The 67,745-nt window shown below is 58.5% G+C and overlaps 4 protein-coding genes across 6 annotated transcripts; 2 read left to right on the forward strand and 2 right to left on the reverse strand.

Moving 5' to 3' along the window:
• Window positions 1-31,448: 31,448 nt before the first annotated feature.
• On the reverse strand, window positions 31,449-33,961 carry HRAS (HRas proto-oncogene, GTPase). The gene is given in 9 exon segments (XM_030332362.1): window positions 31,449-31,571; window positions 32,211-32,345; window positions 32,348-32,369; window positions 32,520-32,550; window positions 32,553-32,579; window positions 32,582-32,605; window positions 32,608-32,695; window positions 32,867-33,036; window positions 33,759-33,961. Coding segments are annotated over 8 exon segments (558 nt in total). The 5' UTR covers window positions 32,978-33,036; window positions 33,759-33,961; the 3' UTR covers window positions 31,449-31,451.
• Window positions 33,962-36,198: 2,237 nt separating this feature from the next.
• LRRC56 (leucine rich repeat containing 56) lies at window positions 36,199-54,483 on the forward strand. 2 transcript variants are annotated; one of them, XM_030332360.2, is made up of 13 exons: window positions 36,199-36,311; window positions 38,053-38,125; window positions 38,455-38,636; window positions 42,186-42,273; window positions 42,869-42,929; window positions 50,066-50,162; window positions 50,235-50,435; window positions 51,165-51,348; window positions 51,731-51,907; window positions 51,986-52,050; window positions 52,264-52,400; window positions 52,620-52,741; window positions 54,116-54,483. In XM_030332360.2, exons 3-13 carry the CDS (start codon window positions 38,469-38,471, stop codon window positions 54,445-54,447), a joined length of 1,632 nt encoding a protein of 543 aa, XP_030188220.1. In that variant the 5' UTR covers window positions 36,199-36,311; window positions 38,053-38,125; window positions 38,455-38,468; the 3' UTR covers window positions 54,448-54,483. The 2 variants fall into 2 exon arrangements, with proteins under 2 accessions (XP_030188220.1, XP_032450849.1); XM_032594958.1 differs by lacking the exons at window positions 36,199-36,311; window positions 38,053-38,125; window positions 38,455-38,636; window positions 42,186-42,273; window positions 42,869-42,929 and having other exon boundaries at window positions 49,834-50,162; window positions 50,235-50,342.
• Window positions 54,484-54,591: 108 nt separating this feature from the next.
• On the reverse strand, window positions 54,592-60,458 carry LMNTD2 (lamin tail domain containing 2). The gene is made up of 14 exons (XM_032595099.1): window positions 60,420-60,458; window positions 59,367-59,674; window positions 59,142-59,294; window positions 58,649-58,736; window positions 58,407-58,520; window positions 58,048-58,119; window positions 57,878-57,966; window positions 57,240-57,532; window positions 56,907-56,985; window positions 56,431-56,620; window positions 56,228-56,347; window positions 55,943-56,139; window positions 55,351-55,603; window positions 54,592-55,199 (listed from the first exon to the last, which is right to left on the reverse strand). The coding sequence occupies exons 1-14, from the start codon at window positions 60,456-60,458 to the stop codon at window positions 55,068-55,070; spliced, it is 2,127 nt and encodes a 708-aa protein (XP_032450990.1). The 3' UTR covers window positions 54,592-55,067.
• A 1,159-nt stretch (window positions 60,459-61,617) lies between these two features.
• RASSF7 (Ras association domain family member 7) lies at window positions 61,618-66,145 on the forward strand. 2 transcript variants are annotated; one of them, XM_030333334.1, is made up of 6 exons: window positions 61,618-61,695; window positions 62,339-62,469; window positions 64,424-65,136; window positions 65,275-65,403; window positions 65,481-65,562; window positions 65,644-66,145. In XM_030333334.1, the coding sequence occupies exons 2-6, from the start codon at window positions 62,346-62,348 to the stop codon at window positions 65,673-65,675; spliced, it is 1,080 nt and encodes a 359-aa protein (XP_030189194.1). In that variant the 5' UTR covers window positions 61,618-61,695; window positions 62,339-62,345; the 3' UTR covers window positions 65,676-66,145. The 2 variants fall into 2 exon arrangements, with proteins under 2 accessions (XP_030189194.1, XP_030189193.1); XM_030333333.1 differs by having other exon boundaries at window positions 65,481-66,145.
• The last annotated feature ends 1,600 nt before the right edge of the window (window positions 66,146-67,745 follow it).

Genomic DNA, 67,745 nt, shown 5'->3' on the forward strand with positions numbered 1-67,745 from the left:
GAATGCCTAGAAGACCACACCTCACGTGTCCCCTCCCCAAGCCGTGACCACACACTGAACACATACCGACCCTGCCCTGATGGTGCGCTCCCTGCCTGCCCTGAACCTTTCCCTGTGAAACTGGAGGTGTCCATCTTGCTGGCAGAGAGGTTGGTTGGTAAGGCCTGAGCCGCCCCTCCCCTCACTGCCAGCACCCAAAATAAATCTCTCCCTCTCGCTTTTCTTTTCTTTTCTTTTCTTTTTCTTTTTTTTTTTTTTTGACTTTACCTATTTATTTATTTTTCTAATATAATTTATTGTCAGATTGGCTTCCATACAACACCCAGTATTCATCCCAACAAGTGCCCTCCCCTCCCTGTCTCTTTTCTGACCCCTCGTCCCTTGAGTTACTGGCTTCTCTTGCTATGAGTTTAGCCAAGTGTGGTCGGCAACAGTATTGGCAAACCTGGAAGGACTGTGCCTTCCATTTTTCCAGCCAGCTGTCTGGGGTGGTTGTGACCGTGGCTGTGCACCTGAGCTTCCCCTGTGCATCTCCTGACTTTGCGGCTATGATCCAGCGGTGACATTTCTCTCTTGTGTGGCTTGTCCCAGAGTTGATTCTGTTGGATAATTCAGCCATGCCAGCGTTTTTTGGGATGGTGCTTACACGGTATGCTCCTTCCCATTCTCTTACTTTTAACATTTCTAGATTCTTTCATTTAAGGTGTTCCTTGTAAGCACAGTGTACTTGACATTTGGTGGGGTTTCCCAGTCTGATGATCTCTCTTTTCATTGGAAAATTTAGACTGTTTACATGTAATCACTGATATATTTTGGGCTTTCTGTTGTATCTGCCTATTCTGTTTCTGTTTCTCTCTCTCTTTTTTCTTTTGCCTTTTTCTGGATTTCTTAAATTATTTTCTCTGGTTCGGTAGTTTTGCATTCTTTTAGTAGTCACCCGAGAGATTATATGTACGTCTGTGACTTATTAAAGCTTAATAGAAGTATATACTTCAGCACTTCCTGGACAATACAGGAATCTTAGGGCATGTTTGTCTCTATGTGTGAATAATAATTAATTATTATTAACTCATGCAGTCAGTATTCATTTAGAATTTTGTTGCTCTTCAATCTTGGCATCTTCCTACTTCCGTCTGGGGAAGGTTTTTTTTCTGCCTGGAGAACCCCTAGTATTTCATTTGACGTGAGTTTACCGGTGATGGATTCTGCCAGAGTTTTTGCTTTTCTGAAAATTTCTTTGTATGTCCTCTCTTTTTGAAGGATATTTTTGCTGAGTATAGAATTATAGCTTGGTGGTTCTGTCAGCGATCTCAAAATGTGACTTCATTGTCTTCTGGCTTTTATACTTTCTGTCCGTTTTATTGTCACTCCTTTGAAGATAGCGTGTCTTCACAGGTGTTTGGAAGAATCCCTCTATTTTCAGTAGAGGTTTTGTTGTACTGTGCCTCAGTGTGTGTTGTCCATCTTGATGGTCATAGTGCTTCCAGAATGTACGGCTTGATACCCTTCATCAGTGTGGGGAAATTCTCAGATTTCTTATTTCTTTAGATATTTTGGATGCCGCTTCTCTTTCTGATCACATGTGTGACCAACCTTTCACTCTGTCCCACATGTTTCTTGCACTCTTTACTAGAGTATGTATCCTTTTGACTCTCTGTTTCAGTCTAGGTAATTTCTTTTCACCTGCCTTCTAAATCATGAATTCTCTCTTTCTCTGTATCAAATCTGTTGTCAACCCCATCCATTGCGTCCTTAAATCTAGTTATTCTGTTTTTCTCTTTCAGAGTTTCCACTTACTTTTTTGGTTTTGTTTCCAGGTCTCCCCTTAACCAAATTAATCTTGTCTTTTGACAATGTACTTGATTGAGTACGTTAAGTACAGTTATTTAAAGTCCTTATCTGATAATGCCAGCATCTACGTCTCTCTTGGGTCATTTCTGTTGCCTGTTCCTTGTCATCACATCTTGTCCTGGTATGCCAAATTACTTTTGATCGAGTGTTGTATATTTCCTTTTTTTTTTTTTTTTTTTAATTTTTTTTTTTTCAACGTTTATTTATTTTTAGGACAGAGAGAGACAGAGCATGAACGGGGTAGGGGCAGAGAGAGAGGGAGACACAGAATCGGAAACTGGCTCCAGGCTCTGAGCCATCAGCCCAGAGCCCGACGCGGGGCTCGAACTCACGGACCGCGAGATCGTGACCTGGCTGAAGTCGGACGCTTAACCGACTGCGCCACCCAGGCGCCCCGAGTGTTGTATATTTCCTACTTAAGAAATCCTAGAGAATCCGATGATCGGCTGATGCATCAGATAACCTGTCTTCTGTCAGGGCAGACCGTTAGGCCAGGAGTGCCCGTGATCCCTGGGTCATCCTAATCCTGGTGGTGAGTTGGGGTCACTTGGAAGTTGAGCTCCAGTTCATACCATGGCCGGTCCCTTTTCTGCTTACTCTCGATCTGGGGTGTAGCCCTTCCAGGACCCAACCCAAAGCCTGGAGAATGTAGTGGGGCCCATCTTCCTCAGCACGGTTCCTGAAATCCACTCTTTTCTCACATCCCTGGGACTCTGTAGAAAGTTCCAGTCAGCCTGCTGGCTGTTGTCTTCTGAATCAGCAGATGCTTCTGGTGATTTATCTCTTGGGCTGAGCCTTCTTCTGGTTCTTACCCTCACAGTTCCTCACTGACTTGGTAGCAGGTTAATAGGTTTGTGTATTTTGTCTTAATCCAGTGCCTAACTCTAATTCTCAGGGGCTTATCTGAGCCTCTACTCACCATCTCAGGTTATGGGACCACCTTCCTCATTTCAAGATTACAAAATGCAACCTGTACTTGGGATTATACTCTAAGCCCTTGGGAGGCCCAGAAATAGGTATTTCTGAGAAATAGATATGCCTCACATCATTTATACCTTTGGGAGTTATTGATTTAGGGTTAGCAACTCAGAGTAGACCCCAGGTATCTAGGCTGGAGTTGGCTCATACCCAACTTCTTAGGTTGGAAAGGAGACCAGAAAGGGGATTAAATTTTCCGTCAGGACACAAGGAGTTACTGAAGGTGTTAATGACCCCGACATGTAAGAAACATTACATTGATTTACTGTCCCAACTAAAATCAGATCTGCTCCGAGCTGCCACTTGCCAGGGTGCAGGTGCTCTGCACAGGTGGACCACTCCGGTTTCGGTGCAGCATCACTGTGGTGGTCGGTCAGGGGACCTCATGAAGCCATGGATCCCCCCAACTCAGGATGGGAAAGAGGAAATGGAGGCGGAGACAAGTGCGGCCCCCTGGTTGGGTGCCTGGTTGGGTTGGAGCCTGTGGCACTCTCCACTGGCTTCCCCTTGGTGCCCTGGTGGGCTTCTGGGGCACAGCCCCATCCTCTTGGAACCCCTACCATCCCTTCAAATCCCCCCACTTCCCTGGGCCCCCCCTCATCCCCTGGGAGCCATCCTATCCCCCCCAGAGCCCTGCTTGTTCCCCAGGAGCTACTCCTCCCTCTGGGAGCCCCCTGTCCTTCTGGAGCCCCACCTCATCCCCCTAGGGACCCCCTATCCCTCTGGAGCCCCCCAGTTCCCCCAAAGTAACCTGTCCCCTGGGAGCCCCCAGGGTCCAGTAAGGGTAGAAGTGGGACAGTCGGGCCTGCAAGTTGTACAGACTGCCTCTCAGCCCCTGACACACAGCCCAGCTTGGCTCTGTCTGAGAGCAGGGGACCCCTCCGGAGTAAAGGTCATGGTGGTCTGGACCGGGATGTCCAGTGGGCTTTTGGAGGCACAGGTGAGTGGCAGTGGTGAAGGGCTGGCAGTCAGGGCGAGAGGAAGGGGCACTCCGGGTGTCAGCCGTGGTAGCTGAGAGCGTTGTCGGGCCGTTTACCGAGTGGGAGGGCCAAGCAAAGCCACCTTGAGGTGGGGTAGAGTTACTTCAGGCGTGGTGATTTGGGGATGCCCACGAGACACCCAGAGATTTAGCCGACTGGCCTTTGAGACAGCTGGGTAGAGACTGACCACGACCTGGTGCGTATTTAACCCTGTGGGGAGCAGGCCCAGAGCGGACTCCTGGACGGGCCTGTCCTTCACTGTCAGCCAGAAGGGAAAGCTCATCATGGGGGCCGGGCCAGTTGCTCGTGGCTCAGGGAGGCTGGGCGAGAGTGTCGGTTTGGCCTGAAGCCAGTGGGGCTCGGTACCCCTCACTCGCTTAGTGCCCCTGGGGCCCCAGAATAGACCCAGAATGGCTCTGTTGTCACATGTTGTGAACTTTGTCGAATTAAGGCATTTTGATGGGCCTCTTTCCACTCCGGCATCTCCTCTGTTACGCTCCCCCTCTGGCCAGGAAAGCCAAGTCAGGAATATGCCGTCTAAAGTGCATTTGGACAGAGGCACCCGGGTGGCTCAGTCGGTTGGGCATCCGACTTCGGCTCAGGTCACGATCTCGCCGTCTGTGAGTTCGAGCCCCGCGTCGGGCCCTGTGCTGACAGCTCAGAGCCTGAGTCTGCTTCGGATTCTGGGTCTCCCTCTCCCTCTGCCCCTCCCCTGCTCGTGCTCTGTCTCACTCTCTCTCAGAAATAAAAATATTAAAAAGAAGTAATGAATATGCCCTTGGATTGTTGCACGATTCAATTAATGGAGACAGGAGAATAAAATGAGCACCTTGGGAAGAAATGTGTCACGGAACCAGAGGATCTAGCAGGTCTCTGTGTATCGGGAATTTGGGTCATGCTAAAGGCCTTCCGCACGAGGGAAGGCTGGACACTCGAACAGTGACGGGCAACGGGGGAGCCGCCTCGGGAAGAAATAGTACCCTTCCTCACGCCAGCACGGCAGCAGGAGAGCGAGACTAAAAAGAGTTAGAAGACGAGACAGGGTAATGTTTTTATACTGTGGGGTTTGGAAGGTATTCTCAAGCAAGATACAAAGCCTGAAGCAGTAGAGGGCAAGAGGACAGATTTGCCCAAGTAAAAGTTAAAATCTTTGATGCCGCCTAGTAAAAAATTAAAAACCCACGACCAGTCAGAATGAAATACTTGCAACATGTGTAACAGCAAACTGTTGGTCTCCAGAGTACCAACTAAGAGCTATAAAGCAGTACGACAAAACCATGTAAAAAGGACAACGAGACCTAAGCCACGGTGCACAAAAGAGATGTGATTGGCCGAGAGACTTTGCAAGGCCCTCACCTCTACTGGTGCTCAGAATGCAAATTAAAACCACAGTAACACATGACCTTTTGCTCATCAGCTAAAATTTCAAAGGCTGTCGCTGTTTGGGGTTGAGAGGCTGGGGAGCTGCCGTTGTCGGGCCCTGGATGAGGTGGGAGTCCACGCTTAACCGGTCCGAACGGGACAGCTCGGCAGCGTCCGTCAAAATCCACAACTCCTGTGTACTTTTATAAGCAATTCGGTTTGGCGGGGGGCGGGGGGTCTGTCCTAAGGAAGGACACGGAAGGCTGTTCATCACCTCACTGCCGGTACCAGAGAAGAGTTGGGAACAGCTTTGATGCCCAGAGGCAGGAGGGTGGTCAGTGTGCCAGCACCCGGCGTTGAGAAGGAGAGCCCCTTCAGGTGTTACTTAGCGAGCAGAGGAGGATCCCGTGATGGCCTTGGTTACAAAGAGGCTGGACCGGCTGGAGGAGAGAAAGGGAGGCAGAGGCACTACCCAGAGCTGAGCGGCACCCAGCACCAGCACCCCTCGGGCGCTGCGGGTCTGCAGGAGGAGGCCCCGTGCTGGGGGCCCGTCACCGGCAGGCCTGTTGCCCTCTGGCTGAGAGCCCGGCCAGGAGCGGGACCCGCGGCTCCTCCCTTCCTTCCGCCTCGTAGCTCCTGCTGGTGCCTCCCTGGCAGAGGCCAACGAGAAGCTGAAGGACGGGGAGTCGGGAGACACGGTTTGTCGCCTTCTTGCCTGGGACTCCGAGGTGAGCACCAGAGGAGCCATGAGCCAACAGAAGGCTGGCCCCGCTGATGAGGTCAAGGCAACCCTGTAACAGGGAGTCCCGGGTGCCAATTACGGATGAGGAACACGCTCCCGCAGCACACGGGAAGTGAAGAAGCCACGTCACGGGACAGGACCGGGGTCGTGGTCTGTACAGGAAGGCGATGCCTGCATGTGTGCGTGTAGACACACGCACGTGCGTAAGCAGCAGGGAGGGGCACGGGGCTGGTGGCGGACGTGCGCTCCGGGCCCGCAGCCGCCGTTCCCACGGCACCTGCTTCCAAGACCAGTGTGGGGCCGGGGAAGGACGGAGCGCAGGCGCGGAGGCAATCTTTGAGGGTGGTATTATTTTACTCGGGTTGTTTGAATATTTAACAATGACACTCGCAATTTTTAAAAATACAAAAATAAAACATGAAAACGTTTTTTAAACAGACATGAAACCGGTGCCTGGGTGGCTCAGTCGGTTGAGCGTCTCACTTCAGCTCAGGTCATGATCTCACGCTCTGTGCGTTCGAGCCTCGTGTGAGGCTTTGTGCTGACAGCTCAGAGCCTGGAGCCTGCTTCGGATTCTGTGTCTCCCTCTCTCTCTGACCCTTCCCCTCTTGAGCTCCGTCTCTCTCTTTCAAAAGTAAATAAACATTTAAAAAAAATTAAATAAATAAACATTAAAAAATAAAAAAAACCAAAAAGATATGAAAGATACTAAGGACTCAGTGAATTTGTATGAGTTGCTGTGGGTAGAACATTGTTTCAGATTAGGAACTTTTATTTTGAGGGGTTTTTTGTTTTTTTGCTTTTCTCCTTTTCAGTTTTTTATTTAATTTGTAGTGAGTTAACACAGAGTGCAGTATTGATTTCAGGAGTAGAATTCAGTGATTCATCACTTACACACAACACCCAGTGCTCATCACAAGTGCCTTCCTGATACCCATCACCCATGTAGCCCCCCCACCTCCCTCCATCAGCCCTCAGTTCTCTATCATTAAGAGCCTCTTCTGGTTTGTTTCCTTCCCTCTTTTCCCCTACCTTCCCGTATGTTCATCTGTTCTGCTTCTTAAATTCCACGTATGACCGAAATCATATGGTATTTGTGTTTCTCTGACTTATTTCACTTAGCATAATACCCTCTAGCTTCATGCACATCATTGCAAATGGCAAGATTGTGTTCTTGTTGATGGCCAAGTAATGCTCTGTTCTGTATATAAACCACATCTTTATCCATTCATCAGTCAATGGACGTTTTGGCTCTTTCCATAAATCAGGAGTAATTGTAAACATCGGGGTGCATGTGTTCTTTCAAATCTGTATTTTCGTATTCTTTGGGTAAATACCTAGTAGTGCAATTGCTGTGTCATAGGGTAGTTCTATTTTTAGTTTTTGAGGAACCTCCATACTGTTCTCCACGGTGGCTGCACCAGTTTGCATTCTCAACAAGAGTGTAAGAGGTTCCTCTCTCTCCACATCCTCGCCAACATCTGTTGTTGCCTGAAGTGTTAATGTTAGCCATTCTGACAGGTGTGAGGTGGTATCTCATTGTGGTTTTGATTTGTATTTCTCTGATGATCAGTGATGTTGAGCATCTTTTCATGTGTCTGTTGGCCATCCGGATGTCTTCTTTGGAAAAATGTCTATTCATGTCTTCTACCCATTTCTTCACTGGATTATTTGTGTTTTGGGTGTTGAGTTTGATAAGTTCTTCATAGATTTTAGATACTAACCCTTTATCTGTCATTTGCAAATATCTTCTCCCATTCTGTTGGTTGCCTTTTAGTTTTGCTGATTGTTTCCTTTGCTGTGCAGAAGCTTTTTATTTTGATGAGGTCCCAGTAGTTCATTTTTGCTTTTGTTTCCCTTGCCTCTGGAGATGTGCTGAGTAAGAAGTTGCTGCGGCCGAGATCAAAGAGGTTTTTGCCTGCTTTCTCCTCGAGGATTCTGATGGCTTCCTGTCTTACATTGAGGTCTTTTATCCATTTTGAGTTTATTTTTGTGTCTGGTGTAAGAAAATGGTTCAGGTTCATTCTTCTGCATGTCACTGTCCAGTTTTCCCAGCACCCCTTGCTGAAGACACTGCCTTCATTCCATCGGATATTCTTTCCTGCTTTGTCAAAGATCAGTTGGCCATTCGTCTGTGAGTCCGTTTCTGGGTTCTGTATTCTGTTCCATTATCTGGGTGTCTGTTCTTGTGCAGGGCCATACTATCTTGATGATGACAGCTTTGTGATACAGCTTGAAGTCCGGGATTGTGATGCCTCCTGCTTTGGTTTTCTTTTTCAAGATTGCTTTGGCTATTCGGGGTCTTTTCTGGTTCCATACAAATTTTAGGATTGTTTGTTCTAGCTGTGTGAAGCATGCTGGTGTTATTTTGATAGGGATTGCACCGAATGTGTCGATTGCTTTGGGTAGTATCAACGTTTTAACAATATTTGTTCTTCCAATCCACGAGCATGGAATGTTTTTCCATTTCTTTGTGTCTTCAGTTTCTTTCATAAGCTTTCTGTAGTTTTCAGCATACAGATCTTTTACATCTTTGATTAGATTTATTCCTAAGTATCTTGTGGGTTTGGGTGCAGTTGCAAATGGGATCAATTCCTTGATTTCTTTTTCTGCCACTTCATTATTGGTGTATAGAAATGCAACCAATTTCTCTACCTTGATTTTATATCCTGCAACTTTGCTGAATCCATGTGTTAGCTATAGCAATTTTTCGGTGGAACTTTTTGGATTTTCTACTTAGAGTGTCATGTTGTCTGGGAATAGTGAAAGTTTGACTTCTTCCTTGCCCGTTTGGATACTTTTATTTCTTTTTGCTATCTGATTGCTGAGGCTAAGACTTCAGTATTATGTTGAACAGCAGTGGCAGGAGTGGACATCCCGTCTTGTTCCTGACCTTAGAGGGAAAGCTTTCAGTTTTTCCCCATTGAGGATGATATTAGCTGTTGGTCTTTATATGGCCTTTATGATCTTGAGGTATGTTCCATCTAATCCTACTTCGTTGAGTGTTTTTATTGAGAATGGATACTGTATTTTGTCACGTGCTTTTTCTCCACCTATTGAGAGGATCATATGGTTCTTATCCTTTCTTTTATTAATGTGTATGACATTAATAAAACAAATTATAAATAAAAGAAATTAATTGATTTGTGAATATTGAACAACCCCCGAAGCCCAGGAATAAATCTCATTTGATCATGGTGAATAATTCTTTTAATGTACTATTGGGCTCGATTTGGTAGTATCTCGTTGAGAATTTTTGCATGCATGCTCATCAAGGATACTAGCCTGTAACTCTCCTTTTGAGTGGGGTCTCTGTCTGGTTTTGGAATCAAGGTAGTGCTGGCCTTGGAGGAGTTTGAAGTTCTCCTTCCATTTCTATTCTTTGGAACAACTTGAGAATAGATATTGATTCTTCTTTAAATGTCTGGTAGAATTCCCCTGGGAAGCCATCTGGCCCTGGACTCTTTGTTGGGAGATTTGCTTTCATCAACATCAGTCGAGTAAATCTGAAGATCATTTGGCTTTACGAAACAATTCACGGGGCGCCTGGGTGGCTCAGTCGGTTGAGCGTCTGACTCTGATTTTGGCTCAGGTCACGATCTCGTGGTTTGTGGGTTTGAGCTCCGCATCGGGCTGTGTGCTGACCGTGTGGAGCCTGCTTGGGATTCTCTGTCTTCCTATCTCTCAAAAATAAATAAACATTAAGAAAAAATGAATGAAGTAGATTTGCCCGTCCTGATATGGAATAATTTCCAGGACATACGAAGTGTGTTTACAGCCCGTTAGCAGTGTGCCTGCTGCCCCTCCCTCTGCAGGGCCCGTGTGTCTGTGCAGAGAACCTCCAAGGGGTTGCTGGGTATCCGCTGTGTCCCCCACACGCAGCCTCAAGGTCACACGTGTGTGCAGACGCGCTGAAGCCTGTGCCTCAGACTAGCCTGGTTATCTGTGACAGGGGTTACCGTTTCTCTCGTCTGACTTTGTCTCCCTTCATGGTGAAGCTCGTTTTCCTGAGCCTCTTTCGTTTTATTTCTTCCTTTCCTTACCTGAAATCCGACTCCTTTAATAGGCCGAAGTGTCCGCCCTCATTCATGTTCAGCTTGTCTACTCCGGTCTCACACACAATTGACAGACACACCAAGGGACCTCCCTGGGCTGTCCTTTTGACCTCTGTCTCCATTCGAGCCCATATGTGAGTTGTCTGCTATTTGTTGTTTTTACAATCAGAAAAAAATCTATTCCATTTTTGCCCAGCAGTTTGGTGCCCCTGCCCCCTCCCTGGGTCTCAGTTCCTTCTTCTGGAGAGACAGAAGCTTCCCGCTGTTGGGGATTCTTTCTTTCTTTCTCTTATTGAAGTTACGTGGACACACAATGTTACATAGTTCCAGGAGGACAACATAGTGATTCCACAATTGTGTACAGGATAGGTGTGTGATCACCATCCGTCCCTGTACAGTTTTTACAGTATCATCGACCGTATCCCCTGTGCTGCATTTCTTTTATAGCTGGGCATTTGCGCGGCCTCATCCCCTCCCCTGTTTTGCCCACCCCCCCCCCCCAACCTCCCCTCTGGCCCCACCCCATTTATTTTCTGCATTTAAGTCTTTTTTCTCCGTTCATTTGTTTTGATTCTTTAGATTCCACACGAGTGAAAGCATACAGTGTGTGTGTTTCTCGGTCCGACTTATTTCACTTAGCATAATGCCCTCGGGGGCCATCCGTGTTGTTGCAGATGGCCGGATTTCCTTCCTTTCTATGGCTGAGTAATCTTGCGTCGGCTCCGTCTCCCACTCGTCTTACCCATTCGTCTGCGCACGGGCACTGGGGCCGCTTCCACCACTTGCAGCTGTAACGTCTGCTACAACAGACTTGGGGGCGCACGTCCTTCCCAGTTAGGGTGTTTGTTTCCTTGGGTAGATACCCGCAAGCAGACTCACTGGCTCCTGCAGCAAGTCCACGTTTTAGTGTCGGAGGAACCGCCACACTGTCGTCCACAGCAGCCACACGGGCTTGCGCTCCGCCACCAGTGCGCGACCGTCCCCTTTTTCTCCACACGCTCACGTTGCCGTGGATTCCGACGAGGGCGGGCCCTTGACCTGCTCACTCCGGCGGAGAGGCACGGGCAGGGGGTAAAACCCGGTCTCACAGCCTGCCAGCCAGAGCAGACCCTGGGAGTCCAGGGACGGCTGGCATCCCGTCCGATCTTGCAGGGGAAACCGGCCTGGACCCGCACTGGCACTGAGGCGCGCCAGCCACAGGCGGGAAGCCCCCTCTGTGATTCCGATGGCCTAGTGTACTCCCGTGGCCGCGGTGGCCAAGGCCGTCTGCACAGCCCTGTCCGCGGGCTGTCCTCGCCGGGAAGGACTCGGCTCCACCGCGTCCTCAGAGGAAACCCAGCCCCGCGAAGCGTCGGCAGCTCACACAGGTTTCACAGAGCGACGGAGGAGAGGGTCAGGACGTGCGCCGCCTTGCTGAAGTCAGTGTAGGCGTCCGATGTGTGCGGCGCCCCCAAGGTCCTTTCTGGCTGCCAGCTGCCCTTCCTCCCACGTGATCCCCACCCCCAGCTCCGTGGCTGCTGGGGACCTCACACAGGACCCCTCCCGAGGAGGGATGTGGGGGCCTCCTGCAGGGGAGCCAAGCCCACCGTGGGCCATCTTTGCACAACCCAAGATCCAGGATGGGTTTCACACTGTAAAGGGCTGCAGAAAAACAAGACAAAAAGCTGGAGAACACGCAGCAGGGCCCGTGTGGTCCCCAAAGCCCCAAATATTACCGTCTGGACCTCAGCGGAGAGTCCGAGAGCCCCAGTCCAGAGTGACAGGAAATAGGACCAACAGGAAAACCCGAAATCCCCCTGGCTGGCTCTCACCTGCTTTCTGCACTGTGGGCAGGGGGCAGGCGGGCTGGGGGGGCCTGGGGGGCTGAGGACTTCTGGGGTGAGCTGGGTGCAGACCCCTGCCGGCGAGAGTGTCTGGGCTCCAGGCGCCCCGAGGCTCAGACAGAGCGCTGCGTCGTGGTCCAGTTGTAAGCAGCCACCCTCAGGACAGCCCTGGGTCTGTCCTGTGCCCTTTGTCACAGAAATCCATCTAATGCCAGGAACACCCACTCCTGACCCCTGAATGCTGTGACTCTGTTCTCGTTTCCTTGCTCCGTGGGCATCTGAGGGGCCGCAGACCGCCGGCGTCCTGTGACTTGGGTAGGTCACAGGGCCAGCCAGCCGCGGCCACTGCTCCGGTGGCCCAGAAGTTGGGTCCTTCGGCTTCTGTGTTGCTGAGGACAAGGCCGTGGCCTGGGATGAGCAGGAGAGCGCCAGCAGGTTTGGGGCTGTTCTCAGGGATGGACGAGAAGCCTGGAGCCCAGTAGACCCTGTCGTCACCGTCACCAGGTGGTCTGCGGGCGGAGGCACAGCCCGGTCGTCCCGAGGCTTTCTGGGAGACGGCTGAGCGAGAACCCCAGGCCGTTGCGAGTTCTGGAAGGTTCCATAGGCTTACTGAGATGCAGCCTCCGCTGTGGTCCCGGAGAGGCAGGCAGTGCGGCTGTTGCTGGAGGAGCAGAGGCTGGTTTCGTGTTCACAGCCGCCCAGCGGAAGCCCTCGGTCCACAGCCGGCTGCTCGGGGGCTCCCCGTCCGCAGGTGCACGCCCTTCCACACACCACGCACGTGCTGCTCACGTCCTTCTGCACACTCCGGACACGCCCCGCGCACCCCCCACGCACGCCGCGTCCGCTGCCGATCTCCCGCAGATCTTCCCCGAGCGTGTCCTGGAACGTAGGCCTCCCGGAGACACCTTCTCAGCCTTGACCTCTGAAAATGTTCGCATTTCATCCTCGTCGCTGAAGGGTGTCTCCACGGGGTGTGGGAGGCCAGGTCACTGCCCTGCTCCCGGACAGAGGTGGGAGCCGGTGGCGCTGGCCCGCGGCCCGAGGTCCCTGCAGGTTCCTCTCCGTGTGCTTCTTTCCGGTGGCCGCTTCCAGAACTCTCCTGTGCCTGTGGCTGTTGGCAGGTTGGGTAAGACATGCCCCCGTGTGGCGCTCTCTCCTCGCGCTGCTGGAAGTTACTGGGCTTCATCACAATATTTAGCCCTTATTTCTTCAACAATTTTTTAAACGTTTATTTGTTTTTGAGAGACAGAGTGTGGCCGGGGGAGGGGCAGAGAGAGAGGGAGACCCAGAATCGGAAGCAGGCTCCAGGCTCCGCGCTGTCAGCACAGAGCCCGACGCGGGGCTTGAACTCATGGACCCGGAGATCATGACCTGAGGCGAAGTGGACACCTAACTGACGGAGCCCCCAGGCGCCCCAGCAATTTTTTACTCCCCCATCTTTGTCCTCTCCTTCTGGGATGTCAGCACTGCACGTGTGGTATAGGCGTTACCTCCCGGTGTTACACGTTCCCTCACCCTGCGTCACGTCACAGATACTGCGGTGCTTACAAACGGAAGGCTCATGGCGACCTTGTGTCGAGCAAGGCTGTGGCACCACTTTTCCAATAGCATTTGATCCCTTCGTGCCTCTGTGCCCGCTGAATACTAAAGAACTTGACTGGTCTTTGTCCCGGCTTTGTGGGGTGGAGACTCGAAACCCTTGAGTTTTGAGTCACAGGGGCGTCCTTCTCACTCACACGTGAGTTTATGTCATGACCACCTGGCCGGGTGTGCTCACTATTGGGGTTTCTTTGCTTTTAGGGTAAGGAGATATGGTTGGCCCATGAACAACGCAGGTGTGAGCTGCACAGGCCACGTGTACGTGGGTTGTTTCCAGTGACCACAGCACAGTGCTGCAAACGTCGCTCTCCTAACTTTCCTAAAGACATTTGATTCTCTAGCTTAGTTTATTGTAAGGACTTAGCAGGTACTGTATACAGCACGCAAAGTACATGGTAATGCACTGTTTATGTTACCAGCAAGACTTCCAGTCAGCGGTAGCTGTTAGCAAGTTTCTGGGAAGTCAAAGGTTATATGCAGACCTTCAACTGCACAGGGGTGGGGGGCATCGGTACCCCTTGACCTGTGCATTCTCAAGGGGCAACTGTATATGTGTGTGTACAAACCGTGCAAACACACAAATGAGAAATGTTTCTCTGCGCAACCAGCTGTACCTACGTTAAGCTAAACACGAGTTCTTACTACGTCTCCGACCACCACCCGTTACCCCAGGGCCCATCCTCCCCCCGATCCCCTGTAACCTCCCACTCAGCGGTGAGACCGCACGGGGCTCCCACCGGCCGCCGGCCTCGTACTCAGTTGTTCACTCCAGGACGCGGGCCGCAGGATCAGAACTGGTCACCTGACCCCGCCGGGAACAACTTCGTCAACTAGAGCCCGGCGCTCGCGGGCGGGTGCCCTGCCTTGAGTCTTACGGACTCCCGCCCCTTCAGTGAGGGGGTTTCACGCGTTTGTGACACCCCGAGAGTCTGGCCACCGTCTGCATCCCTTCCTGGGTCCCCGACGTCCGAAATTATCTTTCCTTCATCCGCGAACGTTAAAGTTCTGTGGGTTTTGAGAAATGTGCGGTGCCCTATATCTGAAGGAAAGTATTTGCAGAACAGTTTCACTGCTCTAAAAATCCCCCTACCTGTTCAGCTCTGCCGCCTCCCAGACCTCTGGCTGCTGCGGTCCGTTTGGCATCTCTATAGCTTTGCCTCTTCGCTTAGTAACGTGCACGTGGGCTTCCTCCGGTGTCCGGGCGGCCTCAGAGCTCATTCCTTTTTATCCCCGAATAGCAGTCCATTGTCCGCATGGACCACGGTTTGTTTATCGATCCGCCTGTTGAAAATACCTCGATTACTTGCAGTTCTTGGCGATTATAAATGAGCTGTTATCAATGTTCAGTGCAGGTTTTGTGTGGACAGAAGCTTTCAAGTTAGTTGGGTAAATAACTAAGAGGGTGATTGCTGGGTTGTACGGTAAGAGGATGTGTGGTTTTGTAAGAAACCGCCAAACTCAGTTCCAGCGGCCGCACCATTCTGCACCCCCGCCTGCCGTGAGAGAGGCCCCGCTCTTGTCCTCCCGGCAGCCGGTGTTGTGGGTTCCTTCCATTTCAGCCATTCTGATAGAGAGTTGTGTCGGGGCATCTCCGGTGGCCTTTTGATTTGAAACTCCCCGATGACACACGGTGGTGAGCATCTTCTCGTGCTCTGACTTGTGTGTGCATGTCTTTGAGGGGAGATGCACGGTCAGATCTTTTGCCTGACTTTTACTGGGTGGTTTGTTTTTTATACTTGAGCTTTAAGGGTTATTTGTACATTTTGGATAACAAGTCCTTTATCTGATAATGTGACTTGTGTGTATTTTTGTATTGTGATTTTCTATTCTTTAAATGCTGCCCTTCCCGGGGCGCCTGGGTGGCTCCGTCGGTTAAACATCCGACTTCGGCTCAGGTCATGATCTTGTGGCTCGTGGGTTCGAGCCCCACGTCCAGCTCAGAGCCTGGAGCCTGCTTCAGATTCGGTGTCTCCCTCTCTCTCTCCCCTTCCCCCACTCGCTCTCTCTCTCTGTCGCTCTCAAAAATAAATAAACATCAAAAAAGTTTTTTGATGTTGCCATTCCCAGAGCAAAAATGTTTAATTTTAATGGAGTCTAACTTGCAAAATTTTTCTTTCAGGGACTGTGCTTTGGTGATGCGTCGACACGCAAGGTCACTTTTGTTTTACTGTAGAAGTTTTACAGTTTTGTGTTGTACATTTAGGTAAATTCGAAATACATTTTTCATATTACTGTGGCTTATAATTTATTTTGAAATAAATGTTGTATAAGAGTTAGGAGCTGCATCGAGGTTCGTTTCTGTACATATGGGGGCTCAGTTCTAGAACCGGAGATGTTTGTATATTCAGCTTTTTTCTCCCCTGTAATGTGGAGCGATTTAATTTGCTATGTTCAATATAGAGACGGTTTCTGGAGATAATACAAGTTGCCCTCTCAGTAGAATTCATTTTGCTTTCTTTTCTTTTAATAGCATTGCTGTTTCTTGGAGAATTCTGTGGTAACTATAAAAAAGTAAAAACAGTATTTATTTCCATCAGTTAATGAAGCAATATATAAATTGTGACACACTCATAGAATTGATTTGTGAAAAATAATTAGTGCATGTATTAACATAAATTTCACATTTTTAATTGAGTGACAGGCACACAACAAAATAATGGGTATGCTATGTACATTTTTTACAGAAATATAATTAACATAAAACAGTGGGTGTCAGGTGTGCATCGTAACAATTCGACGTTTGTGGAAATGGGGAAATGGGGAAACGATCACTACAACAGATTTAGGTAACATCCATCACCTCCCCTGGTCACAAAAACTGTTTTCTTCTGATAAGAACTTTTAATCTACTATCTGCCTTTGCAACTTTCCAACGCACAGTATGTGATTATTAGCTAGAGTCACCATGCTGCGTGGCACATTCCCCGGGACTCGTTTATTCTGGAACTGAGGTTTGTCCCAACGGACCCCTTTCATCCCGTCTGCCCACACCCCGCCCCCTCGCAGCCGGCGACCACCGCTCTGCTGTCTGTGTCTCTGAGCGCATAGTCATGCTCAGTAGGTCCGACGTGTGCGTGTGCGTCCGCGTAAACGTGAAGCCCTGCAGGCCCATCCACGTCATGGCAAACGGCAGGATTTCATTGTTTTTATGGCTGAGTAATATCCCATCGTGTGTATGTGCCACTTCTTTATCTGGTCCTCACTCGACGGACATTTGGGCTCTTTCCACGTCCAGGCTGTTACCAGTAGTGCTGCAGTGAACGTGGAACGCGTACATCTTCTCAAGTTAGTGTTTTCATTTCCTTTGGATAAATTCCCAGAAATGGGATTGCTGGATCATCTGGTAGTTCCGCTCTGTTTTCTCACTGTCTTTAATTTTTGGAGGAAGCTCCATACTGCTTCCCAGAGCGGCTGCACCAACTTTTACTTCCACCAGCAGTGCTCGAGGCTCCCTTCTCCACATCCTCGCCAGCACCTGATACGGATTGTCCTTGGGCCTAGCCTTTCCGGCAGGTGTGAGGTCCTATTTCACTGTGGCTTTAATTTGCATTTCCCTGATGATGAGAGATGTTGAGCATCTTTTCATGTGTTTGCCGGTCACCTGTGTCTTCTTTGAAAAAATGTCTGTTCATGTCTTCTGCCCATTTTTAATCTGTTTTTTTTTTTTTTTGCTATTGTGTTATATGAATTCTTTATACCTTTTAATATTAGCTCCTTGTCACATCTATGATTTGCAAACATCTTCTCCCACTCAGTAGGTTGTCCGTTCATTTTGTCGCCGGTTTCCTTGGCTCCGCAGAAGCTTTCTGGTTTGTGTGGTCCCGCTTGTTTAGTTTTGCTTCTGTTGCCTTTGCTTTTGGTGTCCAATCCAGTAATCGTCGCCAAGACCAGTGCTAAGGAGCTTAAGCCTGTGTTTTCTTCCAGGAGTTTTATGGTTTGAGGTCGTCCGTTCTGAGTTGGTTTTGTGTATGATGTGACGTAGGGTCCAGTTTCGTTCTTTTGCCGGTGGCTGTGCCGTGTTCCCAGCACCGTTTGTTGAAGACACTGTCCTCCACCATGTGTATTCTTGCCTCCTTCACCGTAATTTACGTGACCATATGTGTGCAGGCTTGTTTCCGGGCTCTGCATTCTGTCCCAGCTTTCTTTGTTCTAAGATTTAATTCAGTGACCTGAAAACAGTTTGACTCTTTCACGTGTTCCTTTTATACTTCGTTAGGTAGAGCTGGGGCATTCTTTAGTCGGGTTCATTCTTCCCCACCATCAGGGGAACACCTTTCGGAACGTTCTCGCCGATGCCCCATGAATGGCGGGGCCCCATCTAGCTGTGGGGAACAGGCAGTGTTCCCAGCAACTCGTGAGGGTTCCCTGGGGACCGTTCCCTCCAATTCCTTTGGATTCTCTCCGCCAGTCGGGCAGTTTCCTCACGTGCATGTGCTGACTAGCGCGCTGCTGAACGCTCAGGGGGCCCTGGGGGCCTCGAGTCCTTCCCTTGTGCAGACGCTTGCTGTCTGACACCACAGATTCTAGCCTCCTTGGCCTCCCAGCCTCCAGGCTCTGTCGCCTTAACCAAGAAGGCCTCTGGGATCCGCGTGGGTTTTCTAACCTCTGCCGTGGGCCGGAAACCTCCTCCAGGCAGGAGCGGGGACCGTCCTGTGCCTCACCTCGTGCGCTTGCAGTCCAGCAGGGTCCTCTGTCCCTGGGTGTCCCATGCCTTCATATATCCTTTCAGGTTTTCGTAGTTGTTTCTGGTGGGAGAGGGATACAGTCCCTGTTACCCTGTCTTGATCAGGAGCAGAAAGCCTGATGGCCACGTTTCGGTCAAGTTTGAAGAGACGTGACCCGTGAAGCCCGCTGTCATTTTACTCCTCCGGGATCCGCTCCCCCCAGGGCCCGGTGCTATCCGAGCCGCCGCAGTTGCGCAGCCGGGAAAGCGACCTGGGAAAACCCACTTTCAGTCGCCATCGGAAAGATGTTTTGGAGTGTTTCACTGAGTTAGGATACGTATCACACACTCCCGCTTTGGACAAGCATGAAGGTACCTTCCTTGGCTATATTACGTGTATTTATTTAAGAACGGTGAGAGGTTCAGATTAAAAAACCCATCAAACATGAAACAAAAGCAGTGGAGGTAAGTGACGGAATCAGTAGAAGTCATCCCGTCATCGGTAAGTGACTTGTTACAAAATCCTTCCGCTCTCATCAGAAGGGAAGGTGTTAAGAGGAGGAGACCGAGCTCCAGTGGCGGCAGTGAGTGGACTCACGACGTTCGCTGGCCCAGGGAACGGGGAGCAGGTCGTGTGGGCATGAGCGGGCCGGGGACACGTTTCTCGCCGACCTGCCCTGACAGCAGAACGTGCAGCACCGGGGGAGGGGGTGCCGTGCGGACCTCGGGTGTGCGGACTGGGGGGGCCCGGCCCCGAGGAAACCCAGAGGCCCGAGACCACCGCTCGGGCGTGAAAGAAATTTGACAAGGACGCTCCCATGAGTCACAGCCCGTCGCGGTGGCAGGTGGTGAGGCTCAAGAAGCTTGAACTGGCAGCGGTGTGAGCGGTTCAGCCCCCGCGTCGGAGGAGGACTGGCTGTGGAGGCCCCACCGCCCGGGGCCCCCTCACCCGGCCGCCTGGGCCCAGCCTTCCGGCGCTGTGCTCGCGGAACCCTCTTCTCGAGTCGTTGGACACGGTTTCCATCAATTTTGTCTTCTAGGGGTGTGAGCTCCTCGCAGAGTAACTGAAAATACAGAGAAGGAAACTGGTAGCCCCAGTACGACGTGAAGGGAGCCCCGCGGGCACCTTGGTCACCGTTACTCACGTTCTTCCGAGCCCGGCTGCTGCCGCCAGTGGAGGTGCCACGTGAGCCACGCCAGGTGCTCAAAGCCACACGAGGGGGACGGTACGGTGGGAACATTTCCTGTGTGTGTGTGGTGTGGTGTGTGTGGTGTGTGGTGTGTGTGTACATTTAGGGTTCTGGTCTCATAACTGAGGGGAAATAGACACCCACAAACACACGTAACGGGGGCGATCTAGAGGCGAGATGAGGCGCCCCCTGTTGTGGCTGCAAAAGCTGTGAGGCGGAGCCTGGGCTTCTCTTCTGCAGGGGGTGAGCACCGCTGGCCCGGCCTCAGGCCTCGCCACGGGAGCCTCGGCACAGAAGCTGGGCGCCTCCTCGTGTGCCCACCCCCAGGAGGCCCCAGGCTCCGCTCAGCGAGTCAGGGAACCCACGGAACATTTTCCCAAGTTTCTCTGATCCTGGAAACGGCGGGAGCCGCCAGTGACACTATATTCTCCACGGCCCAAAGGCCAGTGGTGCATGGCGGGGAGAGAGCTCTTTTATAAACTGGGTCAGCCACTGCTTCGTCCTGGGTGACAACTTGTGTCCGGGCTTCGGGTGTAAGAGTGTGAAGTGCTGGGAAGTGGAAAGGGGGGTCTGCTTGGGACAGGACATCCCTGTAACCAAAAAACATTAAAAATGTGCTTAGAAACAGAGAAAGAGACACAGAGAGAGGGAGAGCGCGAGTGAGGAAGGGACAGAGAATGAGAGAGAGAGAGAGAGAGAGAGAGAGAGAGAGAGAGAGAGAGAGAAACCCAGGCAGCCTCTGCCGTCAGCACAGAGCCTGATGCAGGGTTTGAACTCAGGAACCGCGAGATGGTGACCTGAGCCGAAGTCAGATGCTTAACCAGCTGAGCCACCCAGGCGCCCCCAAAAAACATCTCTAAGGTAATAAGAATAATACACTTTCCAGAAAAAAATGCTTAGAAAACACATATAAGTATAAAAAACAAAAGTAAGTCACCCACAATCCAATTACTGATCAGTAGCAACATTCCTAAGATTTTGGTGTTTCCGTATATATGTGAAACGTAGACATGTGTGTTGTGTTTTGTTTTGTTTTTAACGTTTATTCTTTTGAGAGACCGAGAGTGTAAGGGAGAGGCAGAGAGAGAGAGGGAGACACAGAATCTGAAACAGGCTCCAGGGTCCGAGCTGTCAGCACAGAGCCCGACGCGGGGCTCGAACTCACGGACGGCAAGATCATGACCTGAGCCGAAGTCGGACACTTAACCCGCTGAGCCACCCAGGCACCCCCATATGTTTATTTTTTACTGTTTACTTATTTTGAGAGAGAAAGAGAGCAAGCAGGGGAGGGACAGAAAGAGGGAGGCAGAGAAGCCCCAGTAGGCTGCACACCGTCAGCACGGAGCCTGATGCCGGCTGGGATTCACTAACCGTGAGATCATGACCTGAGCCAAATTGACAGACGCTTAACCGACTGAGCCGCCCAGGCGCCCCTACTTATGTGTTTTATTATTGAATCTTTCATACATACAATCATTTTCAAAACACGAACACCCTCTACTGACCCTATCTTAAAAACGTGATCAGAGCCCCTTGAACACCTTCTCTGATCCCACCCTGCATCGTTGCCCTGAAGGTAACTACCAACCTGAATTTAGTTATTCCCACAGATTTCTACTGTCACGTAAGTGTGCATTCCAAAAAATGTAAACTCCCGTTCTGCGTTCTGCCTGTGGTAAACCGTGTATAAATAGTACAGCGTATATCCTTCTGCAGATCGCTTTTTTCCGTTCAGTAACATTGTAGATACAATGTAGTTTGTTCATTTTAACTGAAGCAGAGGATTCCATGGCGTGAATATGCCCAGATTCATCTGTTCACACCCTCTTGTTTCTGATGTCTTGCGCTGAAAATGCACTTCGGGGTATTCACACGTTGTGGACCTGTACACCATGAGAGGTACTTGCTCGGGTCTCGTGGAGTTGCCCTCCAGCGTGGTGGTGACCACTTGCACTGCCACCAGCAAAACGGAAGCTTTCCCTGTCGCTCCAGGTCCCCACCAGGAATCCCCTGGACAATGTCAGTCCCCCAACCTGAGTCGTAAGAGTGAGAAATTGTGTCTCATTGCCCTTTTGATTGGCGTTTCCCCAGCATTGGCGAGGTTGAGTGCACTTTCATATGTTCCTTGGCCGTGCATATTTTCTCTGACTTGCCTGTTCATGCTCTGTGCATATCTATTAACGTAGGAAATCCTTCCTCACCCAGGGTCATAAAGATATTGTCTTTTTTTTTTTTTTTCAACGTTTATTTATTTTTGGGACAGAGAGAGACAGAGCATGAACGGGGGAGGGGCAGAGAGAGAGGGAGACACAGAATCGGAAACAGGCTCCAGGCTCTGAGCCATCAGCCCAGAGCCCGACGCGGGGCTCGAACTCACAGACCGCGAGATCGTGACCTGGCTGAAGTCAGACGCTTAACCGACTGCGCCACCCAGGCGCCCCAAAGATATTGTCTTCTAAACATTTTTAAGGTGTGCTTTTCACAGTGAGGGTGTAAACCCACCTAGATTTGATTGGAAGAAGGTATGACCTGAAGTAGAGATACAATATCATAGTCCCTGTGGCCACCACTGAGATATTTACACAAAGACATACCATAAAAACGTAATTGAAGTGAAATACCAAAAGGAGTTTGCAGAAGCCAAAAGAAGGCAGAAAATGGCAAACAGAGAACAAGGCACAAATAGAAAACACGTAAAAAATGATAAGACTTAGTCCGAACGCATCAGTTCTTCCATGAGCTGAAATGGCCTAAGCACATTAAAGACCGACGGTCAGCATGCTGTCAGAAGGGTCTGCTGCCTTACCACAGTGTGTGTGTAGAATATCCCTATAGACAGAGACTGTCAGAGCACTTACAAGAAATAACAACTACTTCTGTCCCCAAGAACCTCGCTTCAAATGTGAGCTTACAAGACGGCTTGACGAAATGCAGAGGACACACTGGCAAACGAAACGATGGGAGCGCCAGACAAGTCAACTGCAGAGCAAGGAAAATGCAGAGACCAAGAGGGACCTGACAAGAAGACCCCACAAGCCTCAATGTGTGGGCACCTAACACAGGGTCTGCAAGTACGAAAGAAACACTGGCAGGATTTCAAGGGGCGAATTGACAAACTCCAGTTACACTCGAGGTTCCAATGCTCCTGTCTTGGGAATTGACCAACTGGTAGAAAATGAGCAAGGATATGAAGAGGAGAACAGCATCGACATGAACGTGTACACATACAGGTGTCCACCACGCCCGGAACATGCCACACATATAGGTGTCCACACACACAAACACCACCACCCACACAGCATATATATGGCATGAGATATTTTTATATCTTCACCCAACACAGTAGAACACAACCCTTCAAGTGCACACGACACATTTACCAAGATACACTCTAAAGTCATTGAAGTAATTGAATGACATAATGGTATTAAGCCAGGCATTGTTAACAGAAAGATAACATGAAATTCTCCCACACTTAGAAGTTAACCAGTCCACTTCTAAATAGTTCATACATCAAAGAGGAAGAGTCAAGGGAGATTAGAGCATATTTGAACTAAAAGTGTCCAATGTATGGGATGCATATAAAGCAGTACTTAGAGGGAAATTCATAGCACTAAATGGTGACATTACAGAAGAAGACAGGTCCCAAATCCATTAACCAAGTGTCCACCTTAAGACGCTCCACGGGGAAGGGAACTCATAGCTCATGAGTTCAAGCCCCATGTTGGGCATGAAGCCTACTAAAACAAACAAAGCAAAACCAAAAAACCCCAACAAATAAACCCAAAGCAAGCAGAAGGAAGAAATGATAAAGATAAGAACAGGTATCAGAAAAATTGAGAACAGAGAAAAATCAGTGAAACCAAAAACAGTTCTTTGAAAACATCAGTAGTTGATAAATCTCTTGCAGAGAGAAAGAATAAAAGAAGACATAATTCCCCCAATATTAGGAAAGAGAGCATATCACTACCATCCACAGAACATAAAAAGGGAACTACAAACGACTGCACACACATTAATTTGACAACTTAGATGAATGAAGCATTCTTCAAAACCACACGCTTGCAAAACTCACTCAAGATGATTAGGTAACTGGGATAGTCCTCACAATGTGTGTGTGTTTTTCCACATCACCCAGAATTAACTCCATTCTCACAGACAGTGACCAGGTGTCCCACCAAAGTAACTCAGTTCTGACTCTACCTGCCTGAAGAAAGCACCACAGGTGAAGGACTCAGTCCCACAAGCCCGCCCCCAGTTCAGACGCCAATCCAGGTTGTCTCCTGTGCTTCTGACTCACCAGCTATTAATTGGTTTCCATGACCCCCCTCCTCTGGGTCTGTTAATTTGCTAGGGCAGCTCACAGAACCTGGAAGACAAGTTGACTTACTAGATTGCAGGTCTATTACAAAGAATATTAAAGGATATGAATGAACGGCCAGATGTAGAGATACATAGGGTGAGGTGTGCAAGGGTCCCTGGACCCTTCTGCACGTGATTCATCAACCTGGAAGCCCTCAGGACCCCCTCCTTTTGCGTTTTTATGGAGGCTCCAAACCCTCTAATCATAGTTGGCTCCTCCTGGCACCCAGCCCCCATCCTTAGGGCTCTTCCAAAAGTCTCCTCATGACACAAACCCAGTTGTGGTGTAAAGGGGCTGGTTTATGCGGAACAAGACACCCACTTCACCCTCATGGTTCCAAAGGGACTTCAGGAACTGAGGACGGGAGACCAACTGTTGTAACAAAAGATGTTCCCTTTTCTCTTAGAGACTCCAAGAGTTTTATGAGCTGTGAGCGCCAGGATCCTGGATGAAGACCAAAATACATACTTGCTGTAAAGCACAGCGTCATAGTCCCATAACCATTTAAAAAATTGAATCTGTAGTTACCCCTCTGAAAAACCTCCAGGCCCCGATGGCTTCAATGGACAAATTCCACCAGACACTTAAAGAAATAACACCAATTACATTCATTCTCTTCCAGAAAAATAAAACAGGAGGGAATATGTCCCAACTTATGAGGACAGCATTACCCTGATATTCATACCTAAGAGTACAAAAGAAAGTAAAAGGAAGGGAGGGTGGGAGAGAGGGAGAGATGGAAGGAAGGAAGGAAGGAAGGAAGGAAGGAAGGAAGGAAGGAAGGAAAGGGAAGGAGGGAGGAAGGGGGAGGGAGGGAGGAAGGGAGAACTACAGACAAATACTCCTATGAGCCAAATGAAAATCCTCAATCAAAATATAGTCAAATCAAATGTTATATAAAAAGAAGAATACACCACAACCAAGTGGCATTTATCATGAAAATGCAAGGTTGGTTCATCAGTTGAAGACGTATCACTATCATTTGTCATGTTAATCATCTAAAGGAAAAAGATCACACATCGTATCAGTTGGTGCAGAAAGAACATTTGACCAAACCCAGCACCCACTCATGAGAAAACTTCCCTCAAAGGGCGCCTGGGAGGCTCAGTGGGTTCGGCATCCAACTCTTGATTTCAGCTCAAGTTGTGATCTCAGGGTTTGTGAGATCAAATCCCGAGTCAGGCTCTGCACTGACAAGTGTGGAACCTGCTTGGGATTCTCTCTCTCTTCTCTCTCTGCCCCTCCCCCGGCTTGTGTGCTTTCTTAAAACCAACAAACAAACCTTCCAGCAAAAAAAGGGGTAGGCCGGGAACTTCCTCAACCAGATAAGGGGCATCTACAAAAACAGCAGCTTACATCACATTTCATGGTGAAACACTAGATGTTCTCCCTGAAACTAGGAGTAAGACAGAGAAACCTACTCTAGGAGTCTCATTCAACACCATACCGGAAGTCGTAACCACTCTAAGGAAAGTTTAATAAATTGTACCACATATGGGGGGAAAAAAAAAGAAATAAAACTGTACCAAATAACCTGTAAGAAAAACTTGTAGAACAAATATGTAAGTTTGGTGAGGTCGTGGGATGGAATGATTGCAACAGAAAAATCAAACTTAGAAACCATAAATTTAGAAAATACTATCTACGGTAGCTCCAAAAAAGCCCCATAAATACTCAGGTACACTCCACAGAAAACATGCACTGGTCTGTGTGTTAAAAAATACAAAGTTTTAAAGAAAGACATCTCTAAGACCTTAAAAAAATGGAGAGACATACCTTGTTCAGGGATTTTAAGATTTGACAGAATAAAGACACCAGTTCTCTTTAATGATGTGTGGATTAACTGCATTCCCCAAACCCCACAAGATTTGCTGATATAGGCAAGCTGATTCTTACATGCAAAGATGGAAAAACCTAGAATAGTTTAAAGAATTTTGAAAAAGAATAAAGGTATGAGCGTTACGTTACCTGATTTTTTTTAATGTTTGTTTACTTTTGAGAGAGAGAGACAGCATGAGCAGGGGAGGGACGGAGAGAGAGAGAGACACAGAATGAGCCTGACGCAGGGCTCGAACCCACGAACCGTGAGATCGTGACTTGAGCCGAAGTTGGACGCTTAACTGACTGAGCCACCCGGGTGCCCCTACGTTACCTGATTTCAAAACTGACTCTCAAGTTGTGGCAGTGGAGCCAGTATGGTGTCGGTTGGTGAAGGATAGACATGTAGATCATGAAACAGAATCCAGAGCCCAGAATAGAACCAGACAAATAAGGGTAATTGATTTTTTTACAAAGGTAGAAAGGCAGTTCACTAGAGAAAGGGTAGTTTTTCAACAAATAGTGTTGGGACAACTGGAAATATATATGCAAAAAAAAATGAATCGTGGTCTTAATTGCATAACTTATGCAAAGATTAACTCGAAATCAGTCATAGATCTATATATAAAAATATAAAACTTTTGAATAAAACAGGGGCACCTGGCTGGTTCAGTCAGGAATATGCGACTCTTGATTTCAGGGTTGTGAGTTCAAGCCCCACGTTGGGTACAGAGACTATATAAACAAACAAACAAACTTCATCTTATTTCTATTTTGGAGAGAGAAGAGAAAGAGCATGAGCAGGGGAGGAGCCGATGGAGGGGAGGGAGAGAACCCCATGCAGGCTCCACACCCAGCACGGGGCCCCACACAGGGTTCCATCCCGCGACCCTGAGATCACGACCTGAGCCGAAATCAAGGGGCGGACGCTTAGCCGACTGAGCCACCCAGGTGCCAATAAACTTTTTTTAAAAAGGAAGAAAATCGTACTCACCTGAAGTAGGCCAAGAGTTGGTACATAGCACATCAAAAGCCAAATCTGTAATAGGACATACGTCTCCTGGTCCACCGAGGGGCGTGCCACGTGCCCCCTGTACCTGGGTGGCCCCCGGAGTGCGGCCGTGTCGCTGCCAACCTGTGACCAGCCTCCACCAACCCCCGAAGCCCCTAGCCACCACCCAACACCCACCACCCCACGGCCACCACTCTGTGCGCCTCGCAGAGACGGGCCCAGATCTGGGGAGCAAACCCTGCCCGTCGGCACAGAGTCGGTGAGGTGTTCTGTGAGGGTCAGGTGGGAGGCATTTTCGACTCGGGACCAATGTGCCGCCATCCACAAAAGCAGCCTGTTCCGTATGTGAACTCAGGGCCCAGCTGCGTTCCCATCTGTGACTGCCTTTTAAGCCCCCGGCCGTGTTGCAGGGTGAGGGTAACTCATTTGGGGCATGAGAAAACCAGAACGCCAGAAGAGAGCAGGGCCGTGGATGCCGAGGAAGAGAGCTGGTCCACCGAGAGAGGACAGGAAGGAAGTCATTGACAAATTGGAGTTTATCCAAATTAAAAATGTTCGCTCTGCAAAAGGCACCATTCAGACAGCAAGAAAGGAAAGTGACGGAGCAGGAGACAGATGCCAAGTCGCGCGCGTAGAGGGGCCCCCGCAGACTGAGACCAGCCAGCTCAGTGATCTGACAAACGACCAGGCGCAGAATGGGCTCGAGATCTGAACAGACACTTCCACGAAGAAGCTACAGACACACAGATGCGCATGGATGCAGTGTGTGCGTGCGTGCGTGTGTGTGCACGCGCGAGTGCGTGCAAGTCAACGCGCAGAAACGTGCCGAACCTTGACAGCACGAGACAGCAGCACCCGCCTGTGGGCAAGGCTGACGGCATCCAGCGCTGGCGGGGCGAGGAGGGCAGGTGGCGGGCACACAGCGAGGCCGCCACGCCGGCAGGCAGTCCGGCCGCCGCCTCCAAAGCGCAGCACGCACCTGCTCGTGAGTACTGACCTCACTGGTTTGAAAACGTACGTCCACACAGCCTGCATGCCAGCGCTCCCTGCTGCACTCCTGACACCTGCAGGCAGGTACTCTTGGATAAACACTGGAAAGTCACAGAACGGGACAGAATCCAGCGATAGGTGATGAGACGAGCTACCTGGGAGCTGGGGCCGGGCGGGGGGGGGGGGGTCTCCACACATCCCACGGCGAGCTTTAGTGGAGGCAAACTGAAAACAGCAGAATGAACGTAACCATCCAACTTTCTCAGGTGTTTGCATCTCATTGTGCGTAGACTCGAGCCCAGAGAAACGTGGCCTCCGAGGCGCTCGTGGCGAGCCGTGGGGGCTGCACGCACACACCCGCCACCCGGCCTCCCTGTGGGCCACACTCCCTGTCCCTGTGCCTGGAACCCCGTCGCCCCTGCTGTGGCCGCTGCAGGGAAGAGGGTGCTGGCCAGACATGCCCGGGCCCCAGCGCAGGGCACCAGCCCGGCCGGCTCTCTGTGAGGAGGGGTTTCCTCTGCCCCTGCCACCCCAGGCTCTTCCCAGCGCGTGTCCAGCCAGGGCTCGGGAGGGCTGTGCACACAGCGGAGCCACTGCACGGAGAGGAGGCCCCTGTCAGGCACTCAACCCCCACCCGGTGGGGACGAGGCTCCGACTGTCGGCGGGCCTGGGGCCTTCTCAGGCTTCTTCATTCCGGGCCCGTCACAGCACATTCTAGACAGAGTGCCCCCAAAGCTGAAGAAACGTGTGGCGAGTAGAAGCGTCCCAGAGGCACTGGCCCTGTGTGTGTGTGTGGGGGGGGGGGGGGGGGGGGGTAGAGCTCCGTGCAGCCGGCAAGGCTTTGGTGACTTCTCCCGGGGGGCCCAGGGGCGCACTCGGGGCTGAGCAGGACCGTGGGGAGCGTGTCCGCCTGGTTCCACGGGGCCCTGGCGCAGGGAGGTTTCTGACCCCCGGCCGGTCCCGAACACCTACGGCCCTCCCTCCAGGAGGAGGGGCAGATGTGCACCACCCAGATGGGATTTACACCGCCCAGTGGGTCCTTCAGTGTCTCGGTGACGGGTGCGGCCACCCCAGGAGACCTAGTCCCTGAGCCGCTCGCCGCCCTTGGCCCGAGGGAGGCCCGCGCTCGGCCCCACCCCCCAGACAAGCCAGGCCACGCGCAGGGCCTCTAGGGCGGGGGCCGGAAGCTAAGACCCGCCCTGGGGAAGCCCAGGGCCCCCCTGCAGGAGGCGGCAGTGCACGGATGGCCAGGCCAGCCTGGAGTGTGGACAGGCCCTTGGCCCGTGCTGCCACCAGCCTGGGGTCATGTTGCCACTGAGCGTGGGGCAGCATCCGTTGCCCCCCAGGTTTGCGGTCATGCTGGCCAGGCCCTCACGACCCTGAGCGGCCTGTCCGTCCTCGCAAGTGCACCCGCACGGGGGGCCGCGGGGGCTGCGGGTAGAAGGGGGTTCCTAGCCCGTGCTGAGACCTCAGTGGGTCCTGCTCAGGCTGTTCTTCCCACGCCTGCTGGCCCCACAGACCCCCCTTCTCGCCACCCCGAAGCTCTGGAATGTGTACATCCCGGACGGTGAGCACATGCTTATGGCCACAGCCCACACTGTCCTCAACGCGCACAGAAGTGAGTGAGCCTGTGGAGGCGGCGGGCAGGGGCCTCGGGAGGGAGGGCTGGCGTGCAGGTTGGGCAGGGGACACTGCCCTGAGGACCAGCGGGCAGGGGGCCTTCCCCCCCCCCCCGCTGCTGTGGCACTGCCCAAGACGCTCCTGGGCACAGCCGGACCCCCAGCAGCTGCCCCTGGGAGGCCCCTGGGGCAGCAGGGTGGGGCCCCTTTTGGCCTGACTCCCAGACGCTTCTTAGGACGCCCCTGGAGTCTCTGGAGTTTCTGCAGGACACGCTGGCCCAGACCTGGGCCCTGGAGGACGACGTGGTGCTGAGGCACCTCATGGCCCAGCCTCCAAGGGCCAAGTATGAGCCACCCCAGCAAGTGGGCCTTCCCTCCAGTCTCCATCCGTCTCCTCTCCTGCTCTGGGATTGGGAGCCAGCCAGGGCGGGCATCCGGGCACTCGCTGCGGGGGCTGGGGGTCAGCCGCCTGGAGGGCTATTGTGTGTCAGGCCAAGGTGGGCCGCGCAGGGAGCCACAAGGTACCTGGTGCCCCACCCCGCTCAGGACAGACAGCTGGAGAAACTAACCACCCCCCCCACCATCTCTTGAGCAAAACTCGAGCTCCCCACGATGCCCCTGGGCCCGGAGCAAGTGTCCCTGGCGCCCAGGCCCCCCCTAGCTTCTCCTAGCTTCGAGACGCTCCCCAGCCCAGCCACCCAACATGAGCAACCCGGACCCCCTCTCGGCCAGGCCAACCTCAAGGCCTTGGAGCGGCTGCAGGAGGGAACCTCCACGGAGCCCGCGGCCGCACGCCTGTCTCCAGATCTGGCCTGTCTGCTGCACCCCCCCCCCACCCCACCCAGAACCCTCTCTGGCCCCCCTGCTGCCAGAAGTCCCTCTCAAAGCTCCCAGTGAACCAGAAACTAGAACTCAGAGCTACAACACTGGGTCCCCTTCCCTTCAGCACCTGCCAGGGCCACCCCACACCACCCCACCGGGACCCCAGTGACAGGGTCTGGCCAGCCCACCACTCATGAAGCTGGAGCGCCCGTCCACCAGTGCTGCCCGTGGCCTGCAGCTGATGCCCCTCTCTGGGTAGAGACTGGCATGGCCAGCACAGAGCAGGGCAGCGCCCCGCCACTGCCCCAAGGCCGCCAACGTTCCTGCAACCCTCTGACCTCTGCGCCCACAGAGAAGCTATATGCTCGAGGGCCTCTGGAGGAGACAGTGATGAGTGTGGTGGCCCCGAGGCTCTGGGGGAGGAGCAGAGGCAACACAACCACCCCCCCCCGGCCGCCCCCCCCCTCCCCCCCGGCCAACCAAAATGAAGACTGATGGGACCAAGCCCCCCGTGGCCCTGGCCGGTCCTGGATTCTGGCCCAAAGCCGGCGGGCCCTGTCAGAGCGGTAAGTGGCTGTCAGGGACCTGGGGATGGCCCACAGATCCACGTAGGTGACCTAAGGCAGCTCTGAGAGCAGCAGGCCACCCCAACGAAGGGGCAGCAGGGGCAGCAGGGGTGGGCGGGTCGGCCCCACCCTCACCCGCACAGGGCAGCAGGCTCCGCCAGACCCCAGGTCCTAGCAGTCAGTCACCTGGCACCAACAGGGCAGAGGCTGAGGCCAAGGAGACGTGCTGGGGTCCTGCGCCGAAAAGGTCAGACGAGAGGAGCCGGCAGGTGCGGGCCTGGCAGGCCGAGACCCCTCCCTCTGCCGTCCTCAGCACCTGCCTCTCAGGGTCCCCAAACTCAGGAAATGTGACGCCCCCTGGAGTCAGCAGAAGAGGCTCCAAGGTGGCAGACTCCAGCACCCCTGCCCCCGTCTGGTCACTAACGGGGCCTCCCCCTCCAGGGGAAGACACACACCCTGGGCTTCAATCCCCCCTGTGCTGTTTCAAGTTCAGTGAGGTGTTTTTGTGGCAAAACACAGAGCCAGCCTGCAACCACAGCGCCCAGGGCTCTCGGCAAGAAGCGCCAGATGCCCCGCACAGAGACCGGCGGCTCGGCCCCCGGCCGCAGGACAAGCGCCTGCCACGCGCCCCTGCGCAGGGGCCCGCCCGGCACGCAAAGCTGAGGTTCCCCTGTGCCTCCCAAGCTCGGCCAGACGCCAGGGTCAAGACCATCAAATAATTTACTGAAACTCAGCCTGTGCCCAGCGGGCCAGGACGGGGCTGGGAGGAGAGTAACAGCGGGGTGCCGGTGGCGTCAGTTCACGACAGTCCGTGCAAAGCGTCCTGGGAGGTCTGCGGTCACTCTGTCCGGAGAGCCCGGGGCTGGCCGGACTCCGGGAGTGCTTCCTTCCTTCCTTCCTCTCCTCCGTCCTCCGTCCGCACCTCCTCCCGGCATCCGGCACCTCCGGACCCCGTGCCTGTGCTTGCTCGTGGGGCACAGAGGGCCAGCGGGCCGCCAGGGTGGACGCGGAGGGGACGTCAGGAGAGCAGGCACTTGCAGCTCATGCAGCCGGGGCCACCCTCGTCGGGCGGGCTCAGCTTCCGCACCTTGTGTTGCCGGATCTCTCGGACCAGCGTGTAGAAGGCGTCCTCCACACCCTAGAGGAAGGGCCGGCTCAGAGGGGGACTCAGCAGGGGAGGAAACCCAGGGACCCCTGCCATCGAGCTCATGCAGACTTCCAGCCCCTGCCCGCCTCCTCCCCACCCCTACCCCGACAGGCAGGAAGCCCCAGGCTGCCCCCACCGGGCGGCCTGATCCCCAGGGGCTCCCCCACAGGGCGGGCCCCAAGGTCTGGCTCCGAGCTTGAACACCCCGTGTCCCACTCCTGTCTGACCTACCACCCTCATCCCCCGTAGCCTGCTAAGGGGTCAGGGCCAACAAGGGCCCACGGGGGATCTCTGGGGGCAGAGGGGCCAGGGCCCCAGGGTCACCGCTCCGGCTGGCTCAGGGCAGCTCTCTCCAGGGACCTCCACCTCCCCCTGGAGCTGTGTTCAGCCCAGACCCTGGGCCCTGGCCGCCCTCAATGCCCTGCCATCCGGGGAGACTTACAGCGCAGGGGCGATGGGTCACGGGGGTCCCGGAGGGTCCCAGAGGGTCCCGGAGATGGAGCCAGAGCCAGAGCGGCTGCCCGTGTTGGGGGAGAGGGGGCAATAAAGCACTGCTCCCTGGCAGGGTTGGGGCGGGGCGGGGGGGGGGGGGGGTTCCCTGGCTGCGGTGGGGGTGGGGAGCCGGCTCACCTGGCGAGTCTTGGCCGACGTCTCGATGTACGGGATGCGTAGCTGCGGGCGAGGTCTGCGCCTGCCGGGACCCACGGTGCGCGCGGCCAGGTCACACTTGTTCCCCACCAACACCATGGGCACTTCATCGGAAGTCCCTTCACTCGCTTGATTTGCTCCCTGCAAGGAGGTGTGATCCAGTCACGGGCTGCAGGCATAGCTGCATCCAGGACCTTGAGAGCGAAAAGAGAGACAGAAAGACGGAGGAGAAAGGACAAGAAAAGGGAAAGAGGGGACAGGAGGGCCCCTGGGGGCCGGCAAGCAGCTCACCTGTACTGGTGGATGTCCTCAAAGGACTTGTATTGTTGATGGCAAACACACAGAGGAAGCTTCTCCGGTGCGCATGTACTGGTCCGCATGGCGCTATACTCCTCCTGGCCCGCCGTGTCCAAAATGTCCAGTAGGCACGTCTCGCCATCAATAACCACTTGCTTCCGATAGGAGTCCTGCAGAGGACAGCGCTTAGGGACCACCCACATCTCCTAGGAGGAGCCGAGCAAAGCAGCAGCCCTACCGGGGCCCCACCATGCCCCGCCCCTAGGCATTGGAGCGGGAGGGAGGCAGACGGAAGAGGAGCCCGCGTCAGGACGGAGGGTGGAACAGGGGCAGCACGCCACCTCGATGGTGGGGTCATACTCGTCCACGAAGTGGTTCTGGAGAGGCTGGATGGTCAGGGCACTCTTCCCCACCCCTCCAGCGCCCACCACCACGAGCTTATATTCGGTCATCGTTCCCTCAGGGGGATTGCGGCACACGGCACCCCAACAGGGGGTGGTCTCCTGTCCACCTGCCGAGGGAAGCGGCATTCAGCCACAGGCCAGGCCCCACAGAGCAGGCCTGTTGAGCTCCCTGGGCTGGCCCGTCCCACCCTCTGGCCCCAGCACAACCAGGTAACGGGTTGGCAGCCAGACTGGAGGACCAGCGCCCCACCACTGTGGCACCTCCAGCCCAGCGGGTGGGAGACGGGCCCCGCCTCCAGCTGCAGGTAATGGCTGTCAGAGAGCAGGGAGCTGGCCCCCCAAAGGCAGGGCTGACAGCTGAGAGCATCTCCCAGCAACGCACCCGAATTAGAAAGTGCTGGGTAGGCAGGAAAGCCTGAACCGGAGGCCTGCAGGCGGCGGTTCCAGTTCCCCTCCCTCCGAAAACAGGTCTTGCCACCGTGGAGCGCCCAGCAGCGTGCCCAGGCAGGCCAGTGCCCGCCTACAACCCGCTCCGGGCCCCACGGAGCGTGTTGCTGCATTTGACAAGTATTTACTGAGCGCCTACTGTATGCCAGCTGCTGCTCCGGGCGCACGGTGACAGGCAGACAAGAACCCCCCTGCCCTCTGTGGGCTCTGCCCGCACTGCAAGGAGACCGGCACACGTTAAATATACGGGAAAACCCCGGTATCCTGTTGCCGTACGAACTTGGAGAAAAGAAGGCAGATGAGGCAGCCGGGTGGGGGTGGGGGGTGGGGGTGGGAGGTGGGGGGAGGGTTCCCGATACGCAGCTGACTGAGAGGAACAGACCCAAACGACGTGTGCAGCGGGCGCACAGGTGACAAAGAACGAAGGCCAGGGCCAAGGCCTCCGGCTGGGGTGCCCCAGTCTGTGCGGTTTCACGAGCGGACGCCCTTGCGCGGAACAGCGGGCAGTGATTTCCTGCACCCGGCTCGCGGCCTGCGAGTGATGGCCGCCTGGTGCCGCGAGCACTCGGGGGGCAGCCTCGCGACCGGAGGGACGGGCGAACCCGCGACGGCCGCTGGCCCCGCGCAGGGCAGGGCCGGGGACGCGGACGCACAGCGCCCCCGCCGCCGCCGCCCGCGGCTCACCTGCGCCCCCCGCGCGCCCCGCCGCCGCAAGCCGCCCGCCCGGCCGCCCCGCAGCCCCGGCCGCCGCCGCCCGCCCGAATCCGCCGCACTCACGCTCATGGCGCGACTGCCCCGGGGCGGGGCCGGGGACGGGGGGGGGCGGGGAAGGGGCCGGGGCCGGGGCGCGCGGGTCGCCCGGCGCATGGGCTCCGTCCGCGGAGGGTGCGGCTGGCCTGCGGGCGGCGGGGCGCGCGGGCGGCGGACACTCGGCCGGGCCGGCGCACGCCCCGCCCCGCGCCCCGTCCGTCAGCCCGGCGCGGCTTGCCATTGGCTGTCTGCGCCGGGCCCCGCCCCGCCCCGCCCCGCCCCGCTCCGGTTGGCCGGCCGGCCCGCCTGTCAAAGGCCGCGGCCGGGCGGGGCTTCCGGGAAACGGCGCGGAGGGCGGTGCCGGCCCTGGAGGCCCTCGTGGGCCGCGGCCTAGGGGGGCTGGGCTCGGGCGGGCGGGAGGACGCTGGGGTCGCGGGTCCGGGGACGACGGCTTCCCCCGAAAGGGTCGGGACTCTCCCGAGGAGACAGCAGCCCCGCAGGGGAGCGGGTCCCTGGCCGGGTGTAGACTGGGGCGGGGTCGCTGCGGTCCGGCTCGAGCCCCCTGCCCTGGCGGGGAGGACTTCCTTGCCCCCCGACGCGCAGCCCGCCGAGGGGGCCCCGGAGCGGAAGGGTCAGTCCGCGGGACGAGCCTCAGGGACGATGGGACCCACAGGGTCAGCACCGCGGACGACCCCCGGGCTGGGGGCTGGAGGAAGGCGGAGGAGGGCGGCGGGGACGGGGGTCAGGTGCCTGGAGCAGGCCCGGGCCGCGCCGGGAGCCTCTGGGTCCCCCAGCGGCCGCGGGCTCGGCTGCCCGACACCCGTCTTCCCCGCAGGTGGCTCCGGAGCGGGCCGCCAGCACACCCTCCCAGGACACCCGGCACCTCCGGCGGAGTCCTGGGCGCGGCACAGCCCGTGCGCCCAGGGCCAGGCGGTGCAGGGGCGTCTCGGCTGGGCGGGGACCCATCTGAGCCCGCGAACAGCGAGACCCGCTGTCTTTTCAGCTACTTCTCAGCAGCGCGCAGCCCCTCCCAGGGCTCGCGCAGCCCCTCTCCCGCATCCCCTCACCACCAGCCTCGCCCAACTTGGGCAGGCCCCGCAGACCGGCCCACCTAGCTCCCCCCAGCCCAGAGGCTCCAACGGTGCAGGTAACAAACGGCACCCAGCAAATCCAACCGAAAAGTTGCCCAAGTGGGTGACACCCCAAGCACAAACATGCACGTCCTGTCTCCTCTCAAGAAAGACATGTTTTTAACATTTTTTAAAATTTCAGTGCAATGTATCATTTTTACAGAAAGCGTGATGCGTTCATCACACGTGAGACCCAACCTCGCTTTGCTCAGACGGCACCCCCTCCCTGCCCCTATCCCCTCCCGTGCCCGCTCCGTGCTGTTCCCTGGGAGCTCACCCCACTGCAGGCCGTGACCTTGGAGGGCCCCTTCGGGGACCACCCCCGCCCCCATCACAGCACCGATCCCACCGGCCGTGACTGTATCCGGCTGGCGGTCCCGCGCACTGCACCGCTGCTACAACGAGCCGGGCCTGCGCCTGACGCGCACAGACGCGAAGTAAAGGTGCACAAATGGAAGCCGGTGGTGGCGTCCCTCTCGAGCGTGGACACTCCAAACTCCCCTCCTGGTGTCCATGTCTGCATTTGCCTTGTCCTCTGGGGCTCCTTTGTTTTGGCATCCGTCACGCTCCGAGGCGGAGGTAAATCCCGCAGGGCCAGGGCCAGGGCCTCACGGGCGACCCTCCCAGCTGGGAGAGGTGGGTGCTGGTCTGCTCCAGAGACCCGCTTTGCAGGGGCTGACACCTGGCCTGTCTGCGCCCCACCCCGCCGTCCCCGCTTGATGGCGTCTCACCTCTGCCCCGGCTTCCCTCCCAGCCCAGGGGGCGCCCGCGGCCTACGGGGCCCGACGCTCCGGATCCCGATCCGGATTGGCTGCTGCCCCGCCCCCTTCGCCCCGCCGGAGCAACTGTTGCTAAAGGGGCGTGGCTCGACCTGGGAGTCAGGGAGCGTCCCGCGGCCTCATGAATATTTGAGTATTCAAATGACGCTCCGGCCCCGTTGCCATGGCGCCCAGGGCCCGCAACCCCGCCCCCGGAAGAACGACCGACCCCGAGTCGCAGCGAGCCCCCGGCGGCGGAGGGCGTCCGGGGCGGTGGCACACAGACCAACCCCTCAGGTGAGAGCCAAACACGCCTTTGGGCCCCGGGCCGCAGGCCTCGCTGTCTCCCCGTGCCTCGGGGCAGACAGGCCGAGGAGCAGGCCCCAGGATGAAGCAGCAAAGCCGGTGGGGAACTCAGTGGTGCCCCAGGTGTCAAATCTGGTCTTCCAGGGGCCCTGCGCAAAACCAGTAGCCGGGCTCCCACTCACCGGGATAGGAGGGGCCCCAAGCCCCGCCTCTGGGGAAGATTGGGAGGCAGGGACCCAGACTCTGCTCTGGGAGTTTCCGTGGTGGAGACCCACAGGGGACCAGGCCCTGCCCTCAGAGCTCCTCCCGCTGTGGTGAAGGCCTGGAGGGCGGAGGGGACCCAGAGAGCTGATGAACCAGACCAGGGACTGGCATTAGCCTGGGCTATGGGGACAGGACAGCCCCTTGGGTTTCCAAACCTGGGAGGCTTGTAGGGCTCGCAGAGTGGCAGGGCAGGGGCTGGGAGTAGAGAGCCATGAACAGCACAGACAGGTTCCAGCCAGTGCACGAATGTGAGGGGACAGTGTTTACAGGCCCCTGCTCCTTGGACCCTGAGACCTTTGGGCTGGACCGGACCGATGCTCTGGGCCCCGTCAGGGGTAGGACCTCTGCTCACCTGCTGTCAGGCACAGAAGGAAGGAGCAGTGGGCTTGGCCCTTAAGGCTGCCAAGGGCATCCTGGGGCTGCAGCCTGACCAGCCCATGCACTCCCGTCTCCACAAGGCTGGCAGGCCTGGGAGTGGGGTGACCGGCACATTGCCAGGAGGCACAGTGGTGGGGTCCTCCTGCCAGGCTTAGGGCTTTTCACCAGCTAGAGAAAGGCAGGCAGCAGAGGAAACTTTTGGAAAGAAATCCTGGCTGGAAACCCATGGCCCTAGCCTCCCTGGATCCTGGGTGTTTGTGTCACTTTCCAGGCGAGGTCACTGAGGCGCACAGAGCCAGGGCTCGGCAACCCTCCCAAGGCCTCTGTCAGAGCCCGGCTGGCCACCCTCCCTGCCCTAAGCATGGCGGAGAGGATGCGTCTTGAACGTCCACAGAGGCTGATAGATAAGAACAGTGGCTGGTGACTAGCACAGAGCCCTGTACGTTGTGGATGCAGCGGGCAAGCATCCTGCCCGCACAGAGCCCGCGTTGTCTTGGGGTAAGGTGCTCACTCAACAGGATGAGTTGTAAACGCAGAGGACCATAGAACGAGTCAGACTTATAAGGAGAGTAATCCAGGAAGGAGAGGAGGGAATACAGGGGCAGGGTCAGCGAGGCCTCAACCCAGTTGGAGGGAGGTGGCCAGAACATCCGGGCAGACTTCTGGCTCTGCCCCAGAGACGATTCCCAGGTCCGGGGCTTGGCGGGTATCTGCTCTTTAAGGACCAGTGCCAGGCGAACCTCGTGCAGGTGGCTCAGGGACACGCTGAACAACGCCTATGGGGCCTGGGGCTGGGGTCCTCAGGAGGGACAGCATGCCAGGGAGCCCAGCCCATGAGGGACAGTCCACTGTGGCAGACCCGGAACCCCTTTTGGAAAGAGGATGCGCCAGCCACCACCTGACTTCTTCTTCAGCCGGTCCAGGTCCCTCATCAGGATGACTGAAAGCACCTGAGGGCCAGTCCCCACACTGGCAGCCCATGCATCTCGGCACCTGCTCACTTCTGAGCCCTGTGACCTCAGTCCTGCCTGTCTCAGATCCCCTGGGCACAGTGACCTGGTCAGGAGACCAACCCACCTCTCTCCTGCAGGTGCCACTTGGGGACACATACCGCCCCCTTGCCTGAATGCTTGACCCGTGGTGGAAAAAGGCAGCTGCCTCAGGTGAGGGGGCTCAGCGGGCACGGGGGGCGGGGAACGCCTGAGAGCCTAGTCCTGGGCCCCCATGCTTGGAGACCATCGGGGGAGACGCACAGCACGGGCCTGAGGCAATGGCTTGCTGCTGGTCACAGCTGAGCTAAGGCTGAGCAGGGGACTGGTGGGGGGGGGGTGCGCAATGAGGCCCCCAGGCAGGGGGAAACTAAATGAGTGACAGCCCCCCAGAGCCGGACAGGGGGAGCCTCACCAGGGGCTGGCTGTGCAGGGGTTTAAGCCAGGCTGCAGATCTGAGGGAGAACAAAGGCTTGGCATCGTTGCCTTCTGCCCATCCCCAGCAGGTTGGATGTGAATGGACCAGGCCTGGGACAAAGCCCGCGGGCCTTGGCCGAGCACAGCCGATATCCTGTGTGCGGGAGCTGAGCTGGCTAAGGCCCGCACAACCCCTGCCCCGAAGAGCAAGGACCCGGGCAGCCATGACGAGCAGTTGGTAGAGGAGTACCTGTCACCTGCCCGACTGGTGAGTGCCAAGGGCTTGGGGGCTCAGGCCGCAGGGCTCCGCGTGGGGCAGCATCCCAGGGCTGGTGTCCGGCCTGCCCTCGGTCCCCAGCCCTCTAGGCTTGCCTGGCTGACAGACGTCCTCAGCCCTGCTATGTGACACAGGTGCTTGGTGACACAGATGTGCCCCGCCATTCAGGACCCCAAAGGGAATGAGCCGGGCAGGAATCCCACAGGTATTTGCCTGGTACCCGCTGTGTGCTGGGCTCCAGGGACCCCTCTGTGAACTGCTCCATGACCTGAGGAGCCCCTCGTTCAGCGGCTGTCATCCCGGCAGGAGACACGGCGGGGGGGGGGGGGGGGGAGCCGTCAAATGCCCGGCACACAGCAGGTGCCAACCACCGGGGATAGATAGATAAAACACAAGCTCAGTAGGGGAGCCCTGGCGTCCGGGCCCAGCTGGTTAAGTGGGGGCCACTCCGGGGTCCCACCGACTTCGTCTGGGGCAGCTGCTGAAGGCTTTCTCCCACATCTGGGGCTGTCAGCCCCGCCCCTGTCATGAGGCCCACCAGGACGCGGAGAGCCCTCACGGCTCCCGATTCCTGCCCTGCGACCCTTCTGGGCAGCTCTGCACGTCACCCGCCGCTGGCCATGCCGAGGGGGCAGACCCCGCCAGCTGCAGGCACCGCCACACCCACCCTTGCACGGGGTACGAGGGTGAGAGGCTCATGGAGAGGGGTCCCTTGGAGACCCTGCCGTGACATACTCACGACGTGCAGCAGAAGGAAACCTGGCTGCCCCAGGCCCCACACCTGCCTCCCCCGGCCAACTCAGAGATCGGCGCGGGTGGACTCGCCTGCCAGGCCCTGTCCCGCACGGGCTCCTCTGTGCGTGCAGCCCCCAGCCACCCTGCGAGCCCAAGGACTTTCCCAGTGCCTTGGTCCAGCATGGAGCACATCGGGACGGCCCCCCACCAGCTCCTCAACAGCACCCCCTGACAGGGCCCCAGGGACAGAGACGGATTCACAGCTGCAGGCCACCTCCGTGCTGGCCAGCTCTGGGGTCCTGTGTCCCTTGGTGCCAGTGAGGTCTGGGTTCAGACACAGCGGGCGGACATGTTGGAGGGGGCCAGTGTGCACAGAGCTCGGGGTGGTGCTCCTGTCTCAGGCACGCCTAGGGCCACGGGGAGCCCGGGCTGCCCTGACACGACGGCTGGCTCTCAGAGGGGACTCGGGCACCGGTTCGACCTGGGCACAGGGCTGGAGCGTCCTCTGCTGGACAGAGCAGCTGGCTTGGAGCAGAGCAGGGGCAGGGAGGACCAGGGAGGGCAGTGACCCTCACCTCCCCCACGAGGACCTAGCTCAGCACCCCACGGAGCACCACACACCAGGCGCTGGGCCGGGGCCGACTGAGCGAGCCCCGCCGCGAGCACCCTCAGGGCCTGGAAGTGAGCTCGTGCCAGAGGCCGAGGAGACAGGACACAGGCTCTGGGCCAGGCGGCTGCAGTCCGGGTGCAGGAACCCCCACCCTCCCCGCCCCCGCCCCAGCATCCGCGGAGCCACAGACACTCCCGGTGCTCAACGGAGTGTCTGTGTTTCATTTCCCTTCGTTTTGTGTCCTTCTCGGCTGACAGTGCCCAACAGGGAGGATGTTTGCAGGAGTATGTATGGCCACAGTGTCTTCCTCGGATGGCCGGCGGGACACTCCCCAGAGGGCCCCGTCACACAGAAGGCTTTGTACAGCCTGGGATCCCCGCAACCTCAGGCCCGGGCGGGGTGCGAACGTGCCACGAGGCTGTCTCCTCAGACCCACGTGGACGCCCACCTCAGACTGCTCCCGGGTGAATCTCGCTGACGCTCAGGCGCCCACCAGCAGTCCCCAGCCCCTGGTTGGCAGGGGGATCGCTGTATCCCGTGTGTCGTCTGTGGCCACATAACGCTGACCGTGAGCCTCCCAGACTCTGGCTCCAAAGACGGGTGTCCGTCCTGAGGCTGCCCTGCTCCCAGCCGCACCGCGGGCTCCCGCTGGGATCCAGGCTCGAGGGGCCACACGGGACCACCCTGCTCAGGGCCGACGCCGGGGTGAGCAGCGGCCCGAACCCCAGGTGCAAACTCGTGGGCTCCCTCCGCCAAGCCCAGCTGTGGACGAGGCCACCTGCTCGTGTTGTCGCCCGCCAGGGAATGGGCGCACCGTTCTAATTCAGGGAGGAGTGACCGGCGGTGAGCGGCAGCCTACCCACCCCACATCCAGACCCTGCCACACTCCCCGAGTCCCCACGCGCCCGTCTCAGGCGCTGTCCAGTGTCGGGGAGGGAAACTATACCGCACACATCCGAGAAGGGCCTGTCCGTGAGACCCAGGCGAGCGTGAGGACCAGCGTGGCCCCCCAGCCAGCCTGCAGAGGGGGACACAACAGGCTACCTCGCCAGCCTCTCCCAGTTGAGGGGGGGGGGCCTGGTCTGGTGGCACTGACCCCACCCAACAATGTCTGGGTGCCTGTGCTGGGAACACGCATTGATTGGAGATCGTTCTTGTCCCCTGGTGTGCTTCTGTCCATCCTGGGGCTCCCTTCTACGCTGGCTACCGGCTGGGGAAAGGGACGCTGTTGCGGACGACCTCCGTGACCCCCATTCCGGGCCGCGGCGGGCCTGGTCATCAGGGGCCACAGCCCGTGTGCTTCGTCGTACGGATGAGTCCGGCCGACGACAGGACCGAAAGCCAACATTTGCGATTGTGTCCGGACACGGTCCTCTCTGAGGACTCTGTCACTGCGAGCCGGGAACTCTCCTGAGAGCCCGGGGCCTCTGCGGGTGCGGTGGGTGCCGGGCAAGCTGGCTTCGTCCCTGAGACTGGCTCACTGGGTCGTCCTACCTGCAGGCCCTTCTCAACTTTCTCTCTTGCGGATTGGAATCGAGAGGCCATTTTATTTTTCAGACCCACGGGCTCCAAACCTCCGGGGCTCTGTCCCCTCCCTCTGGACAGCCCCCTGTCAAGGGCACTAAGAGGGCTCGGCTCACTCCGCCCGCAACGTGCTGGGACCTCTCCACTCAACGCGATAAGCTCCTCGTGCACGTTTTCTGCCATCCAGGCTACCGCAGGAGACTGTCTCGCATGGCACAGGCGTCTGCCTTTTCAGACCCCCAACCCGGTCCCAAATCAGTCACCTTGTTTAGTCGTGTTGTCGTGCGGACCGTGGGAACCGTGCCTAGCTCCCGCGTTCTGTATGAATCCGCTATGGCTGCTACGCTCCGTGACAAACAACACCCAGCCGCCGCGGGTGGGTCCAGGCATGCTGGTCCGGGGGGCTGTGGTTCAGCCACGCTCAGCAGACTGGGCGCCGTGCTCCGACACACTGGGTCCGTTGCCCGGGTCTCATTTGGACACTGGCACCCTCAGGGCAGGCCCTCATCTGCAAAGAGCCCCACCAGCCAGAGCCATCCCTGGCCAAGGTCAACACAGATGAGGCACGGGCATTTCTGCCCCCTGTTCCAGCCCCACAGCCGAAGGCAGAGACTGGGGAGGATGTGACCGCGGTCCAGGCCCCAGGGCTGACTCTTCATTGATTTTTGCAGCGCGCCCTGGCCCAGGTAGATGACCTTCGACTGGCGGGCATGCTGGAGATGTGCGTCAGCACCCGTGAGAGCAGCCTGGGGAACTTCGGTGAGAGCCCCTCCCTGTCCACACCCCACCGCTGGCAAGGTCAGACTCCGTGAGGGTCCGTTCGCTGGAGGGCTCCCTGCCAGGCTTCGGTCTTTGGACCACCGCACCCCACGGGCCTGCCCTGCATCCCTCTTTCAGGATCGGGACTGTCTTGCAGGGTCGATGCCGCGTTCTTGGAAGGAGTCTAGCTCAGAACCCTTTCCCTGGGGGTTTTAGGGTGCGCAAGGACACGGGCTCGGGGGTTCCTGTGCTCTGGAACAGAGCCGCCAGTCGATGCAGGTTATGTGTGGGGTGCCTGTGGCTGGAGCTGGGATGTGGCTCAGGGATAGGACCCAAGCTGTGGCGGCCCCGCCACACCAATGGGGCGCCCCTCCTCCGAGTGGACTCCTGGAGTCCTGGGGCCTCTTGGCCTTCCGGACGGGCCGTCTGCTCAGGTGTCCCCCGCCCCGTGTGAAGCACACAGCCGCTGAGGTTGCCTCCAGGACTCAGAGCAGCCATCCGTCAGCGGCCAAGGGGCACGGGTGTCTCCGGAGGGTGCAGAGAGGTGAGTGAGGGGTAAGGTTAGTCTCTGACCTCTCCCTCCTCTGGCCCCCAGGGGTGCACCTGCCCAACCTCAGCCAGCTGAAGCTGAACGGTAGCTGCCTGGGCTCCGTGAGGTGAGCACCTGCCCTGGGATCCCGGCGGGGGGGGTCCCCACCGAGAGCCTCCTGGCGTCCTGCTGCCTCTGTGTCCGGGCCCTAATGCCCGCCCTCCAGCCTCGCTCTGGGACATGTGGCACGTGTCACCCACCCCCAAGTTTGTTGGAGGCACCTGCCGAGAGTGACACCCGCCCCTCAGAGCCTGTAGTCAGCTTCAGGCTGGTCACACCAGGTCTCCAAGGACCCACCACGGGGTGCCCGGAAGATGCTCCCCATCTTTGGCAAGGGTCCCCAACAAGCAAGGGGTCTCCGGTGGGTGCCCCAATACCACCCAAGCCTTCAGGGTTCAGGCATCCCTGCGGCGGGGCACGTAAAACGTAATGGCACGTGAGTCATCAACTGAAGAGACAAAATTCAAAAAACTAAAGACAGATTAACGTCCTTTGTTACGTCATTGGCCGGAAAGAGCAAAGCTGAAGCAACATCAGACTGTTTTGGTGTCGGAGCAAAATGGGTTTTACGTAGCCAGGGCCGGCCAGCGTGAGGCAGGGGGTCCGGTCAGAATTCTGGAAAACGATCCAGACGTTTAAATGGGCTCTCAGCACCCAGTCATGTCTAGGGGAGTCCAGAAAGGTATTTATGAAGCAACCTCCTCTCGAATGCTTTCTTGATTTCCTTATTTATACTGTGATTTATCAAATAAAGGTCAGGTGCAGCCCCAAGGGCCAGAGCAGAGAACGGGCCTCAGGGGGCACAGAGGGCACCGTGTCTGCAGTGAGGGTCTAGAAAGTGGGGTTTCAAGAACGTGCCTTGAACGTGCGGCTAAGCAGTGTTCTGACAGAGAAATCAACAAAGACAAAAAATCCTCTTTACTCCTTCCTTGTTGAGGCTTCAGATTAGCTCAGCGAATAATGAAGTGTATAAAACTCATAAACGAAAGAATGAAAACTACAGAGAAGTGGAACGTATTATAAAATTAAGAAATATGATACATCATTTGTAGCAAAACAAAATAATTCAATTCCAAGAGAACAAAAAAAAAAAACCCCCCAATTCCAAGAAAAATGATTAGATCATAAATTGCAAGAAACACGTTCTGTCCCTTGATAACAACAGCGACAAGTGTAGCAAGTCTTTTAAGTTTTCTCTTCCTGAATCCTGACACTGGGCCACATGAGGGTTGCAAATCTCCACGGGCTGAAAGTGGACAACAGTTTGTAAAAGGAAGCTATCTAATTAAGCGTGGCAATCCAGTCAATTCATGTGCGGCTTAGCTGATAACAGCCATACTGACGGCATATAAATCTCAGGCCGGGGTGGGGCGCCCAGGCTCAGTCAGAGGAGCGTGCGACCCTTGGTCTGGAGTCGTGAGTTCGAGCCCCACGTTGCGCGTAGAGATTACTTAAAAAAATAAAATCTCAGGCGTATCTTAAGGGCTGGAAAATGATTACGACGTAACGTCTGTCCGTTCGTCGGCGGACTGAGAGGGAATTCAGCAGCTGAAATGTCGCCGGCGTGAGGGCGGATGTTCTTGATCACACGGGCTGAGCGTGGCTTAGACTACTGCGGGGCTCCTCAGCCCCGCCTGCCCACGCTGACCTCGCCTTGTGGCGGCCTTCGCTTCCACAGAAACCCTTCGGTTTACCCGGTCCGTCGATTCCGGCTGGTGATTGGGTCTCATCCAGGAAGTTCGTCCACGCCCCCGAAGTCGCGGGATTATTCTGCCTCTCCTTCCTTCACTCTTACGGTCTCTACCTGTGAGGTCGCCTTCAATGGCGGCATGAGATCCGGGACCCAGTTTAATTCCGCCATACGGTGAGCCCCTTTTCCCGACATCGTCTCTCCAGCAACCACCGCCTCCCTGCAGACCACTCTGCCGCTTCCCGGGTCCTCGCGCAGATGTGGACGTGGGAGCTCTCGGCGGCGTCTGTCCGTCTGTCCTGCACCAGTGCCACGATGCCTGTACCCCCTAGGGCTGTGAGTTCACGTGTCCGTGTCCGCGGCCTCCTCGTCGCCTTCCTTTTCCCAAAACGACCGGGCTGCTCCCGAACGCGTCTCGTATTTGACGTTTACGATCTGTTTGTCGGGCGTTGCCCGCACGACTCTTCCGGATTCTCTTTGCAGCGAAGAAAGATTCACCCGCTACTTCGGTGTATCGTTACCCATACACGTTCACGGAGATGAATAGCTCTCCGCCCGTGTGCTCTCTTACGTTTTTAACGGAGTCTTTAAGCTTCCCCTAGGTAGGAAGTTTGTCATCGGATAGAAAGCCTTCCGCCGCAGGTCACGGGACGCTGTATCCCCCAGCGCGCACCCGGGCCGAGCCCGTTCCAGGCCGCGGACGAGGCGGCCGTTGACCGGCACGCACGAGGCCCGAGCAGCAGAGATGTAGTCTTTCCCGGTTAGGCAGAGCAGAAGTCAAGGCGAAGGTGGACGGCCCTGGCTCCTTCTGGCGCTGCGAGGGGGAGGAGCCGTTCGTTCCGCTCCGCTGGGGGGGCGGGGGGGGGGCAGCTGCTGCCGTCTTCGGCGCCCCTTGGCTCGTCGGAGCCTCCGCCCCGTGTCTGCCCCCACGTTCACCCGGCACTCCTCCCTGTGTCCCCACCTGCGTCCCCACGTCCCCTTTTCATAAGGACACCAGACGATATTAGCGCCACCCCGCGCCGCGGGGAGCTCGTCTTAATAATTACACATGCTACAACGCCTTCTCCAGACAGGGTCGCATCCTGAGGTGCTGGCAGGTAGGACTTTGACTACGTGTTGCTGGGAGGGGGGACAACCCTTCATCCCGTAACGGGCAACGTGGCCCTCCTGCGTCTGGACAGTAAGAACAAGCAGGTTCCCAGCGTCCTCCTGAGTTTCTCTGTGCAGAACCGCGTCCTGTCACACTCCCCGGCACCAGCCGCCAGGAACAGAATGTGATCGTGAACCGAGGCGGCGTGAGCTCAGCCAGGAGCCACCCCTCCCGTCCCCACTGCTGCTGGGACGGGGCAGACATCGGCCTCCCTGAGACCAGAACTAAAGGACCACACGTTTACGGGATTTTTGCAATCACGCGTGGGGCTCCGTTTCTCTTGTATTTTCTGGTTGGTTACTATAAACGTAGGAGAACTACGCTGATGTAGCGTAGATTCTTTTCCATCAGTACAACACTACCGACTCTCATACGTGGGTCTTGTCTCTGGCAACCTCGTGTCTTGATTTTCGACGGAGCAAACTGCCAAGCTCTCCTAGAACCCCAGTAATTTGTTAGTTCAGTCGGGGTTTCTGTCTTGAAGATAGAAAGACCGGCAACTTTCCCTTCTAGCCCACACGCTTCGTCTCACCCCGTAGCCTCGGCGGGCCCGCCCCCCCGGCACGACGTGAAATACGAGCAAAGACGGCGGCGGGCACGCTTGGTTTCTGTCTGTCTGAACGGGCACGTGTCTCAGTTTCTCTGCGTCTGTCCACACGATCACGAAACGACTACTCCTGGACCCCATCGGTGGTGGTGATCCTTCCCTGTGCGTCTGCGGTTAGGACTACTGGGTCACGCTGAGTTAACATCACTGTGACTTTGAATTCTATTTGCTCGGCAGTCTTCCTGTCCGTGCTCACGAGGGCCAGCCCTTCACCTGCCCTGTACTTCCCTGGTTCTGGGATCAGGGGTTGACGCCTACGTTGCCTCCCCCTCTAACTGTCCTTTTCGACGGCTCTATTTTTTAAACTTCTTGTGTACAAAACCATTGTGGAAGATCGACATTGTCGACCCCTTGGTGGCTCATTAGAACTTACTTTTAAAACCGGTAGGGGCGTCCGGGTGGCTCTGTCGGTTGAGTGTGCGACTCTTGCTTTTGACTCCGGTCACGATCCCAGGGTCATGGGATCCAGCCCGTCGGGATCCTGACAGCACAGAGCCTGCCTGGGTTTCTCTCTCTCTCTCTCTCTCTCTCTCTCCTTCTCCCTCTCCCTCTCCCTCTCTCCCCCTCCCTCTCTGCCCCTCCCCTGCTCTCTTTCTCTCTTCCTCTCTCAAAACAAATAAATAAACATTTTTAAATTAATTCACGAAAACCAGTCCAGGTCTGAGGACTGTGAGGGTTGGGGGTATGGCCATCACCACTTAATTTTCTTTAACCGAGCTTCGTATTCCTTGCGTGCCCGCTTTATCTAGGTTTTCAAAAATGTTGGTCTATATTTTGTTTACAGTGTCTTCTGTTTGTTTGCCACGGCTGCGCTGGCTGTAATTCTTCCTCCTTTGAAATGCCGTGTATTTGTTGGCATCGTCTCCTCACCTTCGCTTTGCGGAAGGTTGTCCGTTAACTTTTTGCGGAGTCGGCTCTCGGCTCTGTTGGCTTTCTGTACAGTCCGGTTGTTACTCGTCTCGCCCGCATCTTTATTGGGTCTTCGCTTCTTGTTCTGTTTGAAATGTGCTGTTGTCCTCTTTCCGGCTCCTTGAGCGAAATGCGTAGCTCTGTTGCGGCGATCCTCCCAGTTTTCTGAGAAACACACTTGAAGATGCAGCCCCGTCTTCCTGGACAGCGTCAGGCGTGGTTCCCCAAATTCCGCGTGCTTTGTTCTTTGTCATTACTTCCAAATGTTCGGTAATCTTCCTACTGAATCTGAGATGAGGCAAAATCGGCCAGTTATTCCCCCGTGCCCACTCTTCTGTAACACCGGAACTCCACCTGCTTTCAGCTGGTCACGTAGCCGCCTAGCCCCCCCCGCAGCCCGCCCTGGCCGTGCCCCTCGGGTCTGAACCACAGGTCACAAGCAGACTCTGGAAAGAAATGGAATGGAACAATAATGCCATCTCAGAAATGAAGACACACTCCAAAGAGGTCCTGCAGGGAACCCAGCACAACGTGCCGCGTGGAGAACAGGAACGGTCCAAAACGACCACCACCTGTCCAGTAAACGGCGTCTGTACGAACCACAAGGGCGGAGGGCAGGCGGAGGGTCTGCTGGGCACGTAACTGTAATCGCTTCAGAAGGAAACCGAAATAATGGAACAGAACAAATAGTTAAAGGTTAAAGAAAACTTGTGAGGGCGCCTGGGTGGCTCAGTCGGTTGAGTGTCCGGCTCAGCTCAGGTCAGGATCTCACGGTTCGTGGGTTCCGAGCCCCGCGGTCGGGCTCTGTGCCGACAGCCTGGAGCCTGCTTTCGGATTCTGTGTCTCCCTCTCTCTCTCTCTCTCATTCTCTGTCTCTCTCTCTCAAAATAAATAAAAGTAAAAAAAAATTGTTTTAAAAAAAGAAAACTTGTGAGACACAAAAGAGGACTTTCAACCACACGTTGAAGGGAAAAATCGAAGGTGGCCAGCTAACACTGGAACGCCCCCTAACGAAGTTACTGGACGTGAAGATGAAATCTGGAGGCGGCCGAGGAAAGGCATCACCTCCTCCTGAAGGTGAACCAGTCATGTGGCTTCCCGGGGACCTCTCTACGGAAACACTCAAGGCCAGGAGGCGGGGTGTACGCCCACATGCCCCAGTGGAAAGAAAGCAGGAACGGGAATTCCACGCCCCAGCCAATGCTTCGGAATAAGTTACAGATCAAGGAAAATAGTTTGATTGGCCCCTCTCGAAGAAGTCACTAGACACAGACCTCAGCCAATTAAGAGAGATGGGAAGATACACTGGCGCAGCGGACTGGGGGTGAAGTGGAGACCCCGTACGGGAGTGAAGTTCACAAAGGTGACGTGGAGGTCGGGTGGGGACGGCAGCCAGGTGAGGCTGTGGGTCAGACATCACATGGTGGGGGGGAGGGGGCACGTGCACCGGAAGGTCTGAGGAATCACCGAGCCGTGCAGAAAAGCCATCGGATGTCACGGGGCTGGGAGGAGGACACAGGAACAGGAAGAGCTAAGCAGGGAGAAGGGCAGACGCCAAGTCCCGAGGCGAGAAGACGCAGGGGTGCGATTTCAGGAGCACAGGAGTCACGCTGCAGCGACTGGTCCCCACCCTCACCCCAGGCCCCGGCAGGGAAGCCCCCCCACGTCAGGGTCCCGGCAATGCAGCTCTCCTAAGCAGCATTTCAGGCCCTCGCCCCCAATTCGAATGCCCAAGAAGCCATTAATGGTACAACTAGGAATATTAGGGTGCCTGCAACACGACACGCAAAAGTCCCGGGGGAGACTAGGCAATAGAGGGAGGAGAGTGAAACCCCCAAACTTCAGCAGATACTGCGAGAGACACGGAAGATGTGGCTTCTTGGCATCTTCAAAAACAAGAATAGCATGCTACGAGAAAAGAGCAGAGGACAATGAGGGGCACTTAAGAGTCAGACATGGCGGCCAACATAAAAACATCAGTAGCAATGTTGGAAAATGGGCAAATCTCCCAGAAAGCAGAAGACAAGGCAGAGAGATGGAAACAGCGGAGAGAAGATAAGAACACGAGGGTCATCCTCAGACAACCGGGGAAGGACTGGTAGAGCTCCAGATGTGAGAACGGGGAACACGGAGAGAGAAATACAAAAGAAATGCCATCAAGAACCTCCCCGAACCCGAGGAAAGGATACACCCTGTCAGGGGGCACCCAGGAATGAAGGGCCCCTGCAGGCAGCAGTGGGCCCAGAGAGCCCCGGCGTTGTTCTAAGATGAGGCGGCACCGGCCTGCCCATCTGCAGGGGAGTGGCGGCAGAGGGAGGGCGATGGGCCAAGACAAGGCTTGGGCAGGGGACGCCCGGGGCAGGGGTGGGGGAGGTCTTGCAGGCACAGCTGGCTGGCAGAGGGGGTGTAACTTGGGGCAGCCAGCCACAAGCACGGCCCAGAAAGGGAGTGGGGCTGATCCCACCGGGGCAGGGCCGCCTTGCCCAACCCCCCCTCCCCGCTGCAGCAGATGGTGGGTGGGTGCGGCTCAGCCAAATAACCCCGCCCAAAGGCGCCTCCCCTCCGCCAGACCCAGCCCTCCGGGGGGCAGGAGGAGGTGGCTTCTGCCTGTGCCCCGACCCGGGAGGCTGCAGCAAGGAGGGAAGGCAGGGAGGCAGGGGGCTCCGGGGCCCTTTCCTCAGCCTGGAGGCTGCCACGCACCAGCCACAGGTCATGGGCAGCCCTGCACCTGGAGAGAGCCAGATGCGGGTGGTGGATGGGCTCGCGGCACAGCACAGGGCCTTCGTGGACGCACACGTGGCCCTCCAGCCCAGGACGGCGCCGACCAGCCGACCCTGCCCTCCACAGAGACCTGGGCACCTCCCTGGGCCGCTTGCGGGTGCTGTGGCTGGCCCGCTGCGGCCTGACCGACCTGGATGGCATTGGCTGCTTCCCGGCCCTGAAGGTGGGTCTGTGGTGCCCCGGGCTGGGGAGAGGGTGCCGGCCAAGCCCTGGCTGAGGCCCCCTGCTGTCCCAGGAGCTGTACGCCTCCTACAACAACATCTCCGACCTGAGCCCGCTGTGCCTGCTGGAGCAGCTGGAGGTCCTGGACCTGGAGGGTAACAGTGTGGAGGTCTTGGAGCAGGTGCGTTACCTGCAGCTGTGCCCGAGGCTGGCCACGCTCACCCTGGAGGGCAACCTGGTGTGCCTGCGGCCAGGGCCCAGCCCCTCCAACGAGGTGCGTCTGGTGGGCGCCCGGGGAAGCACGTGCGCGGGATGGGGAGACGCTCTTGGCCCTCCCACGGCCCCAGGGGCCTCTCCGCCCACCCGGACGCTGGTCATGTCCAGGCAGGGCGGCGGGATCGTCCCCAGGCGCGTCCCCCAGGCACAGTCCACCTGCACCCTGTGACTTGTTCACCGGGAACTCATTCTCTGGTATCGCTGGAGACCTTCTAGGCCGGGACCGGACCCCACGGGGCCACGTGCACACAGGCCCCCAGCCCACGCACAGACCCCCGTGAGGCCCACGCACACACCACATGGAACCACGCGTGTCCGGTTCGGTCTGCACATGGAATCACACACGCACACTCACACACAGCCCCGTGCACGCCCAGTCCAGAGCCCCCCTCATCTCCCGCAGGCCTGTGCACACCCCACACAGCTGCCCACACCCCCGCACTGCCCGTGCCCAGAGCGCACTCTTCCCGCCCTGCTAGCCTCCACGGGGTGGTGGTGCCCAGCTAGGCCACAGCTCTGGGCTCAGGGGAGCTCCACAGGCCAGAGGACACCACTGGACCTTGGCTGTGAGCCTAGAGGGTGAGTTCACGTGCGGGGGGGGGCCTAGGGTCCCCGCAGTCCCTGGTGGCCAAGAGTGACCCAGGCCGGCACCCACAGGAAGGTCTGGAGGAATCGGCCACGGGAGGGGCCCGCTAGACCCAGGCCCGCCACGCCCTCCACCCTGCAGGTGCCCCCCGGCTACAACTATCGGGCAGAGGTGAGGAAGCTCATCCCACAGCTGCGGGTCCTGGATGAGGTGCCAGCCACACACACGGCCGTGCCGGCCCCCCGGGAGCTGCGCCAGGACTGGCTCATGGTGAAGGAGGCCATCAAGGAGGGCAGTGTCTCCGAAGGCCTGTTCCCCGGGCTGGGTATGGCGGCCACTCCCCTGCCCTCTGGCAAGGGCTGCCCTACCCCGCCTGGAGACCTTACCGGCTGGAGCCCCAGAAGACGCCCCCCCCCACCGCCCCCAGGAAGAGAGCTCTGCACCCCCCAGCACCCCCCTAGGCCTTTCAGAGATGAGCAGCCATATTTCACATCCCTTCTCAGCCTTGACCTTCTGTCCCCAGAGCCCCGCATACCTGCCCCCAGGCCAGGATAACCTCCCTGTGAGCAGAGCAGCGCCTGGTGGGGTGTGGGCCTGCAGACACACAGACACGTGTTAGGGGGCCGGGGTCCCTGGCCTGTGGACAGTGTCACGGGCTGGCCGGCTGGCGTGTGCTTCCGTGACCTCTGATTCTGACCCTCGGGTAGATCATCCCCACGGAGCCCCCATCCGGACACTCGGCTCCCAGCTCTCCTTGCCTGAGACCCAGCCACGGGCCCCCAGGCCACGGCCCCTCTCCCTACTGGTCACTGGGGGTCCCCTGCCGGGAGGCCTGCTTCCCAAGGACCCAGCTCCACAGGACGACACGAGTAACCTCACCCACGGTAACTACCCACCTCTGCACAAAGCTGACCCCGCAGCCCCTCAGCCCCAGAACAGACCCAGCCACCCCTCTTCTTCAGGTGCTAGCCGAGTCCTCTGCGGAAACCCCACCAAAGGCCTGCGGGAGCGTCGACACCAGTGCCAGGTGTGGCTTGTCACCCCCAAGTGGGTCACAACTGCAGTGCTACCACAGGGGACCCGTGTGCTGGCCTGGCAATGCCCTGGCCTACAGTCACTGCTGGCCAGAAGTCCCAGCCTCCCCAACACCCTGCACAGCCAGATGAGTCCTGCCTTCAGGGTGCCCCCCACCTAGCCCCCTCGAAGGCTGTGCCCCCAAACCAGCCCCTTCTCTCCTCAGGCCTGGACACCTCCGGAGCAGCTGGCCCCACAGGAGGACCTGGCTGCCAGTGCCCCCACCCCAGGGCCTGACCCTGCAGACAGCAGTGACCTCCTGGCCTTGGCTAGGCTCCAGGCCCGGAGGGAGCTGCGCCTTCGGTGGGTGCCCCTCCCCCTCCCGGCCCCCAGCCCTACCACTGCATGTCCTGGTTTGGTGGGAGGTCATGGCAGGGGAGGGGGGGCTGCCTAGGTACCCCGGATGGCTGGGGCAGCTGGCTGTGGGAGCCTGAGGCCGGGGGACCACCCCAGAGCACATTCGTTTGGGAATGGCCCTAAGGGCAGGGCTGCACCCCCTCCCCCCTCTGGTCCCCTCCCCAGTAGGTACCTGGAGTCCCAGCAGGAAGGTGCCACAGCCCCCTGGGGCCCACGGGGGGCGCCCGAAGAACAAGAGGACGAATCTAAGCCCAGGACTCCCTCTGGCCCCCAATGTCTGGTCCCAGGTACTGAGAGTGACCCCACTCACTGCCCCAGACCAGCATTCATCGGCTTGGGTCCCCTTCCTCAGCTGGACTCTGAGAGGGGCTGTAACGGGGAGGGCCTCTCCTGATGGTGAGGACTTACAGTCAAGGGTTCCAATCCCAAGTCCTCCTCCCCTGAGCGCTCGGGATAATAATGCCCCAAGGGCTGGACAAAAGGGGGTATGAGCAGGGGCTCTGGACTGAAAGAGAGGGTAGGGTGGCAATGAGTGGCCAGGACAGGCCCACTGGGCAGGGAGCAGGGCACAGGCCAAAGGAGGGGAGAGGCCGCCAAATGGGCCAGGGGACTGAGGCGGGGAGGGTGCTGCCCTTACCCTGCACACAGGGCCTGTGCTGGGCCCAGGACGCGAGTGTCCTGCATGGAACAAACGTGGGGGGCTGTAGAGACCCTCACGCAGCAGGGCCCAGGGAGGCTTCCTGGAGGAAGGGTCTGAACTGACGCGTAGAACTGAGGGGGCAAGCCTGGGAAGGGGGCATTGTAAGCAGGGGCAGCAAGTACATAGGCCATAGGCGCTTTTTTTTTAATTTGATTTTTTATTTTTTTAAATTTACATCCAAATTAGTTAGCATATAGTGCAACAATGATTCCTTAGTGCCCCTCCCCCATTTAGCCCATCCCCCCTCCCACAACCCCTCCAGTAACCCTCTGTTCTCCATATTTAAGAGTCTCTTCTGTTTGGTCCCCCTCCCTGTTTTTATATTATTTTTGTTTCCCTTCATAGGCCATAGGCTTAAAGGTTGGCTGAATGACCCTCCTGTGGGTTGGGGAGTCAAAAGGGCCAGGATGGAAGAGGGACAGGACAGACAAAGCCTGTGCCCTTCCCCGTGTGGGCTTGTGCCTGGGCTGTTGGGGGGGGGGGGAGACAGAGGACAGGCAGGGCAGCCAGCGGGAGTGGTAACAGACAGTGGGGACCCAGGGACAGAAGGGTGCCAGGGCCTCCCACTCCAGGCCAGGTCCAGGGAAGCACTCACTGGTCACGGCCACACCTCCCAGTCTGCCCTGAGGGGGGTGCCAGGGCCTCACTCTATAGCGGAGTGTTAGGAACTGGCCCAGGGCCACTCTTGGTGCTGCGACTCAGTGACCCAAAGCCAGAGCTCAGACTTTGTGGCCTCTGCATGCCCAGAAGTGGGTGTGGCCCCAGCGAAGTCACAAGGCCGCAGAGCCACAGCCTCCCAGGGGAGCACAGGAAGTGGAGGAGAGGGGTGCCGCTGTGAGGGGGTGAAGGGCTGGGGGAGGGGTCCCAGGGGACACTGCCACCTTGCTGTGGTGGCCCTCGCCCCATCTACTGATCCCTGTGGGGACCCTTGTCTGACAAGCTCTCTTTCCTTGTTTTCCAGAGTCTTCTAGGACTTCAGGCTGTAACCTGATCCCCTCTCCCCCTAAGTTCCCTTTGCCATCTGATTCCAGCAACACCTTCTGGGGGTCCCCACACCTGCAGTTCAGGAGGCGTAGGCTCAGAGCCCTAGGCAGCTTGAGGCCCGGCCTGGGTCAGGGGCTAGCTGCGGTGACAGCTCTAAGAGGCCTGGAGGTGGCCTCGGGGCCGAACCCTCGAGCCCAAGGATGTCCCAGCCCAAAGCCAGCCCCGGATCCAGCAGCCAGACCTCCCCGGCCTCCGGTGCGTGCAGCACCTGAACCCTATCACCCCAGCCCAATCCCACCCCTAGTGTAACCCCCCACCCGCTGCCAAGCTGGCCTGGACTGCGGGCCAAGGAGCCCCAGTGTGGTCGTGGGAGCCCCATGTGAACTCTGGCCTCATGGAACCCAGAGCATCTTGGAGAGTGTGTTGGGGGGCGGGAAACAGGCTTGACATAAGAGGGACCCTTCTTGGTGGAGGGGAGTGGGGGGGTTGGGACTGCCAGGGGTGGGCACAAGGAAGAGCCCAGGATAGGAGAGCCCAGTTCCCCACCGCGGGCCCCGCTGCCCGCTCCTTCCATGGGGCCCGGCCTTCCCAGGAGGAGTGGTCAGAGCGGGGAACCCGGAGGACACAGGCTGGGCCCAGGCTGAGGTGGCCGGAGTGCAGCCAGGCCCCCCTCGCCCCCCGACCCTGGGGGATTTGTGAGGGTCCTCGCCCACGCAGGGACAGGGCAGCCAGTGCCCTTCCCTTGGGATAGGGCACCCCAAAACCAAGCGAACCCGCTTTAAGGACTCTCAGGTGTACATGAATGCGGTTTACTTCGTAGGCGACGTTGGTTCAATAAATTGTGCAGCTGGCACTGCTGGCCTCCCACGACTTTCTCCCAGCGCGGCCCATCGGCCTTGGGCGCCCACGCCCGCGCTGCCCTCCACCTTCTACACCCGAGCGCCCGGGTCCGCGGTGACCGGCGGGCAGGGGAGGAAGCGGAAGCCGTATCTGCTCTCAGCCGTGCTCTGCACTGACAGGGCTACCATCGGGCAGCCCCGGTCCACGCTCCTCCGGCACACCTGGGGGGGCGGAGCCTGAGCGGCGCGGGGGCGGGGCCTGGAGGAGCGGAGCCCGAGCGGCGCAGGGGAGGGGAGGGGCGGGGCGGGGCCGGGAGGGGGACCCCGCGGGAGCTCGGGTATCCCGCCACAGCCCGCAGGCGCGCGCGCTCACCCGGACCGCGTGCTCCTTGCTAGCCCCGCAGTGCTCCTGGCACAGCCCGGCCTCTGCGAGGGACAGCGACGGGATGGGGTCGGCCGGACTCCCACTCCTCGGCGGTCCGCCCGCCCTCCGCGTCCCCGTGCGCTGACCGGGCAAGGCGGGCAGGAGCTCGGGCGTGCGGGTCTCGGCGGCCTCGGGCCGCGCCGGCACCTCTCGCGGGCGGAAGAGCTTGCTGGTGCTCAGCCGCGGCAAGAGGCCCCGCGTCCTGGTGGGGCAGGAGGGTAGTGAGGTCCGGAGCCCGCCCGCGGGAAGGGCAGTCCTGGAGGGGAAGGGGCCTGGGGAGGCGGGAGCCAGGGGCTGGTCCTGCAGGGCACGCCGCGTGGGAGCGCTCTTGAATTACTGGGGGGGGGGGCGGGGGGGGCGGCGAGGACGGGACCCGGGGAGGTGGGTGGTGGTCCTGCACGGGAACCCGTCTGGAGAGCGGCCTCAGAGGGGATTGGACCTGAGGCAAAGGAATGGTCCCTTAGCAGGGAGTCTGGGGGGACGGTTTTTGCGGGGGTGGGTCCTGGGAGGCAGAGGAGACCCAGGGACCCGCGGTGCCCACCCGGGCCTCCGGCGTCTGGCTCCAGCCCCCCGCACCCTGCCCGCGCGCGAGTGTTGAGGCCCGCGACTCTGCTCCCCGGGGTCGGCCCCAAGCCCGTCCTCTGAGAGCGGGAAGCGGTCTACGGAGAGGTCGGTGTTGTCAGCGAAGATCCTCGAGACCGGGGTCACGCAGTGGGGGGCCCGGTGCTCGCTCAGGACCTGCGGGCCGGCCGGGAGGGGCGCAGCGGTCACCCCCAGCCCGCGGGGCTCTCCGCCCACCCCATCCCGGTCTGAGACGCACCCTGACCTCGCCCTTGGGGTTCAGGAGGAGAGTCACGCATCCCCGGCCGGAATGGAAGTGGACAGGCTCTTGGCCCAAGGACTTCGGCGGCTGCTTCTTGGTGCTGCTGGGGCCCTCGCCCCAAACCTGCTGGACAGCGCGGGGCGGCGGGTGAGGGGCGGTGGGGGCCGGAGCAGAGGCCACGAGGGCTCGCGGGGCGCGGGGCGCACCGTAACGTGGTGCCCTGGAGCCAGCAGCGTGCCGGGCGGGAAGCGGTACATGCACACCGGGAAGCCGTACAGGAGCTGCCGCAGCGTGAGGCCGCCCAGGTCGGCGGTCTCCTCCAGCGACTGGTTGAGGACGCGCACGAACCTCTCCTTGCGGCTCACGGCCACGATCTTCAGGCTGGAGTTAATGGGGCTGGGCGGGAGAGCAGGGAGGGTAGAGGCGCCCCTCCGCCGCGGTCCCGCTAGGAGACCCACCCCTGCTGGGATCCCCCACCCCCACCCCGTGCCGCCCCCCTCCCCTCCCACGGAGGCGGCGCCTGGGATGCCGGTGCTCTGAGTCTGCACAGGACTCCCCTGTCAGGACCGTCTTGCCAGGTGGGTCTGGGGGGGGGTTCCGGGGATCCAGGGACAGACCTGTCGGAAAGAGGACCTCCATATGGAGGATCCTCTGGGGACGTCGAACACGAGGCCAGACTAACCTGCAGTGCCCTGAGGCCGCACGTGGGAGAGGAACAGCTCCAGGGGTCAGATCCACAGCAGGAGGGACGGCCCTGGGGGCTGAGGGAAGAGGAGGGACAGCTCAAAGTGCTGGGGAGGGGTGGGAGGGAGCGAGCCAGAGTGCAGAGGAGGTAGCGTCTCACCCAAGGCCACCCACACCCCTGGGGATGAGGCAGGAGAGGCCCCCAGCGGCCTTGCGCTGAGCTGTTGCGGAGACCAAGCTGCCGGAGACGGCCGTTTAGGGTTTGGGGCGGAGATCCCAGCCTCACGGTGGGGGGAGGGAGGAGCCGCCAGGGAGACCCGCCGTACCCCACCTTCAGGCAGTGCCCGCATTTCCCTGCCGAAGCTCCTCCGGTGTGGTTTTGTCAACTCAGAACTGCGGCCCGCAGCGCAGGGTGGCTGTCCCGTCACCTTCTGCACGCGATGAGGCTCAGCCAGCCAGCCACTGCCGGGGTCGGAGTCTGTGCCCCCTGAGCTGCTGGTGCCCAAAGTGGGCAGGGAACGCCACTCGACGCTCTTGAGACGCTGTTCCACACACTCTCTACGCAGCTCCGAGCCCCACTGGCCAGGCACTGGGGCCGGCGGGGATGGCAAGGCCCGGGGGTGCCTGTGGGGGCCACAGTCTGCTGACCTGCTTGCTGCCTGCTGGCTCTGGCTTCTGAACTCCAGCCCTGCCCCCATCTGACCTCCCCAAGGTGGGCGGGGCACCCCGAGTTGTGGTTCCAGTCCCTGGGACCCAGCCTGGGAGAAAGGCCATAGATGGACCGTGATGGCTCAGGAGCCCTTTCCCTTCAACCTTCACCTCCTCCTGTAGATCAGAGAATTGACCTTGGGAGGTGTCAGTGGCTCGTCCAGGGACACTAAGGGGAGATCTTGGACTCTGGTGCACACATGCCAAGGCACGCCCTCTCCTCCCTTCACCCCCGCAGGAGTCCCTGACCAGCACAGTTACTTTTGATCTGAGTTGGACTTGATGTTGGCGAGGAGGTTGGGATACCGATGGGCAATGCTGTTCCAGTCTACGTCCTCCAGCCGGAAACCCTGGCCAGGAAGCAACGGGAACATGGCTCTCCCCTCCCACGGGCCCACCGAGCCATGAAAGCACACGGGGGCCTTGCTTACCTCTCCAGTAGAGGGGACCCGATCATTCTCAGAGAGGTCACTGGAGTCCATCAGCGTTTCTGCAGTTACCACCTGCAGAAGGGGAGTGGAGGCCAGTGGGCGGGAGCCGGGGAACGAGCCTCTCCCCTTGGAGCCTCACCAGCACCCCAGGCACACATTTGCTGCGCATCGGGTGGGCGGAACCAGGGGGTTCCTCCCTGCCTTAGACCACGGTCCTGGGGGTCAGGCTTCCCGGGCAGGCCAGGGCCCCCCAGCGGAAGCACCAGCCTGGAAGGGACACCCTGGCTCTCCAAGGGAGGTCCAAGGAGGGCTGGGGAGTGGGACGTGGGAGGCAGGAGGGTGGGCCGAATGGGGCTTACCTCCACACTGCCGGTGGAAGATCGCAGCACGCGACCCACCCAGGAGGAGCGGGCCAGCTGCAGGAGGCAGGACCTCTGGAACGCCTGCAGCTCAGTCTCCAGCTGGGACTTCTCCTGCTCCGGGAGGGTGCGTGGGTGGGGCAGGGCCTTCTCCCCACCCCCGGGGCCAACCCCTACCTGGCCCCTGATCCTCACCCCAGCCTGGGTCCCCTGACCAACTCTTGATCCCACCTGCCCCTCACCAGTTGGGCCTGTTCCTTCTGGCCTTTCAACTCCAGAGTCAGCTTCTGGACCTGGTTCTGCAGGAGCTTCTCCTGCCTGTGTGAGCAACTGGGGGAGGGGCCATCTCAGCAGCCCCCACCTCGAGGTCAGTAGCCAAGGAAGGGAGGAGGAGGGGCTCGTCTTCACTGACAGTGGAGGCCTAAGGGCACAGAGTCCCACCGCGCCAGGCCAGGTCGGGTTCTGAGAGGTGCGGGTCATAGGTCGAGTCTAGCTTCAGCGGCCGTCGACATGTTTAGAGTCAGGGTCTGGGCAGGTTTACAGCATATTCACTCTTTCAGGGTTAGGTCGGGGGGTCAGAGTCAGGTAAGGATAAGGGCTAGAGGCAAAAGTCAGGGTAATCATCAGGTGGGAGTGTTGGTCAGCCCCAGCGGTTGGGGATGAGGGCAGACAAAAGCCATTTCAGGCCAGGACAGAGGCTGGGTTGGGCCGAAGGACTGGCACTTTGCCGCTCACCTCTCGGGTGGCAGTCCAGCCACCTCGTACAGGATGTGGCAGCGCCGGGCGTTCTGGCGGTTCTGGGTGGTCCACCGCAGAGCCTGGATCTCCAGTTCCCGCTGACCCCACAGCAGCCGCAGGGTGCGGGGGTCCGAGGACTCAGGGGCCAACCTGCAATGCCAGCACCCTTGCCACTTGATCAGGCCCTGGCTCCAGCTGACCACCCCTCCCTCGCTTCCTTACTGCAGGTTGACGGGGAAGACCACGGGCGTGGAGCTGGGCTTGGTGTCCTTCGGGCACGCAGGAGCCACTGGGTCTTTGGGTGTGCCAGCTGGAGGCTCCGGGTGGTCGCTGACCGGCTCTTGGTCCGCCAGGGATAAGGCAGCCTGTCTCTCAGCTTTTTCAGCCTCTTGGCAAGGCTCAGGGGCCATTCTGGATGTTCCTGGGGGAGCTGAGATGGGTAGTGTGGCTGTCACCCTTGTGTCCCATGGGTCGGTACCACGTGGGGCTCTTCTTTCACGGCCACAAGCGCGTGCCTGTGTCTGACAGCCCTAGACAGCATCACTCCAAAAATGCGCTTGTGTGTGTGCGCGCGTGCGTGTGCATGCGCACGTGCGCGCCCCCAGGACACCAGATTGCCGGCCACATGTGTGTCTATGTCTGTGTGTTTCTGACCAGGACAAGGCAGCAGATAACTGTCCCCCACCCCCTTCCCCAAGCAACACATCACCAGGGTGTTTGCACATTTCCTGTCGTCTCTCTGTCACCCTTGCCCTCTACGACCTGAGGTCCTGCCCTCAGCCTAAGGCAAAGGTCCCCAGAGGTGTTAATCCTTTGCCCGTGATGCCCCCAGACCCAGGGCCTTACCCCCAACACTCACCTGAGGCCTGAAACCCAAGCAGGCCTAGGGAAAGAAAGGCTTTACAGTGTTGCCATGGATACCAGCACCAAAAGGGGAGGGGCTGTTTGTTACCAGCAGCTTCCAGGGAGACCCCAGACCAGGACCCTGAGTGAGTCCTGGACCCACCTCCAGATCCTGCCTGAAGGAGAAGTGGTAAGAGGCTGGGTTGTCGGCCAGTGAGCCTCAGGAGGCCCGGGGAACCACAGAGCGACCAGCCAGGCCTGCCGTGGCCACACAGTCCACCACCCCCAGCCTGACTGCCTGACTGTGGCACTTGGTGGGTATCGGGGGCATTGCTGCCCTGTATGTGGGGCTTACTGAACTCTAACCGGCAGTGAGGCCCTCCTGAGTGTTTTCCACAGCTTCTTTGTCCTCAGAGGCTGATGCCCACCTACCTGGCCCCCAGGCAAGAAGCCCCCCCTGCCCCCATCCATCTCTACCCCCTGGGTCACCTCAGGGAGCCCCGGGGAACCTCTCATAACCACGATAACTGTTCCCTCTGCCCCACACCAAAAATGAAGCACCAGATCTGACACACAAACTGATGCTCTCCAGCCTTCACCCCGACCCCTTTCTAACCTTTTCTTTTTCTTCTTTCTTTCTCTTTCTTTCTTTCTTCCTTCCTTCCTTCCTTCCTCCCTCCCTCCCTCCCTCCCTCCCTCTCTCTCTCTCTCTCTCTCTCTTTCTTTCTTTCTTTCTTTTATTCATTCATTCATTCCTTCATTCAGACTCTCAACTTCGCGTTTTTGTAGGACTTCCTGTGCTGCGGAACATACAGGCTGGCAGGAGGACCCCCGTGGCAGAAACAGGGCTCTGAATGCCTGGTCCACAGACAGCATTGAGGCTGTGAGGCACCCTCACAGCCGAGCTGCCGAGCTGGCTTGGGTCCTACCAGGCTGGAGTGTGCCCGCGGGCGTCCACAACTCGAGAGGGCACCGAGCTCCACTGGGGGCAGGCAGGGGTGGGGGAAAAGAGCCCAGGGTCTATGTCTTGCTTTGTCCCCAGCAACCTGAAGGCGGCCTTCTCCCCTCACCAGGATTGCCAACCTGGCTGCAGTGGCCCGCCAGCTCCACCTCCCTCCCGCGGGGGCTCACGGTTCCCCGACCCCTGTGCGTCCCGACGACGCGCCCTAAGGGAGCAAGGTCGGTGGGGCCCTGGCCTTGGGGACCCCGCTGCCCCTCTCGGCGCAGAAGCTGCAGGGTCCCAGGCCGGCGCTCCCTCTCTAGGCAAAAGACTCATCAGACTGGGAGGTTTCTGAGGAGGTCGGCCCGGGAGCGGAGCCAGACACCTGTCCCACGCGCCGCCCGGGGGCCAGGGACGCGCTTCCGCGTAGTTCGCGGTCCTCAGGCGTGCGTGGACCAGGCTCGGCCCGCCCCTCCGCGCTGCCGAGCTCCGCCCACACCTGGGCGCCGCTGGGGGCGGGGCGGGCGGGGAGCCAATGGGAGGGGCGGGGCTCAGAGAGGTAGCCAATGGGCGTGGGCGCGGGGCGGACGAGGCGATGGTGGGAACCAATGGGGGCGCTCGGGGCGGGGCGCTCGGGCTGCGGGCCAATGGAGCTGCGGGCCGGGGCTCGCCCGCCGCGCTGGAGGCGGCAGGTTGCGGCGGCGACGGCGCCGGCGGCCGGGAAGCAGCCAGTTCGAGCCTAGGTCCGGGAGGCCGGCGAGCGCCCAGGTGAGAAGCGCAGGGCCCCAGATCCTCCCGAGTGCGGGGCACGGCCCCGGGCGGCAACTCCGACGGAGGGGCGCGGGCTGGGCGGCCGTGGGGGGCCCCGCAGCACCTGCAACGGCCCCCGCCGCAGAGACGGCAAGCGCGGCGGCTGTGGGGAGCGGGAAGGGGGCTGCCCGCGCCGGCAGGGACCGCCCAGGCGCGGTTCCGTGCCTCCGGAGGGCCGAGGTCTGCGTCTCGGGCGAGGGGGCGTTCCCATGGCAGAGGGAAGCCGTGTTTTCGTGAGGGCGCCCTTGGGTGCCTGAGGACGGCGTCCCGTGGGAGGGGCAGTGCCCTTCGAGCCAGGTGACTGGGGAGGCAGGAAGTCCTGGATCTGGTTAATGATTCTCCTCGTTCCGGGATTGGGGTGAGGCGAGAGGAGGCTGGGCAGTGGAGGAGCCTCAAAGTGCCCCTTGAGGGCGGACTGGTTCCCCCTGCGGGGGGTGGGGGGGGTCTCTCTACTCCCACCCCAAGAATGTGTGGCCTACGGGTGGGGCTGGGCACAGGAGAGCGGGGCTGACGTCAGGGGGACAGTAACCCTGAGCCAGTTCTGGGGGAAGAGAGGAGAGAGCCAGGCTGGGCCTGACTGTGGCCTTCACCCTCCGTGCAGGACAGGGATGCTCTCAGGGCTAGCAGCCATGGAGCTGAAGGTGTGGGTGGATGGCATACAGCGCGTGGTCTGTGGGGTCTCAGAGCAGACCACCTGTCAGGAAGTGGTCATCGCGCTAGCCCAAGCAATAGGTGAGTCCTTTCCGGCACGGATGGCCCAGCAGTGCACCCGAGACTGGGCCTGCCTCCTGTGGCCCCTTTCCCCCAAGGAGGGTGGGGCTGGTTGCTGATCCCTGTTGCTCTCCTCTCCTCCTACCCCTCTCCTCCTACCCCACTTCTCAAGCCAGGCGGATGGAGGGTGGGGGGGATCTGGGCTGACCCCTCTCCTCCTACCCCACTTCTCAAGCCAGGCGGATGGAGGGTGGGGGGGATCTGGGCTGACCCCTCTCCTCCTACCCCACTTCTCAAGCCAGGCGGATGGAGGGTGGGGGGGATCTGGGCTGACCCCTTCCTCCTACCCCACTTCTCAAGCCAGGCGGATGGAGGGTTGGGGGGATCTGGGCTGACCCCTCCTCCCCCCACTTCTCAAGCCAGCGGATGGAGGGTGGGGGGGATCTGGGCTGACCCCTCTCCTCCTACCCCACTTCTCAACCAGGCGGCTGGAGGGTGGGGGGATCTGGCTGACCCCCTCTCCTCCTACCCCCTTCTCAAGCCAGGCGGATGAGGGTGGGGGATCTGGGCACCCCTTCCCCTCAACCACCTCTCTCCTACCCCACTTCTCAGCAGGGATGGAGGGTGGGGGGATCTTGGCTGACCCTCTCCTCCTACCCCCTTCTCCCAACCAGGCGGATGGAGGGTGGGGGATCTGGGCTGACCCCTCTCCTCCTACCCACTTCTCAGCCAGGCGGATGGAGGGTGGGGGGGATCTGGGCTGAACTCCCTCTCCTCCTACCCCACTTCTCAGCCAGGCGGATGAGGGTGGGGGGGATCTGGGCTGACCCCTCTCCTCCTACCCCACTTCTCAAGCCAGGCGGATGAGGGTGGGGGGGATCTGGGCTGACCCCTCTCCTCCTACCCACTTCTCAAAGCCAGGCGGATGGAGGGTGGGGGGATCTGGGCTGACCCCTCTCCTCCTACCCCACTTCTCAAGCCAGGCGGATGGAGGGTGGGGGGGGATCTGGGCTGACCCCTCTCCTCCTACCCCACTTCTCAAGCCAGGCGGATGGAGGGGGTGGGGGGATCTGGGCTGACCCCTCTCCTCCTACCCCACTTCTCAGCCAGGCGGATGGAGGGTGGGGGGGATCTGGGCTGACCCCTCTCCCTCCTACCCCACTTCTCAAGCCAGGCGGATGGAGGGTGGGGGGGATCTGGGCTGACCCCTCTCCTCCTACCCCACTTCTCAGCCAGGCGGATGGAGGGTGGGGGGGATCTGGGCTGACCCCTCTCCTCCTACCCCACTTCTCAAGCCAGGCGGATGGAGGGTGGGGGGGATCTGGGCTGACCCCTCTCCTCCTACCCCACTTCTCAAGCCAGGCGGATGGAGGGTGGGGGGGATCTGGGCTGACCCCTCTCCTCCTACCCCACTTCTCAAGCCAGCGGATGGAGGGTGGGGGGGATCTGGGCTGACCCCTCTCCTCCTACCCCACTTCTCAAGCCAGGCGGATGGAGGGTGGGGGGATCTGGGCTGACCCTCTCCTCCTACCCCACTTCTCAAGCCAGGCGGATGGAGGGTGGGGGGGATCTGGGCTGACCCCTCTCCTCCTACCCCACTTCTCAAGCCAGGCGGATGGAGGGTGGGGGGGGATCTGGGCTGACCCCTCTCCTCCTACCCCACTTCTCAAGCCAGGCGGATGGAGGGTGGGGGGGATCTGGGCTGACCCCTCTCCTCCTACCCCACTTCTCAAGCCAGGCGGATGGAGGGTGGGGGGGCTCTGGGCTGACCCTCTCCTCCTACCACTTCTCAAGCCAGGCGGATGGAGGGTGGGGGGGATCTTGGCTGCCCCCTCTCCTCCTACCCCACTTCTCAAGCCAGGCGGATGGAGGGTGGGGGGGATCTGGGCTGACCCCTCTCCTCCTACCCCACTTCTCAAGCCAGGCGGATGGAGGGTGGGGGGGATCTAGGCTGACCCCTCTCCTCCTACCCCAGGCCAGACGGGCCGCTTTGTGCTCGTGCAGCGTCTCAGGGAGAAGGAACGGCAGCTGCTGCCCCAGGAGTGTCCAGTGGGTGCCCAGGCCACCTGTGGACAGTTTGCCAGTGATGTCCAGTTTGTCCTGAGGCGGACAGGGCCCAGCCTCGCAGGAAGGCCCTCCTCAGACAGCTGCCCACCTCCTGAACGCTGCCCAGTCCGGGCCAGCCTCCCCCCGAAGCCACGGCCAGCCCTGGGCCACGAGCCCCGCAAAGCACTGACCTTCAGCCTTGGGTGCCCTGGGCTGGCCCCCATCCCTGCGCTGCCCGAGCCTGTGGCCCCCGTTGCACCAATGCCAGGCTCCTGTGCAGACCTGCAGGGCCTGGAGCGAAGGGTGCGGAGGAACGCACTGGAGCTGGGTCAGGAGGCCTTCTGGGAGCAGGAGCTCAGGCGGGAGCAGGTGCGGGAGCGTGAGGGGCAGGCACGCCTGCAAGCCCTGAGCGCCGCCACTGCCGAGCACGCCGCCCGACTGCAGGCCCTGGATGCCCAGGCCCGTGCCCTGGAGGCTGAACTCCATCTGGCCTCAGAGGCCCCCGGGCCCCCCTCACCCACGGCATCTGCCACCGAACGCCTGCGCCAGGACCTGGCCGTCCAGGAGCGGCAGAGCGCGGAGGTGCAGGGCAGCCTGGCCCTGGTCAGCAGGGCTCTGGAGGCTGCCGAGCGTGCTCTGCAGGTAAGCCCCCCTGGGCCCCGAGCGCCTGCTGACATCCCCAGCATGGGCAGCTTGGGGGGCGGGTGTCAGGGTGTGACCAGGGGGAGCACGAGGCCGTGGAGCCCTGCGGCCGTCTCCTGAGGGTGCCCTGTGCCCCAGGCCCAGGCCCAGGAACTAGAGGAGCTGAACCGGGAGCTCCGCCAGTGTAACCTGCAGCAGTTCATCCAGCAGACGGGGGCTGCGCCGCCACCACCCCCGCAGCCAGATGGGGGCCCCCCTGGCACACAGGTCAGCGCCGTTCTGGAGGGAGGCTGGGTGGCAGGGGAGGCCTGGCCCAGTCCTAAGCTGATCTGCTCTCCCCATAGGATCTTCTGCCTCTGGCCAGAGAAGAGCCTTTCACCAGAACCTCCCACGGTCCTGCTCTAGTGTCCAGCCTGAGCCCAGAGAGTATGTCTGTCCCCCCCATTCTGGGTGGGTCAGGGTTCTCCTGTGGCCTCCTCAGTCCCTCAGCCTGTGTCCTCCCCACAGTTGTCCCCATGAGGCAGAACTCCTGGAGGTAGCAGCTCTTGCCCCAGAATGGACATCCACTGCCAGCCCAGCCCTGGGCTCCCATGACATGAGCGTGGGCAGCCAAGGCGGGGCCCGACTTGGACAACGGCAGCATCAGGGGTCCCAGAGGGCTTATTGCCCATGGAGTGGGAAGGCCTGGTGCCCTGGGCCTGAGACAGAATGCCTCAGAGCCCAGGGGGTTCTGCTCTGGGGGGCAGCGGGAGGCTGAGGGTGCTTGCCCTAGTCCTTGCCAAGTCTGCCGGCCCCTTGGAGAAGCAGGGGGCACGACCGGCTCAGAATTCGCTAGGCCCCAAAGGCCATGGCTCCTTGGAGGGGATGGGAGATGATATGTGGACACTGCTCGACTCTGGGTGTGTGCTTGCATGTGGGAAGTGTCCTTCATCACACGTGTGCACACACACACAGGTATGCTGCCTCCCCTACCCTGACCCTAAAGCCTCAATAAACTGCCCCAAATGGCTCGAGTGTGTCCCAAGGTTGCACCGGACAGCGTCCGTGGGGCCTGAAACCGAGACTGGCTGGGGTCACTGGGCAGTATCCCCGAGCTACCCCGGGGCTGGCCGCAACTGGGGCTCTTGAGCAGGGCGTCTCCCAGGGGCCAGCGGTCAGCTGGGCCTAAAGCCTGGGGGCGTTTGTGGGGCCTCACCTTTCAGGCTGCTCTGCCCGCCCACCCCCAGGGGCTCTCCTTGGCAGCGCAAGCCTGGGGTTGAAAGTCGGACAGTACGACTGCACCGCCTGCAGCAGCCTCAGCCCCGGCCCGGGTTCCTGTGTGGACCTCTTGTCTGCCTGGTTCCCCTCTTCTGGCCTAACCCTCAGCAGGAGCAGGAGCGGCCACCCCATCTGGGTGGCTCCTGGACATGGGGACTTAAGGACATGCCAGACCTGCCTGTCAGGTTTACTGAGAGCTTGTGGGGGCAGCTCCCCAGACTCCTGGTCGGCCAGGACCAAGGAAGCAGCAGCCCTGCCCAGAGGAGCTTTGTAGGCCCCAAGAGGGCGTGGCTGCCCAGCCTTCCCAAGGGCCCCCCTGCTTCCCAGCTGGATGTGAAGCCTCAGCTGTGTGCCTGCGGCCTCCAAATTAGGGCAGAGTGACGTCCAGGCCACAGTCCTGGTCCTGGTCCTGCAGTCACACCTCTGAGCACAGTGGCTGAGACTGGAGCTCTTTGTCGTGGTCAGAACCCAGGTGCTCAGTGCAGCCACAGGCATGGGGAACAGGAGAGGGGGGCATCCTAGATGATGGGGGTCTTTGTGCTGAGTTTGGGGGTTGGCAACTGTGGGACAGACTCGGCCTTCTGGAGTGGCCCCTGAGCTGGGCCCGGTGTTCCCCACTTCCTTTGGGGCCGACCACGGGGGACATGAAGTCCTGAGTACCAGGAGCAAGGAAGCCACCAAGAGGCAATGCCACCTTGAGAGCACAGCTTGGGGTAGGGGGTGGGGGGGTGGCAACTAGGACTGGGCACTTCCTGCCCAAGGTGGAACAGGATAGGGAGTGAATGGCCAGGCCAGGCAGCAGCAGGGGGCTCCTCACTCTAAAGCCCCCAGCCCTAACCCAGCTCCCACCTGAGCTCACTGCCCACCTCACAGCAGCCCGTTCCAGACAGGGCTAAGCGAACAGGCACGTGGGATATAGTCTGGAATGCAAATGCTGACTGTGCTATGTCCTGGGTGAGAGGGCTGGGGCCACGGGCAATCAGCACCAGGCCCCAGGGGTCTGCTCTCCCCGCCCGCAGCCCTACCTGTGTGCAGAAGGGCTAGGTGTGCCCCAGGGGGCCTGTCCTGAGCCCCAACACAGGGTCATCTCCCAAGCTGAGTGCACTGGCCAGCAGAGGGCAAAGCCAGGTGCCATCTGGAGATGAGGCCACGCCCTCCCAGGGTTATCTGCTCTCCCACCAACCAAAGGACGTAGGCCTGGTGCTCACAGAGCTCACCCCACCCCACCCCTCCGCCAGGCTCCTGCGTCTGTTTTCAGGGAACACCTGTTCAGAAGCCCTTTCCAGGGACCTGTCCCTGGTCTGCTGCTGGTTGAGGAAGCTGATGAGCCCTCTTTTGAACCTTGGAGGGGT

Source organism: Lynx canadensis, chromosome D1 (assembly GCF_007474595.2).
Source record: "Lynx canadensis isolate LIC74 chromosome D1, mLynCan4.pri.v2, whole genome shotgun sequence".
Classification (NCBI taxonomy): Eukaryota; Metazoa; Chordata; class Mammalia; order Carnivora; family Felidae; genus Lynx; species Lynx canadensis.

Coding starts and splice junctions, on each gene's coding strand:
- LRRC56 (XM_030332360.2), top strand. CDS start 38,469: ATGGACCAGGCCTGGGACAAAGCCCGCGGGCCTTGGCCGAGCACAGCC. Junction 52,401..52,619: donor CGGAGGGAGCTGCGCCTTCG/GTGGGTGCCCCT, acceptor TCCCCTCCCCAG/TAGGTACCTGGAGTCCCAGC. Junction 52,742..54,115: donor CCCCCAATGTCTGGTCCCAG/GTACTGAGAGTG, acceptor CTTGTTTTCCAG/AGTCTTCTAGGACTTCAGGC.
- LMNTD2 (XM_032595099.1), bottom strand. CDS start 60,458: ATGGATGGGGGCAGGGGGGGCTTCTTGCCTGGGGGCCAG. Junction 58,521..58,648: donor AGAAGGAACAGGCCCAACTG/GTGAGGGGCAGG, acceptor CTCCCGGAGCAG/GAGAAGTCCCAGCTGGAGAC. Junction 57,533..57,877: donor AAGTCCAACTCAGATCAAAA/GTAACTGTGCTG, acceptor TGGCCCCCACAG/GCACCCCCGGGCCTTGCCAT.
- RASSF7 (XM_030333333.1), top strand. CDS start 62,346: ATGCTCTCAGGGCTAGCAGCCATGGAGCTGAAGGTGTGGGTGGATGGC. Junction 62,470..64,423: donor CGCGCTAGCCCAAGCAATAG/GTGAGTCCTTTC, acceptor CTCCTACCCCAG/GCCAGACGGGCCGCTTTGTG. Junction 65,404..65,480: donor GGGGCCCCCCTGGCACACAG/GTCAGCGCCGTT, acceptor CTCTCCCCATAG/GATCTTCTGCCTCTGGCCAG.